At 44.2% G+C, this 71,625-nt stretch overlaps 3 protein-coding genes and 1 pseudogene across 3 annotated transcripts; all 4 read right to left on the bottom strand.

Annotated features, from left to right (window-relative positions):
- Positions 1 to 6,564: 6,564 nt before the first annotated feature.
- LOC133746948 (zinc finger protein 268-like) lies at positions 6,565 to 12,921 on the bottom strand. Its single transcript, XM_062175147.1, has 6 exons — positions 12,798 to 12,921; positions 12,462 to 12,554; positions 7,192 to 9,196; positions 7,073 to 7,129; positions 6,810 to 6,907; positions 6,565 to 6,653 (listed from the first exon to the last, which is right to left on the bottom strand). The coding sequence occupies exons 1-6, from the start codon at positions 12,919 to 12,921 to the stop codon at positions 6,565 to 6,567; spliced, it is 2,466 nt and encodes an 821-aa protein (XP_062031131.1).
- Positions 12,922 to 13,152: 231 nt separating this feature from the next.
- On the bottom strand, positions 13,153 to 31,331 carry LOC133746947 (aldehyde dehydrogenase family 3 member A2-like). The gene is made up of 7 exons (XM_062175146.1): positions 31,319 to 31,331; positions 31,035 to 31,196; positions 30,171 to 30,402; positions 29,192 to 29,277; positions 27,106 to 27,314; positions 25,891 to 26,008; positions 13,153 to 13,158 (listed from the first exon to the last, which is right to left on the bottom strand). The coding sequence occupies exons 2-7, from the start codon at positions 31,185 to 31,187 to the stop codon at positions 13,153 to 13,155; spliced, it is 804 nt and encodes a 267-aa protein (XP_062031130.1). The 5' UTR covers positions 31,188 to 31,196; positions 31,319 to 31,331.
- A 7,815-nt stretch (positions 31,332 to 39,146) lies between these two features.
- On the bottom strand, positions 39,147 to 48,230 carry LOC133746945 (leucine-rich repeat-containing protein 37A-like). Its single transcript, XM_062175145.1, is given in 7 exon segments — positions 39,147 to 39,240; positions 39,330 to 39,466; positions 42,502 to 42,632; positions 42,635 to 42,695; positions 43,011 to 43,310; positions 44,059 to 44,291; positions 48,113 to 48,230. Coding segments are annotated over 7 exon segments (1,074 nt in total).
- Positions 48,231 to 50,355: 2,125 nt separating this feature from the next.
- Positions 50,356 to 51,827, bottom strand: LOC133746944 (rap guanine nucleotide exchange factor 1-like; annotated as a pseudogene).
- Between the last annotated feature and the right edge of the window lie 19,798 nt (positions 51,828 to 71,625).

Here is a 71,625-nt window from a genome sequence, read left to right as displayed (position 1 = left end):
GACCAAATGAATCTAACTGAAATCTGCAAATTTTTCATTCCTTAGTTAAAGAATACTCATGCTTTTCATCAGTCTATGGGACTTTCTCTAGAATAGATCATATGCTAGGCAATAAAGCATATCTCAACAATACCATGCATTATCTCATACCACAAAGGAATGGAGTTGGAAATCAAGAACTCAAGAAACTCCAGAACATATGTGAATACATGGACAATGTGTAGTATGCTCATGAATGAATAGTAGGTAACAGAAGAAATTTTAAAAATCAAAAAAATCCAGTAACAAATGAAGATGATAATATATCAAAACTTATGAGATGTAACAAAAGCAGGGTTAAGAGAGAAATTTATAGCAATTGGTGCTTACATCAATGAATTGGAAACATACCAAATAAATAAGCTATCAATGCATCTCAAGGACCTAGTAAAGCAACAACAAAACAAACTCCACATCATTAGGAGGAAATAAATAATTAATATTAGGGAAAAATAAACATGATTGAAACCAAGAATACAAAAGATCAGTGAGATGAAATCAAAACAGCCTGGTATTGGTAAAAAAAAAAGGGAGATATATATATATATATATATATATATATATATATATAGAGAGAGAGAGAGAGAGAGAGAGATGTGTAGACCAATGGAAGGAGTAGAAACTTCAGAAATCATCCATGCATCTACAACTAACTGATCATTGACAAAGGAGCTAAAATAAATCCTTGAATCAAGAGCAGTCTCTTCAACAAATGATGCCGGGAAAACTGGATCTCCACATACAGAAGTATGAAACAAGACCCCTACTTTACACCTTACACAAAAATCCATCCAACATGGATCAAAGACCTAAATCTATGATATGACAAAATACTATCAAATTACTAGAGTATACATTGGAGGAACTCTGCAACACATTGGCAGAGGAAGAATCTTATTGAAAAAGATCCCAAAAGCACAAGCAATCAAAGCCAAAATTGACAAATGGGATTACACCAAGTGGAGAAGCTTCTGCCCTGCAAAGAAAAAACTCAGCCAAATGAAGAGGCAACTGACAGAATGGGAGAAAACATTTGCAAACTAGTAATCAGAATACACAAAATGTCAAGAAATATAACAAGAAGAAAACAAATAATCTGGTTAAAAAGGGGACTAAAGACTTGGACAGCCTTTGTTTCAAGAGAGGAAATTCAAATGGCAATAAACACATGAAAAAATGTTCAGGATCACCAGCCATTAGAGATGCAGATCAAACTACAATGATGTTTCACCTCACTGCAGTTACAATAGCTCCAATACAGAAATCAGAAACAACAAATTCTGGCCAGGATGAAGGAAAAAAAATCCTAATCTATCCGAATCCATTGTTGATGGGGATGTAAACTGGTGCAGTTACATTAAAACAAATCAGTATATGAAAAATTTATCTGTACCCCCATGTTCAATGCAACTCAATCCTCAAGAGCTAAGATAAGATATCTACCCAGATGTCCATCAATTGAAATCTAGATAAACAAAATGTGGTATATATACACCAAGGAATACTACACATTGTTAAAAAAGTGATATCTTGCTGTCTGAAAAAAAAAGGATGCAACTGGAAATCATTATACTTAGTGAAATAAGCCAGTCCCCAAAAGAAAAATATATATTATTTCCGATCTGTGGTAAGTAATAGAGTAACTAAAAAGTAATCTATAGGAATGAAGTTGACATTTTGAATTCAGTGATTTTTCTTCAAGAATTGTTTTATTTATATGAAAGACAGATTTAGAGAGATAGAGCCAGAGAGAGAGGTCTTCTATTCCACTGGTTCACTCTCAAAATGACCTCAATGGGCAGAGCTGAGCTGATCCAAAGTCAGGAGCCAGGAGCCTCTTCCAGTTCTCCCATGCAGGTACAGTGGTCCACGGACTTGGGCCATCTTCTACTGTTTTTCCAGGCCACCAGCAGAGGGCTGGATCAGAAGAGGAGCAGCTGGGACTCGAACTGGTGCCCATTCGCAATACTGGCACTGAAGTCTAGGGCTTTAACCCGCTGTGCCACAGTGCCAGTCCCTTGCAGTGATTTTTAAGTCTTTGTCTCTACTGTTCAGGTTCAGTGTTCTTTTGTGTTTTTTCTTCATACTATTTGTTGAACTCTTTACTTAGAGGATGGTTATTTTCATGAGTATAACAAATTGAAAATAGATGTTTGTAAAAAAAATAATGGGATGGGGGGAGGGAAAGGTTGGGCACATGTGCTTATGGAGAGCAGGGTGGAAAGTATCACTATGTTCCTGAATCTATATATATGAAGTACAGCAATTTGTATATTTTAAATAAAACATTTAAAGACTTCTATATGTGATCCTCATTTTTACTCTCATGATAAAATATTTTATGCACATAGAAACTTAGAGAACACGGTATAAGTCTATACTAGTATTCAAGCCCCTCAAATATCCCAAATGGATTAGTCCAAATCTGATGTGAAAATTTGATGGGTTAAATTGTTATATATCCTTTTGAAAATTCTGTATTTATCCAATATCTAGTCCCTGGATTTATGGCTGTACAATGCCATTCCTGAGAATCCATGGTTGACCCCTCCCAGAGAATCTTCTCTGTTGGGCCCTCAGAACTGCCCACCCGGGGCAGACACATAAGAAATCATGGACTGATATTTTATCTTAATGGGATAGGAATTAATAAACTTATGTAACCATCTGGTTTTTGTAAAATTTACTTATTCATTTGAAAGAGTTACAGAGAAGGACAAGGCAGAGAGACAGAGGGAGCTAGAGGTCTTCCATCTGCTGGCTCATACCCAAATGATTTCAATCGCTGGAACTGAACTGTTCTGAAACCAGGAGCCGGGAGCTTTCTTTGGAGTCTCCCACATGGATGCAGGGTCCAAGCACTTGGGCCATATTCTGCTGTTTTCCTAGGCATATTATAGAGGGCTAGATCAGAAGTGGAGCAGCTGGGACTAGATTCAGCACCACTTAAAGTCAGGAGGCTAGAACTCAATGTGGTCTTCCACAAGATCCAAATATTTAAACCATCACCTGGTACCTCCAAGTATATGCAGTATCAGGCAACTAGAATCAGAAGTGAAGCTGAATCTAGGTATTCAGACACCCCAAGTGCTTTATTAAACACTACACCAAAGATCTTTCTCCAAATCAACTAATTTTAAACTTGAATCCATAATATAATGTTTGTTCACAACATTTCATTCCTCCAGTCTTGTGGCTGTGTTTCTGTTAAGTGGCCCTGTATGACCTGTTCTTCATCACCAGGCACTTTTTGCTATAACAAACGCACAAAGTTTTCATTCATCTAGATTGACTATGCCAGGCTTTCTTAAAGCTCACTCAAGTTAACAGGGCTATAAAAAGTTCAAAGACAATATCCAGTATACATAATGGCCTCAGACTCCAAATCTTAGGACATCAGTTGATAGCAAATTCTTGGCTGGATACAGTTCAAAGTGATATGGAGACCAGCTGGCTCACCTTAGCTACCAATTCACCTGCATTTCTTCTGTAAACTTGCTTCCCCTTCTCACATTTTCTATGCCCTCACTCTTCATCTGGCATGAGGTTCCAAATAAGACCCTCATGTATACTCCTATCTCAGCCTTGTTTTGAAGGAAAACAAAACTAAGATGGAAAGAAATCTAAGGAGGTCAAAATATCTCCCACCCTGATCAAGTCATAGATAATGAAACAAAGCCCATAGGGAAGAAGACTCCTTAAGTATAGAGGAAAGCAAGACTCCAAGCCAGAAAATGTGCAATTAATTGACATAAGAAATTATTCCATCATCAGTCAGCAAACTAACCAGTGCCTCTGTCAATAGAACCTATAACACATGTAGGAAATGAACTCCAAAACAAAAATTCAAAGAAATTAGTGGATTTCTGACAATAAAAGTCCTCTCCCTGTCCCTGAGGATTATTTGTAAATAACATATATCTCAATGAACTTTAGAAGAGAGAAATTTATTGAGGCATCAGTGATTAGAAACATTGGAAAAGCAAAAATGACACAAAACAAATAAACCAAAAGAATCATATTCCATCCAGACTTAAGAAATGGCTTTCAGAGGCACACCACATTATTTATATTCCAACAACAATAATTATAAGGAAATAATTTTCATGTATTAATACTTAGATGTGGATCAGGGAGCTAATTGATCCATCTATTGCTGACCCTACTAGCAATTTTCTGTCAAGTTTCCCAGATATGATCAGTTTTTTGACTTCTACCACCAGATTGTTCTCACGTTTCATGAAATTTCAGTCACCTCCAGGTTGGTAGCAAGAGAATCTGGTTACCTATTGTTACTGTCAAAAATGATCACAAGCTTAATGACTTAAAAAAAGGAAAATGTATACTGTCACTATTTGAAGGATAAAAGTGAAATCACTCTCTCTGGCTCAAACTGAAATGCAGGGAGTAAGGTCTGTGCTCCAGCCGGTATCTACAGAATAATCTTTTTATTGCCAACTCCAGCTTCTGGTAGCCTCTGTCTTTATGACTACATCACTTTTATCTTTGCCTTCATGATGACATTAATTTTTTCTTTGAGTATCAACCTCCTTTTGCCTTTGGATTGTGAGCACACATGTGATTCTAGCCAGGACTACATGGAAAACCCCAGTAACACAATCCAAAGGTCTTTAATACAATCACATATATAAAGTATTTGGACATAATACTCCCACATTCCATGAGAAATGCACCAACTTAGTTGGGGGCCTGGAAAAAGTCCTCAGCCATACAATATTATGGAAAATTAGTTCTGAGTAAGATGGAAGCCATCCCAGACAAAATAGCAGCCCAGCAAATCACTTTCACTGAAACTGCCAACCATTCACTTTCTTTTAAATTTCTGATTATACTAAGATTTGATTTGATGAAGACTTGAAAGAAGCTGAAGTACTTGGACAGGGACAATGAGCTTTTTCCAATGTGCAGTAATGGAGGTGGAAGGATGATATACAGGATTGTCCTCCAGGTGGGAAATAAAAGGGACATTACAGTTAGATGATCATCATAGCATTTGTAGCCCATTTATCATGGAATGGTCATGCAACTTATGTAGACTGTCCATCCTAAGTATATCCTGAGGTCTGAACTGAATGTAAATCTGATTAAAATCCAGAAAGGACTGTGTAAATTGGGTAAAGATAAAGACACACATTCTCAATAAAACTGAGGGTCAATTTTAGCAGTAGGGAGTAATACAACCCAAATTCTTGTCTCTGGTCAAGAAATTAAAGGAAGAAAAGTATAAAATAGGGGATCATAAATGAAATATTTAAAATGGATTGCACACTCAGTAATACAGGAAAACTTAGGAGATAAAGCCTTGCAATTTATAGGATTTGAGATACTCCCATTATAGAGTGAGCGTGATGTGTGCAACAACTCCTACTTGAATATACAAACAGACGGCAGGTAGTATAGTATAATCCAGAAATGCACACAGATAACTTGGAAGTTCATATGAGTATACAGGTGACCACAGGCTCATTCCATATACTGGATGAAACACTCATCACCCAGGGCTGGAGTACGGAATTATGGCTGGAACATGTGTCAGTTCACATGCCTGTGGTCATATCACTTATTTGTACTACAATTCTACAATAATGTGGAGAAAGAATCCTAGGCAGGCAATAACACTGCTATACAACAATAACTTTGTAATTGGTGAAGATATTCCAAGTAACTGTTACAATAACTGCTGAATTAACTGTTGCAACTGTTTACACTTGGAAGCATGGTTAGCCCATCTCCATCACAATTCATGATGTGAATTGCCTAACATTTGATGAGGTGTGGTTGTATCTAAGAATTCTTCTAGACACATGACATTTTCAGAGAATTCTCCCTGTAATCTTGCTAAGTTTTGCAGAAGTTTGCCTTACAGTAAAGGTTTTTCCAATTGCATTACAGTCAAAGGATTTTCCCTTTGGTGAGTTCTCAGTCAACTACTGAGAGATGACTTATGGCAATCTCATTTCTGAGTCACTTCTTGAGAACTGAAGACTGATTTATAGGAGATGATGTTTTTAAGCATTCCTTACATTTTTTTCTTTATGGATTCTCTGATGTCTACTCATATATAATTTCTGGCTGAAGGTTTTCTCACATTTACTGCATTTGAAGGATCCTCTTTTTTGAGTTCTGTGTCAATGTAACCATGAATCCCAGGAAAATACTTTTTCTACATTCATTACACTTGTAAGAAACCCCCTGTGTGAATTCTTTGATTATAACAATTGATTTCTGATGAATGGCTTTTTTTTCACACTAATAACTTTCATTAGCTTTCTCCCTTACATGAGTCCCAATTGTATGGGGCATGGTTTCTAACAAAAGGCTTTGTCACAAAGATTACATTTATTTTGGGAAAAAGCTCTTCCACATTCAGTATATTCTTAAACTCTTTCCTTTATTTGAATTCCATGATGTGTTGTGAGGCATTACTTCTGACAAAAGGATCTCTTACATTTATTACATTCAAAAGTTTCTACCTTGTGAATTCTCTGATAAGGCGTGATTTTATCAAAGAGCTTTCCAACATTCATTACATTCATAAGGTTTTTCCCCATGTAATGTCTGATGTATTAAGAGGTATGACTTCCAGGTAAAGGCTTTTTCACATGCGCTATATTCAAAAGGGTTTTCCCCTATATGAATTTGTTGATGTGCAATTAGGGCTGAATTATAGTTAAAAAGTTTCTGAGTCATTACATTCATAAGGTTTCTCCCCCGTGTGAATTCCCTGGTGCATTGAATTCTCTTATTGCCAAAGTCTTTTCCACATTCTTTACATTCATTAGGCTTCTCCCCTGCATGAATTTTCTGGTGTTCAATGAGGTCTGATTTTTGGCCAAAAGCCTTTCCATCAGTCATTAGCTTAATGAGGTTTCTCACCTGTGTGAATGCTCTGGTGTGTAGGAGTTGTGCTTTTTTTATAAAAGGCTTTTCCAGTCATTACACTCATGACATTTCTCTCCTGTGCTAATTCTCTGACACACTGAGTTGTGACATATTTCTAAAGGCTATTCCTCAGTCATTACATTCATAAGGTTTCTCCCCTGTGTGAGTTTTATGATGTATTACTAGGCTTGCCTTTAGGAAAAAGTATTCTCCAGTCATTACATTAATAGGGTTAACCTCCTGTGTGACTTCTGATGTCTTCCAAGGTTCGGCTGATTGCCAAAGGCTTTTCCACAGTCACTACATTTATAGGGTTTTTCACCTGTGTGAGTTCTTTGATGTGTTATGAGGTTTGACTTCTGGCCAAAGGTTTTTCCACAGTCACTACATTCATAAGGTTTCTCACCTGTGTGAGTTCTCTGATGCATTCTGAGGCTTGACTTCTGGCCAAAGGCTTTGCCACAGTCATTACATTCATAAGGCTTCTCCCCTGTGTGAATTCTCTGATGCATTATTAGGCTTGTCTTCTGGCCAAAGGCTTTCCCACAGTTATTACATTCATAAGGCTTCTCCCCTGTGTGAATTCTCTGATGTCTAATGAGGTCTGGCTGATTTCCAAAGGCTTTTCCACAGTTATTACATTCATAAGGCTTCTCCCCTGTGTGAATTCTCTGGTGAATCATTAGGTTTGATTTGTGGTCAAAGGCTTTTCCACAGTCATTACATTCATAAGGTTTCTCTCCTGTGTGAATTCTCTGATGCATTATGAGACTTGATTTCTGGCCAAAAGCTTTTCTACAGACATTACATTCATAAGGTTTCTCTCCCGTGTGAATTCTCTGATGCATTATGAGACTTGATTTCTGGCCAAAAGCTTTTCTACAGTCATTACATTCATAAGGCTTCTCCCCTGTGTGAATTCTCTGATGCATTATTAGGCTTGTCTTCTGGCCAAAGGCTTTTCCACAGTTATTACATTCATAAGGCTTCTCCCCTGTGTGAATTCTCTGGTGAATCATTAGGTTTGATTTGTGGCCAAAGGCTTTTCCACAGTCATTACATTCATAAGGTTTCTCTCCTGTGTGAATTCTCTGATGCATTATGAGACTTGATTTCTGGCCAAAAGCTTTTCTACAGACATTACATTCATAAGGTTTCTCTCCCGTGTGAATTCTCTGATGCATTATGAGACTTGACTTCTGGCCAAAGACTTTTCCACAGTCATTACATCCATAAGGTTTCTCCCCTGTATGAATTCTCTGATGCATTATGAGGTTTGACTTCTGGCCAAAGGCTTTCCCACAGTTATTACATTCATAAGGCTTCTCCCCTGTGTGAATTCTCTGATGTCTAATGAGGTCTGGCTGATTTCCAAAGGCTTTTCCACAGTTATTACATTCATAAGGCTTCTCCCCTGTGTGAATTCTCTGGTGAATCATTAGGTTTGATTTGTGGTCAAAGGCTTTTCCACAGTCATTACATTCATAAGGTTTCTCTCCTGTGTGAATTCTCTGATGCATTATGAGACTTGATTTCTGGCCAAAAGCTTTTCTACAGACATTACATTCATAAGGTTTCTCTCCCGTGTGAATTCTCTGATGCATTATGAGACTTGATTTCTGGCCAAAAGCTTTTCTACAGTCATTACATTCATAAGGCTTCTCCCCTGTGTGAATTCTCTGATGCATTATTAGGCTTGTCTTCTGGCCAAAGGCTTTTCCACAGTTATTACATTCATAAGGCTTCTCCCCTGTGTGAATTCTCTGGTGAATCATTAGGTTTGATTTGTGGCCAAAGGCTTTTCCACAGTCATTACATTCATAAGGTTTCTCTCCTGTGTGAATTCTCTGATGCATTATGAGACTTGATTTCTGGCCAAAAGCTTTTCTACAGACATTACATTCATAAGGTTTCTCTCCCGTGTGAATTCTCTGATGCATTATGAGACTTGACTTCTGGCCAAAGACTTTTCCACAGTCATTACATCCATAAGGTTTCTCCCCTGTATGAATTCTCTGATGCATTGTGAGGTTTGACTTCTGACCAAAGGCTTTTCCACAGTCATTACATTCATAAAGTTTCTCCCCTGTGTGAATTCTCTGATGCATTGTGAGGTTTGACTTCTGACCAAAGGCTTTTCCATAGTCATTGCATTCATAAGGCTTCTGCCCTTTGTGAATTCTCTGCTGATTACTGAGGTCAGACTTGTTCAAAAAGTCTTTTCCATAGTTATTATATTCATGAGGTTTCTCCTCTGTGTGAATTCTCTGTTCTGTTATGAGGTATGGTTTTGGGAAAAAGGCTTTTCTACTATCAATACACTCATGAGGTTTCATCTGTATGTGAATTTTCTGTTGTTTAATGTAATCTGACTCCTGGTGAGTGGTCTCTCCACATTCAACACACATATTGGGGTTTCCCTGTGTGTGAGTACTGTGATGGATGCTATGGCAGGAATTACAACTGAATGATTTTTCACAGGGTTTACCTGCATAGGGTTTTTTCTCTAAATGTGGCCTCTGATTTATGGCAAGATGTGATTGGTAAATAACAGGCTCCATATACCTAACATATCCATAAAATTTCTCTCTTATGTAGGTTTGTTGACGTGCACTGAGGTTAGCGTTTTCATGGAAAGCATTTACTATTTGAGTTGCCTTTCCAACAGTGATAGTTGACTTATTACAGGTTTCTCCCTTACAAACCTTCTCAGATTTACAGAACTTCTTCCTTGTGAAGACTTCACTTTGCCCAATATGCTCAGATGTCTGGTTCACAGTCTGAATCTTGTGACATTGACTAAGAGGCTCATAGAACTGGAGAGAGTTCCCAAGTACCTTAGTGGCATCAAATTTCTCTTCAGCTTGTAGTTGATCAGACCCACTTTGGGGATACACATTGTGACATACATTGCATTCTTTGGGTTTCATTCTTGAATAATTTCTCTTTCTGATAATTAGTTTGGGAATATGGCTTGAACTTAAATTAAATGTTTTTATTAATTCAACTATCTTTGGAGTTGATGTCTTGTTATTTTTCTTAACATTAAGATTCAGACTTTTGTCCTGACATTCCTGGTTGGTCCTAACCAGGTCATCCCTTTTCACAGCAACTGAAATGAGAAAAAAACAAATAAGCACTTCACTGAATCACATATAACTTTCTCCTTGCTAACTTATGTAAATGGAATTAAGTTACTTGGTATTCAAATGACATAAGATATTAACAAAATTAATATGAGAATCTTAGTTATGGTCATTATATGGTTTTTCTCCTTAATATATTAATATATTAAATTGCATCAATAGGTCTCCAAAAGTTCAATCATGATCTTGTTCACTACCTGAATTCTATTCAGGTATGGCAGAATGGCTTTTGCAGTAAGATGTATTAACTCATTGCTTGGGATGCCTGCATCCCAAAGCAGTGCCAGTTTGAGACCTGACTCCTCTGCCTACAATACAGCTCTCTGCTTTGCATATAGCTCTCTGCTTCTGTAACCTGGGAGGCTTCAGATGATGGTTCATGTGCTTGGGACCCTGTGGTGCACCCCAGAAGACTAGATGGAATTCCAGGCTATTGGCTTAAGACAAGTCAGACCTAACTGTTGCAGTTATTTGCAGAGTGAGTTAAAAGATCTCTCTCCTCTCATTGTCATTCTGCTTTTCACACAGATGAACAACTACACAAGATTTCAATGAATGGACAAATATTTAGCAAAAATTTTCACCCATTGCCTAGCAACAATTTTTTTCCTTGTGCTTTTGCTCCAGTTTATATTTATAAAAATTGTGTATTTTGTGCTTCTCTAATATTTCAGGTAGAAATATGAGAAAGTTTTACTGGATCATTTACTTTAAGATGAAGAAGAATGAAATGTGTTTGTGTTCTAAAAAGGACCACATTTAAGGAGCAGTATTTGAATGTATGATTGCCTCATGTTCAGCCTTCCCTAGGAAATAGCATTTGTAGGATTTTTCAAATGAAAAACTCTTTTGTTTGCACTTTATGGCAGCTTCCCCATATTCCTAAGTAAATCTGACATCTTCAGCTTCTTATATTTGCAACTGGTAGAGAAAAGCCACAGTACACCATCTTGGGTATAAACTCCCTACCAGTTTAAGGAATATGTTTCTACAACAAAGGATGTGTTTACTTTCTTTGAAATGTCTTTTCTGACTCATTCTGAAAACACCAGCTGTGGTTATCTCCTCTCAATTCTTTCTTCTGTTTTTTTGACAGGCAGAGTGGATAGTGAGAGAGACAGACAGACAGAATGGTCTTCCTTTTTGCTGTTGGTTCACCCTCCAATGGATGCTGTGGCCAGCACATCGTGCTGATCCGAAGCCAGGAGCCAGGTGCTTGTCCTGGTCTCCAATGTGGATGCAGGGCCCAAGCACTTGGGCCATCCTCCACTGCCTTCCCGGGCCATATCAGAGAGCTGGCCTGGAAGAGGGGCAACTGGGATAGACTCTGGCGCTCCGACCGGGACTAGAACCCGGTGTGCCGGCGCCGCAAGGTGGAGGATTAGCCTGTTAAGCCACGGCGCCAGCCACCTCTCAATTCTTTCTATAAACATTCCTCTGTAATAATTTGAGTTTCTGGAGGATTTTGATTAGTTGTCTCCTATTTCCACAGAGAAATTCATTTCCTATGCTGTTTTGACAGTTTCTTACTTTTCAATGACAATGAAAAATAAGAATTCATAATTCAAACTCTTCTCCCAAACAAATCTGAGCCATTCAACATGAACCTATGAGGTTAGTTGACCTTGGGATTGAGAAACTCATGAATTTCTTGGTGAGTCTAGTATCACTTATTTTCATGTTCCTATACAAGTTCATGCTTAGCTTTATGATTTTTGATGTCACAGCACAGAGGCTTACTCCTGATCATCTTTTAGCATTTACTCATTTATTTACTTACTTCAAAGCCAAAGAGACAAAGATTGAGGCACAAAGAGAATAAAAGAGAGGGTTGCCAGCCACAGGCTCACTCCTCAAATGTTTCCAACAACCTATCATTTTCTTATTTATTTGAGAGGCCTAGGGAAAGAACAAAAGGAAAAAGAGGCAAAGAAAGAGAGCACATAATTATTGGTTCAGTTATAAGATGCTTAAAATAGCAAGGTCTGTGCCTGGCCAAAACCATGAGCACTGAGTAAGAACAAAATTTGTATAACTGTGCAATTAACAACCACTGAATGAATTAATAAATGCATGAAGGAAAAGGTATGAACGTGTGGAGAATGACAAGTTAGAATTTGTAGAATGAATCTAACCTGGAAAAAAGCCTTAGTAATATCAGAAAAGCATTGGAATTTTTTTTAATTCAAAGAACATCTTCACTAAGAAAAAAAGAGACAGGCATTGGTATCCCTAGATATTCTAGAATACCGGACATACAAATCCAGCTGTCATCAGGAGAAAGATTTGGGAAAAATTCATGGAAAGAGCATCAGTCAAAACCTGCTGCACTGCTCCTACTTTGGCCTCCCTGCCCATTATGTGAAGACTGACCTGGAAGACTCTGATGTAAGCATTCTTCCCCCATCCATGGCTCTGCTCCTTGCTCCAACTTCAAGATCAAGTCAGGTTTGGTCATACAATGCCCTATTAATGGAAACAATGTCAGATTTTGTGAACTCACAATCTTGGGTTATTTAAAAGGCTACAGCTTGGTCCAGGTGCTCTGCAACGAAGGTACCAATTTGAATACTTTCTTGATGCTAGAAATTCAGATTATTCATGTTCTCAAATTCTACACCTTCCAAATATGATACTTTATAAAGTGTTTACTTATTTGTCAAAGAGCAAAAAAATATTACCATTGGGAATGTGATGGGTGTCACTCACCCGAGGAGAACAGGATGCTGTAGGTCTCCAGCATCACATCCCTGTACAAGATTTTTTGAGCATTGTCCATGTTCTGCCATTCCTCCCAGGTGAAATACACAGCCAGGTCTTCAAATCTTATCATCACCTGCAATAGAACACCTCTGGTCAACATATATACTCTGTCACAAAACAAACACTGAAAGTTGTGTATCTTGTATACAGGTATGAAGGAAGAAGGAAGGATGCGGTTTCATTTTAGACTTGAACATTTGGACAACCACATTAGAAGCATTAAACAGCGAGTCAAACTATTGTCTGAAAATTGTGAAAAATGCCCAAGCTAGAGGGAAAGAAGAGTTTCAGATCAAAAGGGCTATATCTGTCAAGGGGATTACATAACAGGCTGAAAGGGAGATAATACTGACTTTTGAGTGAGCAATGTTAAAGTGAGGAATTTAGAAGTATGTTGGGAAAAAGACAAGGTCCTATCAGTGAAGCTTTAATGAGAATAAACACAGGAGAATTTCCAGGAAAACATCATCCACAGTCACTTCAAATATGGCAGAGGAGAAATATTTTAAAGAGAGGGCAGGTATTTAGTTTAGTGTTTATGACACCAGCTGAGAAACCCTACTTCTACTTCAGAGTGCCCAGGTTGGATTTCCAGTGCCCGTTCTAGTTTACAGCTCTCAGCTAATGAAGACCTGGGGAAGCAGTAGTGATGCCATCAATGAGGCAGGCCTAGACTCTATTCTAGCTCCTGATTTCCATCCTGCCCACCTCTGCTTGGTATGGTTATTTAGGGAGTGAATAAATGCATGGGAGCGCTCTCTCTCTCTCTCTCTCTCTCTCTCTCTCTCTCTTTCTGTAGGCAGCCCATAAACAAGTCATAGACAAGTCAAGGTCAGTCTTGGCTTGTGGAATTCCTGGGAGGAGAAAAAGTCACCTGTTCCCATGCTCCAGGAGAATGATCAAACAAGAACACTCCGCCAAAATTATCTATGTTATGACTGTGTTGCAGAAAGCCTGCTTGCTTTTGTTGTTCACTTCTGTGGCCTTGAGCTGCAGCTGGTTATGTATAAAATATTGCTGAGATGCTGGAATAAACAAGCCTTGATCAGACTTTTGTCTTGGCTCCATTCTCTGTGCCCTTGTTCCTCTTTTCATTCCCACTCCCTCCTTCAGGTTCCGTTTGACAGGTGCGGCAGGCCCACATCAAACTTCTTCCCCTATCAAGCTCATAAATATTTTTAAATAAGAGAGAACATTCATTTAAGACAGACAATGGAAAATAGCTTTTGGCTTTGTCTATGACTATTCTACTGATGAAAATGTGAAGAACTAAAATAACATTACATCAAATTAAAGGAAAACAATGGAATTATTTACCCAAAAACAGTACTTGGGGAAGTCTGTACTACAATCTGCATTTCTGACTAATTGAGAGAAATGCATAAAGATTTGTTTTAGAAACTGAAGTAGGCACCAGCAATGTGATGTAGCAGGTTAAGCCTCCATCTGCAATTCTGTCATCCCTTGTGAGCTTACAATTTGAGTCCTGCCTCTCCATTCCAACCCAGCTCCATTGCTGATATACCTGAAAGAGTACTGAAAGACAGCCTGAGTATTTGGGCCCCATCCCCTAATATGGGTGACCAAGATGGAGTCCCAGGCTCTTGGTTTAGCCTGACCCAGTCCCAGCCACTGTGGCCATTTGGGAAATGGAGCAGAAAGATGGAAGATATCTCTTTTTCTCTCCACCCAGTCTCTCCCAATCTCTGGAACTTTTCCTTTCAAATAAATAAATAAATAAATCTTAAAACTACAAAATAGAAAGAGGGAGCCAAGATGGCAGATAGTGAGGACATGTGCCGTAGTTTGGGAAAATAAAGTTTCATAAAAGTGGAATTACTGTAGCCTCAGGAAAAGACTCAAGAAAAAACTGCATAGGAAACGCTTCCAGATCTAGTGGATGGGACACAGAGGACCTATAGGGAGCCCACCGCGTGCAAACCCAACCGCAGGAGATGAGCCGCAGAATCTCGCCAACGCGGGAACGAACGGAAGGTAAGACAAAGACGTCAGAAACTGAGATATTGAGGGGGAAAAGCAGAGGCCTCTCACTTCACTCACCGAGCAAAACAAAGAGCAAGCACCATTTTACATATGTAAAACGCCACCAATGAGTCCACAAACTCAGTAACTTTGGAACTTTGGTGAAACTTGAGAACACATTGAGGGCTGCATAAACTCTTTGTGTGGTCCCAGGGGTAGATCAAACGAATACTGACAGAGGCCAGATTTCAACTACCCTCAATTCCACTCACCTGTGCCAAACTACTTCCCAACTGAATCAAAAAAAAAAAAGAGAGAGAGAGAGAGAGAGCTATCCAGCAAGGAGCAAGGGAGAGAACAATCTGGGTGAGTCGCTTTTTGCACAGCCTTAAACCTGAAGAATCAAGCGGAGCTCTCTGGCCACACCCATCACAGCCTCTAAGGATCCATCAAAGCAGACAGCCCACTTAGAGGAATAGTATAATGAGAAAAAAAACACCAGAGCAAAAAAAAAAAAACATAAATTATCTCCAACATGCCAAACAACAAACGTAGAAACTGAGGTAACAAGAGCAAGGAAGACACTATGATGCCCCCAAATGAACAAGACACCCCAATCCAAGATTATGAAGATGAAGAGATAGAGGAAATGCAAGAAGCGGATCTCAAAAAATTGAAAAGAACATTAAGAAGTTCTCAAAAACAAATTCTTGAACTACAGAAATCCTTAATGGACAAGATAGAAAATCTCTCTCATGAAAATGAAATATTAAGGAGGAATCAAAATGAAATGAAACAACTAGTAGAACATGAAACTGAGATAGTGACAAAAAACCACAATGAAATGAAGAACTCAATAGATCAAATGACAAACACATTAGAGAGCCTTAAAAACAGAATGGGTGAAGCAGAAGAGAGAATATCAGACTTAGAAGACAGAGAACAGGAAAGGAAACAGGCAAATCAAAGAAAAGAAGAAGAAATCCGAAATCTAAAAAATACTGTCAGGAATCTACAGGATACTATTAAAAAACCCAACATTCGGGTTCTAGGAGTACCTGAAGGCATGGACAGGGAGAAAGGATTAAAAGGCCTTTTTAGTGAGATACTAGCACAAAATTTCCCAGGTTTGGAGAAGGACAGAGACATCCTAGTACAGGAAGCTCATAGAACCCCTAATAAACATGACCAAAAGAGAGCCTCACAATGACACATTGAAATCAAACTCACCACAGTGAAACATAAAGAAAAGATCCTAAAATGTGCAAGAGAGAAACGTCAGATTACTCTCAGAGGAACTCCAATTAGACTCACAGCTGACTTCTCATCAGAAACCCTACAAGCTAGGAGAGAATGGCGAGATATACCCCAGAAAAACTGCCAGCCCAGAATATGATATCCTGCAAAGCTCTCATTTGTGAATGAAGGTGAAATAAAGACCTTTCACAGCAAACAGAAATTGAAAGAATTTGTCGCCACTCATCCAGCCCCGCAAAAGATGCTTAAATATGTGTTACATACAGAAACACAGAAACACGGTAACAAATATGAAAGAAGATAAAGGAAGGAAACCTCACAGCAAAAGATCACAGGAGTCTCAAACCAGATATTAGAAAAAAATCTTTGGCAAATGACAGGGTAAAGTTACTCCTTCTCAATAGTCACATTGAATGTTAATGGCCTGAACTGTCCAGTTAAAAGACACCAATTGGCTGATTGGGTTAAGGAACAAAACCCATCTTTTTGCTGCTTACAAGAAACTCATCTTTCCAACAATGATGCATACAGACTGAAAGTGAAAGGCTGGAAAAAGATATACCATGCCAACAGAAATGAAAAAAGAGCAGGCATAGCCATCTTAATAGCGGACAACATAAACTTTACCACAAAAACTGTTAGGAGAGACAAAGAGGGGCACTATTTAATGATTAAGGGATCCATTCAACAGGAAGATATAACGATTATCAATGTATATGCACCTAATTGCAGGGCACCAGCTTATTTAAAAGACTTGTTAAGGGACTTAAAGGGAGACTTAGACCCCAATACAATAGTACTGGGGGACTTCAATACTCTACTCTCAGAGATAGACAGATCAACAGGACAGAAAATCAACAAGGAGACAGTAGATTTAAATGACACTATAGCCCAAATGGATCTAACAGATATCTACAGAACATTTCATCCTACATCTAAAGACTTTACATTCTTCTCAGCAGTATATGGAACCTTCTCTAGGATTGACCACATACTAGGCCATAAATCAAGTCTCAGCAAATTCAAAAGAATGAGAATCATACCATGCAGCTTCTCAGACCACAAAGGAATGAAATTGGAAATTAGCAACTCGGGAATCCCTAGAGCACGTGCAAACACATGGAGATTGAACAACATGCTCCTGAATGAACAATGGGTCATTAAGAAATTAAAAGAGAAATCAGAAATTTTCTGGAAGTAAATGAGGATAAAAGCACAACATACCAAAACCTATGGGATACAACAAAAGCAGTGTTAAGAGGAAAGTTTATATCAATAGGTGCCTACATCAAGAAATTGGAAAGGCACCAAATAGATGAGCTTTCAAGTCATCTCAAGGATCTAGAAAATCTGCAGCAAACCAAACCCAAACCCAGTAGGAGAAGAGAAATAATTAAAATCAAAGAAGAAATCAACAGGATTGAATCCAAAAAAAACATTACAAAAAATCAGCCAAACGAGGAGCTGGTTTTTTGAAAAAATAAGCAAAATCGACACCCCATTGGCTCAACTAACTAAAAAAGGAAGAGGAAAGACCCAAATCAATAGGATCAGAGATGAAAAGGGAAACGTAACAACAGACACCACAGAAATAAAAAGAATCATCAGAAATTACTACAAGGACTTCTATGCCAGCAAACAGGGAAATCTATCAGAAATGGACAGATTCTTGGACACATACAACCTACCTAAATTGAGCCAGGAAGACATAGGAAACCTAAACAGACCCATAACTGACACAGAAATTGAAACAGTAATAAAGGCCCTCCCAACAAAGAAAAGCCCAGGACCAGATGGATTCACTGCTGAGTTCTATCAGACATTTAGTGAAGAACTAACTCCAATTCTTCTCAAACTATTCAAAACAATCGAAAAAGAGGGAATCCTCCCAAATTCTTTCTATGAAGCCAGCATCACCTTAATTCCTAAGCCAGAAAAAGATGCAGCATTGAAAGAGAATTACAGACCAATATCCCTGATGAACATAGATGCAAAATTACTCAATAAAATTCTGGCCAATAGAATGCAACAACACATCAGAAAGATCATCCACCCAGACCAAGTGGGATTTATCCCTGGTATGCAGGGATGGTTCAACATTCTGAAAACAATCAACGTAATACACTACATTAACAGACTGCAGAAGAAAAACCATATGATTCTCTCAATAGACGCAGAGAAAGCATTTGATAAAGTACAACACCCTTTCATGATGAAAACTCTAAGCAAACTGGGTATGGAAGGAACATTCCTCAATACAATCAAAGCAATATATGAAAAGCCCACGGCCAACATCCTATTGAATGGGGAAAAGTTGGAAGCATTTCCGCTGAGATCTGGTACCAGACAGGGATGCCCACTCTCACCACTGCTCTTCAATATAGTTCTGGAAGTTTTGGCCAGAGCTATTAGGCAAGACAAAGAAATTAAAGGGATACAAATTGGGAAGGAAGAACTCAAACTATCCCTCTTTGCAGATGATATGATTCTTTATTTAGGGGACCCAAAGAACTCTAAGAGACTACTGGAACTCATCGAGAGTTTGGCAAAGTAGCAGGATATAAAATCAATGCACAAAAATCAACAGCCTTTGTATACACAGGCAATGCCATGGCTGAGGAAGAACTTCTAAGATCAATCCCATTCACAATAGCTACAAGAAAAATCAAAAACCTTGGGATACACTTAACCAAAGACGTTAAAGATCTCTACGATGAAACTACAAAACCTTAAAGAAAGAAATAGAAGAGGATACCAAAAAATGGAGAAATCTTCCATGCTCATGGATTGGAAGAATCAATATCATCAAAATGTCTATTTTCCCAAAAGCAATTTATACATTCAATGCAATACCAATCAAGATTCTGAAGACCTTCTTCTCAGATCTGGAAAAAATGATGCTGAAATTCATATGGAGACACAGAAGACCTCGAATAGCTAAAGCAATCTTGTACAACAAAAACAAAGCCGGAGGCATCACAATACCAGATTTCAGGGCATACTACAGGGCAGTTGTTATCAATACAGCATGGTACTGGTACAGAAACAGATGGATAGACCAATGGAACAGAATAGAAACACCAGAAATCAATCCAAACATCTACAGCCAACTTATATTTGATCAAAGATCCAAAACTAATCCCTGGAATAAGGACAGCCTATTCAATAAATGGTGCTGGGAAAATTGGATTTCCATGTGCAGAAGCTTGAAGCAAGACCCATACCTTTCACCTTACACAAAAATTCACTCAACGTGGATTAAAGACTTAAATCTATGACCCGAAACCATCAAATTATTAGAGAGCATTGGAGAAACCCTGCAAGATATAGGTACTGGCAAAGACTTCTTGGAAAAGACCCCAGGAGCACAGGCAGTCAAAACCAAAATTAACATTTGGGATTGCATCAGATTGAGAAGTTTCTGTACTTCAAAAGAAACAGTCAGGAAAGTGAAGAGGCAACCGACAGAATGGGAAAAAATATTTGCAAACTATACTACAGATAAAGGGTTGATAACCAGAATCTACAAAGAAATCAAGAAACTCCACAACAACAGAACAAACAACCCACTGAAGAGATGGGCCAATGACCTCAATAGACATTTTTCGAAAGAGGAAATCCAAATGGCCAACAGACACATGAAAAAATGTTCAAGATCACTAGCAATCAGAGAAATGCAAATCAAAACCACAATGATGTTTCAACTCACCCCATTGAGAATGGCTCACATTCAGAAATCAACCAACAATAGATGTTGGAGAGGATGTGGGGAAAAACGGATACTAACACACTGTTGGTGGGAATGCAAACTGGTTAAGCCACTATGGAAGTCAGTCTGGAGATTCCTCAGAAACCTGAACATAACCCTACCATACAACCCAGCCATCCCACTCCTTGGAATTTACCCAAAGGAAATTAATTTGGCTAATAAAAAAGCCATCTGCACATTAATGTTTATTGCAGCTCAATTCACAATAGCTAAGACCTGGAACCAACCCAAATGCCCATCAACAGTAGACTGGATAAAGAAATTATGGGACATGTACTCCATAGAATACTATACAGCATTAAGAAACAATGAAACCCGGTCATTTGTAACAAGATGGAGGAATCTGGAAAGCATCATGCTGAGTGAATTAAGCCAGTCCCAAAGAGACAAATATCATTTGTTTTCCCTGATCGGCGACAAGTAACTGAGCACCAAAGGGGAAACCTGTTGAAGTGAAATGGACACTATAAGAAACAATGACCTGATCAGCTCTTGTCCTGACTCTAGATGTACAATGTAATACTTTATCCTTTTTAGTATTTGTTGTTGTTGTTGTTGTTCTAGTACTATTGGTTGAACTCAGTAATTAACACACAATTATTCTTAGGTGTTTAAATTTTAACTATAAAGTGATCCCTGTTAAATTTACGAGTGGAAAAAGAGAGGAAGGAGATGTACAATTTGGGACATGGTCAATCAGACTTGCTGCAAATGATGGAGTTAGAAATGTGCCAGGGGATTCCAATACAATCCCATCAAGGTGGCATGTACCAATGACACCTCACTAGTCCAAGTGATCAATTTCAGTTCACAATCGATGGCTCTGATAGGTCTAAGAATCACAGGGATCACACAAACAAGACAAGTGTCTGCTAATACTAACTGATAGAATCAAAAAGGGAGAGAAAGATCCAACATGGGAAGCGGGATACACAACAGACTCATAGAATGGCAGATGTCCTAAACAACACTCTGGCCTCAGAATCAGCCCTTAAGGCATTCGGATCTGGCGGAAGAGCCCATGAGAGTATTGTAGGCATGGAAAGCCAAGATACCATGGAAAAGAAAAAAAGAAGAAGACCTAAATGAAAGATCTCTGTTAGTGAGATCCCAGTGGAAAGAACGGGGCCATCAGAGAAGGAGGTACCCTTCTCCGAAGGATGGAGAGAACTTCCACTTTGACTATGACCCTATCGGAATAAGATCAAAGTCAGCGAACTCTAAAGGCTTCCGTAGCCCTGGCAACTCATGACTGGAGCCTAGGCAGATTACTGACGCCATGAACAGGAGTGTCAAATTGTTAAGTCAGCAACAGAAGTCACTGTGTACTTACATCCCAAGTGGGATATGTCCTTAATGTGTTGTCTAATGTGCAGTGATGCTATAACTAGTACTGAAACAGTAATTTTTACACTTTGTGTTTCTGTGTGGGTACAAACTGATGAGATCTTTACTAATTATATACTGAATCAATCTTCTTAATATAAAGATAATTGGAAATGAAAAAAAAATACCCTGGTGTTAAATTGGAAATGGCATAGAAAATTAATTAATTTTTTTAAAATATCATGTAGGATCTCTGTCTTTAATGTGCTGTACACTGTTATTTAATGCTATAACTAGTACTCCAACAATATTTTTTTTTCACTTTGTGTTGCTATATGGGGCAAACTGTTGAAATCTTTAACTAATATATACTAAACTGATCTTCTGTATATAAAGAGAATTGAAAATGAATCATGATGTGATTGGAAGGGGAGAGGGAGCGGGAAAGGGGAGGGTTGTGGGTGGGAGGGAAGTTTTGGGAGGGGGAAGCCATTGTAACCCATAAGATGTACTTTGGAAATTTATTTTCATTAAATAAAAGTTTAAAAAAAAAGAAAACTGAAAAGACTACAGAACTCTTAAAAAAAAAAACTACAAAATAACCTGCACTAGATTCCTTTTCCCACATTTTGGATCCTATATCTGAATCAAGTTCAGCTCTTCAAAACTATTAATGATTGCATTACTCTAAATATTCAGAAATGAACTTAACTGATTGGTGTTTTAATACCAGGCAATTTTTACCTTTGTAGAATGCTAAGCATTTATTTTCAGGGTAGCACTAAAACATTGACCACTACATCATGTATGTGACAATAATAACAGTTTTTGACATCATGATCCAAAAAATTTGGATATTTTGCATTGAGGTTTAACTCAAACATGTAATATACATTTTGCCATGGCAACAGAAAGAACAGAGACCAAATTGTCCTATCTTAGATGAATGCAATGTTTCATAATCATGCCACATTTGCCATTCATCTTATTTGTGGTTATTCTCTGAGAACAAAATTATGTTTATTTTCCTTTTTAATTAATAAATAATTATAGATGTCCTAAAATGAAAACTGACTAAAAGCTGAGGAATAATTAAGAAATCCACTTAGAGGTGATGTATTTTCTTTGCTCTTGGTAATATGTGAAGGTGCCCAGAGTCACACCTGGAAGAGAAAGCACTGTCTATAAATTTTGTAAAATTATGAGATAATAGTAAAAAAAATAAAACTATAAGGGTGATTATCCAAATAAAGGTGGTTATCAAAGAGATAAACATCATGTTTTATTTATTTGATGAATGCATTTTTACATAGATACAACTTTAAGAGTACAGAGGTTCTTTCCCTCATGTCCCCCACCCTGCTCCCTTCCCACCTCTCATTCCCTCTCCCATCACCTTCATTATGGATCATTTTTAGTATGACTTTATATATAGAGGACCATCTCTATGTTAATCATAAAGTTCAACAATTTGCCCCCATGCCCACACACAATATATAGAATACAGTTTGGGGAGAGTATCTGCAATTGATTCTCATATTGCAATTCATTAGGGACAGATGTCCTACCTGGGGAGCAAGTGCACATTGATTACTATTGTTCCTTCAACAATTAACACCCTTTTTTTATGACGTCCGTGATCACCCAAGGCTCCTGTTGTGCGCTGCCATGGATATGGAGGCCTTTTGTGACCATAGACCCTGACACATCCATAAGCAAAGAGGATGTTCCCCTCTCCTTTCAGAGAAGAGTGTCTCCTTTGATGACTCTTCCTTTCCTCTGAGGTCTTGCAGAGATCCTCCATGTAGTTTTTTTTTTTTTTTCTTTTTCTGCAGAGTCTTGTCTTTCTATGCCTGAGATGCTCTTGCAGGCCTTTCAGCCTTTCACTAAAGTTTACACTAAAGAAATTATTTTGAATTTACTCTTTTTCTATGATTTCAAAAGTACCATACAGGACTCCATATATGTGTGTACCTAGAAAACTTCTTGTATTTTTAGACCTGAAAGTCTATAGAAAGTATGTAACTTACATTTCATATTTTTGGCCAAAACTGCATTGGAACAACCATACATAATATATATTTAATGTAGTATACTTTTCCAGTAATGATTTCAAATAACATCATTCCCTGTATCCATCCCTTCACAAGACCTTGGATTTCACCATTTCACTTCCTTCACCTATGAGACATCAGAACATGTGAGAGAAACACACATTGTAAAGCATTTGCCTTCTCAGGTTTTCCTTATTTGACACAGTTATCTTCTGGAAAACCCTGGGGCCTGCTTGTGGAAGAGATAAGATCTAGCCAAGATTCACTACAAAGTACCATTTGAGTGACTGCTCCCCTCCTGATTCAATTCCGACTTCCTGCAAAATCACATACTGAAAAACACCTCCAAAGAAGCAATACCTCAAGTAGGTGAAGGCCTTTGAGCCATATCAGAAATTTGAAATGAGTTATTTTTTAAACAAAATTACTTATTTGAAACACACACACATACACACACACACACAGAGAGAGAGAGAGAGAGAGAGAGAGAGAGAGAGAGAGAGAGAGAGAGATCTTCCTTATCCCAAAAACTTCCAACCTAAATTCACCACAAATGTGGTCAGTTTCTGTAGACATGCTTACTGAGGACACTACATGTAGTGGAAGATGGGATCTACGTGTTTCCTTGACAAATACAGAGCCTCCATCATTCAGATAGGACAGGGCACTACCTCTCAGCCACATTCACTCAGAACATATTGTTGGCAACAGGTAACTGGAGTCAGAACAAATGAGCATGCCTTGCCCTTCAGTTGGTGGCAGAGAGGAGAGGGATCCTAATGTTTCCATTTCATTGTGTCACGACAGGGGATAAGAAAGCAGACCAGGTTTCAAACAGCACCAAGCCTCTTTGCTCTTACTTTCTGTGGTATTTCTTTACTTCCTGTATGACTTTGGGAGTTTACGAGAATAGATTCTTATTTAGATTTTAAGTAATCCTCATCAATACTAAAAAATGTGGTGCCACTGCTACACACTGTCATTTCCAAATTCTATGAATCACTCAATTTTAATGCTTATATGCTTAATTCTTAATTATATTTGTAATTGCCATATACTAATGACAAATTAGCTTAAAAGAATTGAACTCAATCAAATGTAAGTCTCATAATTAATCCCATTATATTATTTCTATATTTTGGAGGCTTTGCAGGTGTTGATTACATATGCCACTAAAATGCAATTTCATGTTCACTAAACTGGTAAAATGCAATGCATGTTTTGAAAAACACACATAGTGATAAATTTGGAAAAGCTGTAAAGTACTATAAGTGGTTGTCAAAGAGCTGAAAAATCCACAATGACTCACTATGTCATTAATTTAGCATCTAGTGCTGAGAAAATCAGAAATATTTGTCAAAATTTTGCTACAATGCATTACATTTATGATTTTCAGAATCTGTCTTTTCTATGTATAATATAGTCCCGTGCTAGCTTTCAGTAACCAAAATTTAAAACGTGAAGATTTTTAAATATTTTATAAAGATTTATTTTTTATTTGAGAAGCAGCTATGGACATAAAGAATGAGAGATGGAAAGAAGGGTCCTCTATCCACTGGTTCACTCCCCAAATGGCCACAATGGCTGGAGCTGGGATGATCCAAAGCCAGGAGATAGGAACATCCTCTAGGTCTGCCACATGGTTGCAGGGGCCCTAGAATTTGGGCCATCTTTCACAGCTTTCTTGGCCATTACCAGCAGCCGAACTGGAAGTGCAGCAGTTGGCACTTGAATTGGCACCCATATGGGATTCCAGTGCTGCAGTTGAAGACCTAACATACTATGCTACAGCATTAAACCAGTGAATGGTTTTGGGAAGACATTCTTCATGTAGCATAGTCTGTAATAATGAAAGGTAAGATTTAGGTTTTATTTTCCACACATTAGTATTTATCTTTTACCAATTATAAATATTGAATATCATATATATATACATATTTTTGTAGTTGCAGATTTTGTTGTCATTTTTTCCAATACTCTTTTTAATGGTTTCCTAATTTGTCACCTTATGGTTATTGTATTGATGTTACCTATAGGTAGCAACCATTAGGCATTTCCTCTGTAGTATGTATTTATATGTGCAAGTATCTTTATTTCTGTGTGTGTGCATGCATGCACAACTTTCAATGGAGTTAGTAATGAAAGTAATACTGTAAGAATCCTAACACTCATTTCAAAATCTCTATCCTTCCCAGAGATGGCTGGCTGTGAGTCAGATCATGTAGCCTCTTCAAGTGTTATGGACTGAAATGTGCCTCCCTAAAACTCATACCTTTAAGTGCTAACTGCCAATATGACTCAACCTGGAGAAATTGCTTTTGAGTGGATCGAATAATATCATATATGTGAGGTCCATTGGGAGAAAAGCCTCTAGAAAAAATCAAGCTTGTTATGACTTTGACCTCGTGTCTCCAATCTCCAGAACTCTGAGAAGTTAATTTCTCTGATTTAACACCAACTGAATCTTGCTTCCAGCAGACATCCTAGGGAGCTGCACAGAACATTTTCAATTAGCCAGTAAATTGATTCAGTCACAGATGCTACTGGAATTCTCCCAGGTGGAAGAGGGCACGGAGACGCTGCCTGCAAATCATTAAGTCGATTCCTTGTCTTGCTGAAATCAGTGGGCTCGGGTGTGTGGAGCACAAACCTGCACGGTTTCCTTGATCTTCTGCACAATCTGGTTCTGCAGGGATGCTTCACAGAGAACATAGTCGGGAGCAATGCAGGTCTGGCCACAATTCATGTACTTCCCCCAAGTTATGCGCCTGAGGGACAAAAACACAAAGCCGCCCGAATATTCATTTGTTAGGCACGTTTGTGGTGTTTAAATGGTGTGCAACTGAAATGCATTCCTGTTTTTACTCGATTCTCTTTATTAAAAAAAAAAAAACTAGTCTCGACATCAGTCAGTTGGAACTTAGGTTAATTTACATTTTCCGGCTGAGGTAGACGATTCTAAGGAGCAGGAAAGTTCTGAAGCCAGCTCAGGCGAAATGGTATGTGCAGTGATGCCTCTGCCAGCTATAGGCAAAGAGCAGACACAGCATTCCGACAGCCCCTTCCTTCTGCTCCCGCTCCAGCCAAGGGCGTCTACTGCGTCACAGGACCTAGCTGCACACTCTGCCTCTCCGGATTTTGGCAAGATGTTCAGGGCCAAAGCAGCATGAGCACCAGCCTCTCAGACCATTCCCCTCCAAGAGGATCCTTCTCCACTACGGCAAGCCCTCCCTACATAGGGAACGCAGCCCAGAATCTCAACATCCACTCACTCACTCAGCGTCTCTCGTGCGAGCCATTATACTTTACCTAAGACACCGTGACCTAACTCCCTCCCGCCTCCTTTGCTCCCTGTCCGTTACAGGGAGAGAAAACCCCACCATTCAGAGCACAGTGATAGGTCTACGTCCTGGTACCTCCTGAAGGCTGAACTTGACTTAGCAGAGGGAATCTGAAACCTTGTATGTCCTAGTTCTCAGGCGCAAGATGCTATTCACAGCTACCAAATCAGTAATACTGGTGTTTTTCAAGAGATCAACTTCCAGCTGCAAATTGAAAGATTGCCTTAGGCACACACAATCCTTGGATTATCTACTTCCTGGATCATCCACAGGAGAGCATTCAAGTTTCTTGCCAGACTTACCTGTAATCTGGAGAACAGAAATTCCTAAGGACAACCACGTGATGCCAGCACCTACGGTTCCTGACTTCTCCCAATGGCACCAAGAGACAGTCTGTGAGAGCCCTAGCTGTCTTGACAACCCCTTCATGATGTTGTCTTTGTGCCATCAGGCACAGGGTTCAAGCACAGAGGATGAGGCGGCACTACTGCTAGGAGCTGGGAGAAGCGGAGAGGCAGCCTCACCTGCAGACCGTGTCCAGGTCACAGTCTGTATCGATGTAACACGGACTTTTCCCGCCCAGTTCAAGAGTCACCGGGGTCAGATGCTTGGCAGCGGCTTCCATGACAATCTTTCCGACGGCAGCGTTTCCCGTATACAGGATGTGGTCAAAGCGCTCCTTCAGGAGCTCCGTGGTTTCCTTCACGCCACCGTTCACGACAGCATACAGGTCCTGGAAGAAAGAGAAACGGAAACTCCTGCATTGCCAAGGTCACTGTAACGCCAACACCAGCGGTTCCTTCAACGTAAACGTCCAACATTCAGGAAAACCCGGAGAGCGTCAAGAACAGTGAGGGAGGGGACGGATGACGTAAGAGAGGGCTGACCAAGGACAAGTGCAGGATGGAGCCGTGGGCATGCGGGAACCGACAGCCTCGTTGGGATGGCCCCAGAGAGACCCTAGTTTCCTACCTGAGTTAGGCAATCGAGACACGGGTGAGGGCAGATGGTTGGACTTAAGCAGGGAAATGCAGGAGACGTGTGTGTATGTGTGTGTATGTGTGTGTATGTGTATGTATGTGTGTATGTGTAAGCCGAGGATTTTGGTGAGAAAGTGGCTGCTGCCAATGGCCACACGACAGGTGTGTGTCTTACACTGAATGTTTAAACGGAATGTTCTCTTCTCTGCACACCCAGCAGGGCTCAGCCCCCGACACGATGCTGAACGAGTGGTACACAGCACGGCTGGGAGCGCTTGCTTTCAAAGTCCATCTGGGCTGAAGCTGGGCTCTGCCACTTGCTGATTTATGTGACATCAGGCAAGCTAGGGGACTCCTCTGGCCTCAGTTTCCTCCTCTGCTCCTGGAAGAATCCGCCCGGCCCCTGGGAACTGAGCCCCTGTGAGCACTGGGCTTTGCTTAGCAGCTGTTCTGTGAGAGAACACCTGGACAGGGCAGAGAACAGAGGACAAGGAAGGGAGACCAGGGAGATGTCCAGAGGATTCTGAGGGGAGCATGAAGTAAGGCTGGCTTGTGGGCCACACGGTGCCATGAGGTCTGCTCTTTGAAAGACTAATTAGTTCTCACTACGCTGTTTAACAACCCAACCCATGTTTCTGGTTTTAACTTTTCTAAGGCTTTGTCTACAGAGCAGGTGTGAGTGACGCCTCCTTCCCAGTAAGCTAACAGCAACAGGTACTGTCCTACCCCCAACTGGACTGCTGAAACATGTACACCTGCTTAAGGGCAGAGCAGGCCCCTACTCCTCCAGCTTCAGATTCCAAGTTCCTACACAATCCCTGACCTCTCCCTTGCTTTCAAGTCACCCTTCCTGGGGGAGGGGAGGGGATAGCCACACCTATTGGAACACAACTGCTCTCAGGGCTGCCCTAACACTGATAAGAGCCAGCCTTGGCCTGAGGCCATTGCAAATTAACTGGTGAGATACCGGTAGGAATTTTAAAGTTGTCTTTTGATGAAAACAAAGCGAGACTTCTCCCTGCGGCCAGTGCACATGGAGCCGCAGCTCCCAACCCCAATTTCATGGTGGTGTCACAGATTTCCTCCCTACCAGGGAGCTTTCAATCCTCTCAAATGCCAACACCTGAACCCCAGGGGCGGGGCTACACCCTCTCGCTCTCCAAGGCCACTTTTCTTTCTGGCTCTTCCTGCCACATACATCCTATTTTTTTTTTTTAAAGCAGAAGTACTCTTTCGTAATCACACAGATTGCCAAGTTGTTAGGATAAAAGAGATGGTCAGAGACAAGGGGCACCTAGCACAGTACCAGTCTCTCATGAATTAACTCACTAAATGAATACATCTACAGCAATGTGGTAGTGCAAACAAGGATTAATCCAACACGTCGCACGGTGGAAGATCTGTAAATAACAAGCGTGCCCGTGAAGCCAGGGGCCTAAACACATGCAGCCGTCCGAGCTGGGCCATTCCACAGTGTATTTGGGAACTTAATTTCTTATAGGAAGCCAACTGTTGGGCACTCGGGGAAACTGCAGATGCCTGGCCAGCAACAACATGGATCAGCCAGAGGATCTAATGTGCGTCTTCCACGATGAACCGCTGTGTTCAAGATGGGGCAAGATATTCTTACCTGGCCTAGATACTGAGGGAGCAGCTTGGCCAAGATCTTAGCCGTGTGTTCACTTAGTTCAGAAGGCTTGAGGATCACGGCGTTCCCTAGACAAAGCACAAAGCAGAAGAGACTGGTAGTTGGGTCACTTTAATAACAGCTGTCAGAATGGTGATTGCGTAGGGAACCCAATTACTTCCGCCTTCCTCACAGTGAGCATCATCTTTCTCTTCCGTGTCACCCCTCCTCACACGTGCACATCTCACTGGCAACAGGCTCCAGATTTCTATCACTTCTCTCCCTCAGCCCTCGGGTTTTCCTCTCTACCCTGGAATCACTGGGCAAATAGGTTATGCTAACATGAGCTGTTGATCTGGATCCTGCGAAGTGAGACATTCTCTTGGCATTGGCTCTACACCCAAGCCAGTGTTACTCACAGAGCCTTTATCTGAATGCAGAAACTGGTCGGGCAGAATCAGGTGTTTGTCCAAGACCAGAGTCAGCAGCTGGAACCACAGCAGAACACAGATCCTGACTCCAACCCCTTACAGGTACATCCCCCAGGCACTTGGAAACTTAGTTATGCGGAGGTGGGCGCTGTGTTGTAACAGGGTAAGCCAGTGCTTGGGATGCCTACAGCCCATTTCAGAGTGCTGGTTCTAGCCCTAGCACCTCTGCTTCTGAGCCAGGTTCCTGCTAATGCATCCTGGGAGGCAACAGTGTTGGCTCAAGGGCCAGGCCCCTGCCACCCACACGGGAGTCCTGCAAGGAGCTCCAGGCTCCTGGCTTCAACCTGGCCCAGCCCTGGCTGTGGTGGGCATTTGGGGAGGGAACCAGCAGATGGGAGATTCTCTCTCTCTCCCCTGCTCTGCCTTTCAAGTAGATGAAAATAAATGAACATTAAAAAGTAATCACACATATCCCAGCAGCCCACTTAAACATATAATGAGAGAGAATAAACCCTTCTAAAGAGGCGTTCGGACACAAAGTGGCACCAGACCTGCAGCGATGGCTCCAATCAGCGGCTGAACGGTGAGAACGAACGGGTAGTTCCAAGCTCCGATGATCAGGACGACTCCCAGAGGCTCCGCCTGAATGTAGGCCTCGTCCATCATGGTGAACAGGTTCTTCTTCACCGGCTTAGCGCTGACCCACTCGGGAAGATTACTCAGCATAAAGTCAGTTTCCCCAAGGACGGTAATGACTTCCTGACTGTATGCATTCAATTCACTCTGTTGTCAAGGAATCACAGTTAACCCTTCGCAGTGATACGCTTGGCCCAGAATGTCAAAAACCCCAGGTGGCGATGGCTGGTTTGCAGTCCAGACTCCTTCAAACCTTCGTAAGCACCTGCTAATCCCTTCCTGCTACAGTCAATGCCTCTAAACCCTTCTCCAGCCTTCTCAAACTCCAACTGAAACACTGCCTCTTTCAGGAAGACCTCCCTGATTAAGGGTGGCCTGCCTCGATCACACTTCTAATACCTTAGCAAATAGGCTTGTGATCTGTATCTTAATATTCTACCCTCAGCAAGCTGATGTTTAACTCTGTTTACATTTTACCTGTGCATGTTCTGATTCTTAAGTTTAAAACCCTCAGGGGCAGGACACTGATGTCTCCTGTAATCCTGCATAACACATGCTCACACACTGGATGCTTGCAAACAAATGGTTCCACGGGAGAGGAGCTACACGCACGGCCCCAGAGCGCCCGCAAACGCACGCCAGGGGCTCCTGCTTTATTGACATCGCTGGCGACGTCACTCCCACGGGGACCGCGTAACCCCAAAGCAAAGCAAACAGAATAAAGCCCCGAGCTGCGGCAGAGCGAAGCCCCCGAGCGGCGCCCCGCGACCCCCGCCCACCTTGCACAGGTCGGCGGCGATGGCCGCCAGGATGTCCGCCTCGCGCTCCTGCACCATCCTCCGCAGGGCCTGGAGCTGCTGCAGCCGGAACCGCAGGGGCCGCGAACGGCCGGATCGGAACGCCCGGCGAAGCCGCTGCACCTCACGCTCCATGGCTTCGACCTGAGGAGAAAGACGAGAAGTCGGCGGCAGCCGCGGCGAGGGGGCGTGGCGGGCCCCGCCCCGCTCCTCCTCCGCTTCTTCCCTCGCGGGGCGCCCACCGCGGACCCCGCGCCGCCACTCACTGCCCCGTCAGTCCCCGCGTCCGGACCGGACTTCAGCCAAGGCCAAGTGCAACTGGCCGACCGCGGCGCGGCAGGGCTGGGCTTGACCCCGAGGCGCGCGCCCATTGGCCCGGGCGGCCCACGTGACCGCCGGATCGGGCCGCGGCCACGCCCCCTCCCCGGGGCGCGGCCCTCTGCGGAGCGCGCAGTCCCGCGCTTACTTGCCCGGCTGCTGGGGGGCGCTGTCCCGGCGCTCGAGGCTGCGCGTGGCTTGTGGGGGGGATGTCGGGGTGTGCGCGGCTGGAGCGCCGAGGTGGCGGGGTGCGGAGCGGGGCCGCTGGGAAGCGAAGCCTCCGGGTGGCTCCAGGAAGCGGGGAGAGGCGTCTTGGAGCAGCGGCGGGGCCGAGGCGCGGCGGTGGGCAGCTGGCTGAGAAGCTGGAGTCAGGCAGGAAGCGCCCAGACCCCGACGGGTCGCGGCCCGCGCCCCCCGAAGCGCTCTGTGGAGGCGTGCTCCCCTTCCTCTTCCATGTTGTGGCTCTTCAGATGTGGCCGGATGCGCGGCGGGCAGCGCTGGGCGTCGGGGTCCCGGCACCCACCTCCCCACCCTCGCCCTGTCCCCCGGGCTCCGGCTCCTCCCTCCGCGGATCGGCCGCCCCCACCCAGGCAGCGCCTCAGTTCCTGCGAGGTGGCTCCCCTACCCCCTCTCCCCCGGGGCAGGGGGCCGAGACAGCGGTATGAGTGGGGTCAGAGCTCGTGGAAAACTGTGCACGGGTCGCAAGAATTCTTTGCATGAAAACAAGCTTATCTCTCTATCCCATTTCTCAGGAGCTTGTTGAAGTATCCTAATGCATGCATTATCCTCTTCCATCCTTGCATGAAAGAATTCTTTCGGCCGCAGGTCACCTGCGAGCCCCCACTCCCCGTGTTATAGCAGAACCCCCAAGAAGGAAACCCACCCGCTTCCTCGTTGCTAACCCAGTGGGGGAGTTCCCGGTTCTTTCTCCTCTGCACTCAGCGGCTGACCCTGACCCATGCCACCTTCTCCCCGCACCCTTGTGGTCTTTTAGCTCAGCAAGTCCTCTGGGTATTCCTTTGCTAGCTCTTTCGCGGTCGCTCAGTGTCGGAGAGGGCTCTAATCCCAGTCTTTCAACTCCCGAGGTACAATCAGCTGTGTCCTCTTCGTGTCCCTTTGAATGTTTGTAGAAAGGCTCAGTTACCCTCCTTCGTAAGCAAACAACACACGATGCGCCCTATCTTGAGAAGCGGCACTGTCCTTTGTCTGTTGTACTCCGGCGGGGGTCCTTGGACTCACCCTTGAGTCTTTGGCCCTGATCTCCAAAACAGGCCTCCGTTGAACCCAACCGCTCTTATTTCAAGTCACAGCCATTTCCTCCTGAACTGTCCACACCAGTGGTATCTGAGTGACCTCCTTTCTTGCGCTCCTGGCTTTGTGAAGGTGATTTATCTGGAAACCTCATCAGCGGGATTCCCATAAAGTTCAGCTGGCAAGGGGCACCCCCAGGAAATCAGCAGGCGGTTTCTGGCTCTTTCTATAGAGGAAGAGGAGGCAGGATTATGTCTTCCCAGGTCAAGGCAAAGGGCATAGGTGCTCGTCCGGCCTCTTGGTGTCCAGCCGAGGGTGTTGTAGCCGCTTCTGAACTCTCATACCGCCCCTTCTTCCTTTGACGTTTGATAATCTTAAGAGTCGTACGGCAAGGAATAACTGAGAGCGGTTTCTCTTTGATGACTGGACTCTCATGCACTTTGTGGAAGCCTGTTCTCCACCTGGCTGACAAGCCATCTCTTAAAACATACCCTGACCGTCGTTGCCCCCTGCTCAAAACTCGCCAGTGTCCTGCTAGCACATCTAGGATAAAACCCAAACCCCACGCTGAGTTCCCCAAATCCTACGACCAGGGCTGGGCCAGGTCAAAGCCAGGAGCCCACATGGATAGCAGGGGCCCAAACACTTGGGCCATCTTCTTCTGCTTTTCCCAGGCCATTAGCCGGGAGCTGGGTTGGAAGTGAAGCAGCAGGGACATGAACCTGTGCCCGTATGGGATGACGGTGTAGCAGGCTGATTTACTCGTTATGCCCACAATGCCCACCCCACCCCACCCTCCCTGCAGTGGTTTTTGGGCATTTGATGAGTGAACCAGTAGTTGGGAACTCTCTCTTTTCTCTCCCGCTCTCAAATTAATAAAAAATTAATTAAAATATCAGTCTCTACTACTCTGTCCCTTACCCTGTTGTACTTTTCCTAATAGTATAAATGGAGTATGAATTTGCTTATTTGTCTTAGATGTTCACTGTACTGTTAGAACCCCTAGTGGGCACTCGGTCTTTATTGAATGAATGGTACACTTCTACCTACTCTTGCCTGGTCTTGGCCCTGCCAACTTTGTGGCCCTTTCCAATAGCCTGTGTTTGGAGGTTTCTTTAAGGAGGTTCTTGGTGAAGTAAGGACATTGGCAAGGCTTCAGACTCTTCTTCACTCCTCGTTTTTGCTTGCCTGCTAGAACTAAGCCAAATCCAAACATCAGTCCATGTGGAGCATGTGGGGTTAAAGTAGAGAGGTGAGCGGGCTTTCTACATTTCAGGAAAAAGCAATAGCTTCCAACACATAGCAAGTCGGTAGAGAACTGAGGTTGGCTTGGGCATAGCAAGCCAGCCATCCAATGTCAATGTCTAGAACTGTCAAGATTTAAATTAGCTCGAAACTCATCACAGAGTGTTCTCAGTTATCTTCTTGATTTGACCCATCAGAGTCTCCAGCTAGAAACTCCGGGTTGAATAAGCCTTAAGCAAGAGCAACTTATCTAAGATAAATTGAGACAGGACTCATGCTACCAATCTTTTGGAAATATAAATAATGGGGACATGCATTTGGCCTAGAGGTTAAGATATCCACATGCCACATGGGAGTACCTGAGTTCAGTTCCCAACTCCCTCCTGGTCCTGATTCCAGCTTCTTGCTGAAACAGACCCTGGCAGGTAGCAGGGATGGTCCAATGGGGAGACCTGGATTGAGTTCCTGGCTCCTGGCTTTCCAGTTCAAGGTTGCTAGCTATTGTGGGGCTTTGGAGAGTGAACCAGCAAATGGAAGAACTTGTGATCTCTCTCTCTCTCTCTCTCTCTCTCTCTCTCTCTCTCTCTCTCCTTCTCTCGCTCCCTGCCTCTCAGATAATAAATATTTTTAATGAAAATCAGAGAATAGGAATCAGTATCACCTAAGATGAGGTCATCTTCCAGTAACAAAGAGCTGCTTCTCCTTCTGAGAATAAGATGTAAGGATTTCTAGAAAGAGTACCTAGGGTTCTGATGTCACAATCACCCAGAGTTTGACTCTTTACCAACACTTGGACATTATTTGTTGGAGAAATTAATGGATAGTGTTTTGTTTGGCATACAGGTATTAAAAAAAAACACATCCAGGGGCCAGTGCTGTAGCACAGTGGGTTAACATTCTGGCCTGAAGTGCCGGCAACCCATATGGACACGGGTTCTAGTCCCGGCTGCTCCTCTTCTGATCTGGCTCCCTGCTATGGCCTGGGAAAGCAGTAGAAGATGGCCCAAGTCCTTGGGCCTCTGCACCCGCATGGGAGACCCAGAGGAAGCTCCTGGCTTCGAATCGGCACAGTTCCGGCCATTGCGGCCATCTGGGGAGTGAACCAGCAGATGGAAGACCTCTCTCTCTGTCTCTACCTCTCTCTGTGTAACTCTGCAAATAAATAAATCTTGAAACACACACACACACATCCAAACACTTTAATAGAATAAGGTGATATATTTGGGAATTCTTTTTTTTTTCTCCTTCAAGATTTACTTGTCCTAAAGACAGAGTGACACAGTGAGAAACAGAAACAGAACAAGAGAGATCTTCCATCTTCTGGTGCACTCCCCAAATGGCTTCAACCACTAGGGCTAAGCCAAGCAGAAGCCAGGAGCCAAGAACTCCATCCAGGTCTCCCACATGGGTAGCAGGGGAAAGTCCTTGGGCCATCATCTAACGCTTTCCCTGGTAGAGCAGCAGGAAGCGGGCTGGGAATCAGAGCAGCAGGACTAGAATTGGCACTGTGATATGGGATGCTGGCCTCGCAGGTGGCAGGGGGCAGAGATGGTGCTTGACCCACTGCGCCACAACACCACCCCCTTGAATATTACTTCTCTCAGAAATGTGGTAGATTATGGTCATTTTAGTATGCCTGCCCGTGTTTCTTTCCAACCCCCCTTTTCATTTCAAAAGGGCACAGTGGGTTAAGCTGCCACCTTCAATGCCCACGTCCCGTGTGAGCACCAGTTGGAGTAGCAGTTGCTCTGCTTTGGATCCAGCTTCCTGTTAACCTAGGAAGGCAGCAGATTATGCCATCCACTGGTTTACTCCCCAAGTGGCCAGAATAACTGGAGCTGAGCTAGCTGATCCAAAGCCAGGAGCCAGGAGCTTATTCCAGGTCTCCCACATGGGTGCAGGGGTCCAAGGACTTGGGCTATCTTCCACTGATTTTCCAGGCCATAGCAGAGAGCTGGATCAGAAGTGGAGGAATGGGGACTCAAACCAACATCCCATATGGGATGCTGGCACTGCAGGCAGTACCTTTACCCGCTACACCACAGCGCTGGCCCCCACCATATACATCTTTAAATCCTCCTTTTGTTAGGTTATTACATTTTAGGCACTATACTAAGTACTTACACAAGTGAGATAACATGAAGACTGCACAACAGTGCTTGGAAAATGGTACATGATTATACAGGTGCTTCCATCTTCCCAACAACTCTTGCCATTTAGAAATGATGACCCCTATTGTGTGGATGAGGGAGATTAAACTGAGTAACTTAGTTACTTAGTTCATGCTGTTAATAAGTGATACAACTACTTAGGAACTTTGTGAGAAATTGTCTGTGCAGCTCTTTGTTCCCTGGTGAACAAGAGCTGAAGGAGGGCAACTTGGCCTTTTTGTGCATTCTATCTTTTTTTTAAAGATTTATTTATTTATTAGAAAGTCAGAGTTACAAAAAGAGCAAAGGAAAGGCAGAGAGAGAGAGAGAGAGAGAGAGAGAGAGAGAGAGAGAGACCTTCCATCGATGGTTCACTCCCAAACTGGCCACAATGGTGGGAGCTGTGCTGACCTGAAGCCAGGAGCCAGGAGATACTTCCAGATCTCCCACGCAGATGCAGGGGCCCAAGGACTTGGGCCACCTTCTACTGCTTTCCCAGGACATAGTAGAGAGCTGGATCAGAAGTAGAGCAGGGGGGCAGAGCCAAGATGGCGGATAGTGAGGACGTGCGCCTTAGTTTGGGAAAATAAAGTTTCATAAAAGTGGAATTACTGTAGCCTCAGGAAAAGACTCAAGAAAAAAACTGCAGAGGAAACGCTTACGGATCTAGTGGATGTGACACAGAGGACCTACAGGGAGCCCACCGTGTGGAAAACCAACCGCGGGAGATGAGCCGAGCCGCGGGAGACGAGCCACAGAATCTCGCCAGCGTGGGAACCAACGGAGGGTAAGACAAAGACCTCAGAAACCCGAGACATTGGGGGGGGGGAACAGAGGCCTCTCCCTACACTCACCAAGCAAAACAAAGAGCACCGCCATTTTACATATGTAAAGCACAGCCAAACTCAGTAACTTTAGCAAAACAGAACACATTGAGGGCTGCATAAACTCTTTGTGTGGTCCCAGGGGTAGATCAAACGAATACTGACAGAGGCCAGATTTCAACTACCCTCAATTCCACTCCCAACTGAGTCAAAAAAAGAGAGAGAGAGAGAGTGATCCAGCAAGGAGCAAGGGAGTGAACAATCTGGGAGAGTTGGTCTTTGCAAGGCTTAAACCTGAAGAATCAAGCATAGCTCTCTTTCCACACCCATCACAGCCTCTAAGGATCCAACAAAGCAGACAGCTCACTTAGAGGCATAGTATAACGAGAAAAAAAAAAAAAAAAACACCAGAGCAAAAAAAAAAAAAAAAACCATAAATTATCTCCAACATGCCAAATAACAAACATAGAAGCCGAGGTAATAAGAGCAAGGAAGACACTATGACGCCCCCAAATGAACAAGACACGCCAATGCAAGATTATGAAGATGAAGAGATAGAGGAAATGCAAGAAGCGGATCTCAAAAAATTGATAAGAACATTGAGAAGTTCTCAAAAACAAATTCTTGAACTACAGAAATCCTTAATGGACAAGATAGAAAATCTCTCTCGTGAAAATGAAATATTAAGGAGGAATCAAAATGAAATGAAACAACTAGTAGAACATGAAACAGTGATAGTGACAAAAAACCACAATGAAATGAAGAACTCAATAGATCAAATGGCAAACACATTAGAGAGCCTTAAAAACAGAATGGGTGAAGCAGAAGAGAGAATTTCGGAATTAGAAGACAGAGAACAGGAAAGGAAACAGTCAAATCAAAGAAAAGAAGAAGAAATCAGAAATCTAAAAAATACTGTCAGGAATCTACAGGATACTATTTAAAAACCCAACATTCGGGTTCTAGGAGTTCCTGAAGGCATGGACAGGGAGAAAGGATTAGAAGGCCTTTTTAGTGAGATACTAGCAGAAAATTTCCCAGGTTTGGAGAAGGACAGAGACATCCTAGTACAGGAAGCTCGTAACTCTAAACTTTCAAATAAATAAATCTTTAAAAAAATACTAGCAGTTTTGGATGTGTGACTTTGGGCAGGTCACTGCCATGCCTTGAGCCCTATTTCTTTATCTGTCAAATAATGTTAAAGGCATTTGCTCCCATGGATTGCTGGGATACGTGATACAAAAATTTAAAATGCTTGACATAGAGCCTGGCAAAAAGTAGGAAAATCCTGAATGGCAGTGGCTGCTGCCACTGCCCATTGGTTTTTGTTTTAAAAAGATTTATTTATTTATTTATTTTAAAGGCAGAGAGAGAGAGAGAGAGAGAGAGAGAGAGAGAGAGAGAGATAGAGAGGGAGGGAGGGAGGGAGAGAGAGAGAGAGAGGTTTTCCATCCACTGGTTCACTCCCCAGTTGGCTGCAATGGCCCGAGCTGAGCCAATCCAAAGCCAGGAGCCAGGAGCTTCTTCTGGGTCTCCCACATGGGAGCAGGGGCCCAAGGACTTGGGCCATGTTGCACTGCTTTCCCAGGCCATAGCAGAGAGCTCGATCAGAAGTGGAGCAGCTGGGCCTTGACCAGCTCCCATATGGGAGGCCAGCACTGCAGGTGGCAGCTTTACCCGCTATGCCACAGCGCCAGCCTCTGCACATTGTTATTAGTACCATTTTGTCTCAGGAATATTGGTTACTTGCTGAAGTGTTTCTCAATCCCAGTGACGAACTTTGGACAGTGACTTGGGAGGTATTATGATCCAAATATTCTGACCACCCCAAGACCCTCCGAGACCGACCAGAGGAAGTGGGTCCTCTGTGAGCCGGAGGTCTAGTCCCCCTCTGTTGACTGGTTCTCAGTGATCCAGGGGAGAGAAAGCACCAGAACACCTGGTATTTGATTTAAAAGTCTGTGCCTTGAGGATGTGTTTTCGGGTTCTTGGAGACTGACAGGTTTAAATAGATGAGTTCTCAATACTCCTCTACTTCATGGAGGAAGAGAGGTGAGAGTTCTTGCTGGTGTTGTGCCCCTGTGGAGGGCTTGACTCCCTCCAAGGCTTCTAGAAGTGGTCCTGCTTTTCTTGCCTGTGGCCTCTGTTACTGCATATAGTAAATATTTGACAACATTTTAATTTCTCGCCACCTGGCTCGAATTGCTTATGAATACAACACCCATGAATGTAAGAAAATAAGTATTTTATAAGCACCACTGAGGTGCCAATATCAGAAAATAGGACTTGCAGGTGACAGAGGCGGGTCACTCCATGTTTTCCTCGGGGGCTTCGCTCTCTTCACCTTCTGCCAAGGACTCTGGAGGTGGCGTCTTCTCAGCAGGGCCCTCGCTGAGCTCCCTGTGAGAAGAGAGCAGAGCAAGGCTTCCCCTCCTGCCGCTCTCCCCGCCTCCCCAAGCTCGGTACGGTGAAGTGGCCCTGTCACGTACCCTGCGTCCTTGTCGAAAAGCTCTTCCTTTATGGAAGGCTCCTTGTACAGGGGCAAGTCCTCGGCTTTCTTGCATGTGCCACCGAAAGGACTGAGCAGACGCCTCAGCCAGAGTGGCCACCTCAGCCGGAAAAAGCCCTAGGAAAGAGAAAAAGACATGTGAATTGTGCATTTTCCCTGCTGTCTCTGGCCACAGACTGCAGCCTCCTCCCATTTACCTGAGTCTCATCTTCCAAACACTTTTTAGGCTCTTGTTCGTAAAAGCTCCTTGGGGAAAAACACACACAAGACCATTAGAGACTAGTGGCATTGTTCACTTCTCACAGTGTGCATCTCCGGTCTTCCTGGGACGACACATGCACCTCAGCCATCACTGCAGTGAGCAGTCACTACAAGCCGGGGTCTCAGACACAATTCCCAGGGCGCTGGGCCAGATGCCCACCAGCAGCAGGAACAGCACAGCCAAAGCCCCTCCCTAGCTGCTGTGTCTCAGAAGGACCCCTGACAGCACATGTCTCCATGCTGGCCCTGTCTCCCCAGCCGTGCCTGAGGACCAGTTTTGCTGGAATCAGGCAAAACATTCGGATGGGTAGTCTTCTGCCTCTGGCAATGTCCTCATTCTAAAGTGAGCAGGTTTAAATAGAGGAGTTCTAAGTACTCCTCTACTTCTAAAATTCTAATGTAACAATAGTCAGACTGATACTTACGTTGAAGCTTTTTCTATGTCTTCTCTTCATCTTCCTCTATGAGAGTAAATCTGTTTTGTAAGGAGAAGTAATCATTATTCACCATAATGATACTATCTCCAAATTGTTTACCTTCCCTTTCTTTCTCTAAAAGTCTTCCCTGCCCAATAAGATAACTTTTTTTGAGGACAGGAATTCTGTCTTGTTAATAGTTCTCACTCTTCCACAGTCCTTGGTCTTGAATGCCTCTGGGTCATAATACATTCTATTGAGAGCCATTCATCAATGAGTCCTCTTAAAAGTGGAATGGGAGTGCAACGTCATGCATTTAATATATACAAATTTGGGAACATGGAAGTTGTAGTCCTTAAACAAAATAAAAAAAATCTGGAAGAAAACAAAGTGGAGAAGAAGGAAACACCCTTAACCTGCTGAAAGTATGGACCAGAAACCTAAACAATGGTGTTTTAAAGGCAAAAACAGGAGTAGGATACTTATTAGACTGCTACTAGTCATCATTGTTGAAAAGGCTGAAATCAATGCAATAAGAAAAATAAATGGGGTATAATTACTACAAAGGAAGAGACAAAACTGTCAACATTTGCATAGGAGATGGTGGACAACCTAACAAAAAGCCCAAGATAATCAGCTGGCATTTTGTTGGACAAAACGTGTGGGTCTGGGGAGGTGACTAGGTGCTGAGTCAGGAGAGCAGTACAGTGGATCTCCTGTTTGTTTCGACCCACCAGTGACTAGAGGGAAAATGGAGTACAGAGCCCTTCTGTAATAGCAATAGAAAGTAATAAACTGTCTTGGAATAAACTCAACGAAAGTTCTATAAGATTTATATGATGAGGATGCTCTTCTGAAGCCCATAAAATGTCATGTTTCTAGGGTAGCATAAAGAAGCCAGTTCTCAAATTAATCTACAAATTCAATGCAACTTAACTCAAACCCCAAGAAAACTTTTTACAAAAACCAAGAAGCTGCCATCCTTTAGGGAAAAATATATGAGAAAAACTACTAAATTTATGAAAAAGATTAGAGAGCAGGAGCTTGCCCTGCACTGAAACTGTGTAGTGTTAGGGTGGGCACTGCCCGTGCTGGTCTCTTTCTCATCTCCTCTGTGCTGTTATCACTTACTTCTTGAGCCTAGACATGTCTTTTAAAAAACTTTCATTGAAGATATACAGATTTCATGGATACAGATTCAGGAACATAGTGGTGCTTTCCACCTTACCCTCCCTCCCACCCACACTCCCATCCCTTATTCTTCCCCCTATTTCCATTCTTATTTTTTATGAAGATCTATTTTCAGTTAACATTATACTCCTAAGATTAACCCTACACTAAGTAAAATGTTCAACAAATAATATGAAGAAAAAAATTCACTGTTCTTCAACAGTCCAGACAAGGGCTATTTAAAATCATACATCTCAGGGATTTTTCAGTATGGTGGCATAGGGAGGCAGCTTGCTTCTCTAGTCTAGGGGTGGATAGTTTAAAAAAAGTGGAAGGAGGGCAATCTCAGGGAAGGTTTAGGGGGAAAATGGTAGAGGAAACTCCATGCAAATTGGATGGACACTGTGGACCTATGTGGAGGGTGTGGACTTGCACAGTTTGAGATCCCAGCAGCTGAGAGCCTCAGCACCAGCTTTGGAATGAGGTGAGACCATACTGCAGCAGCTCAAGCCACTGGCAATAAAGCTGTGCGAAAAGCCTGGCATGGGTCTGGCTTGGAGCCCTGTGGAGGTGGTGCACCTGCCAACCTAGAGCAAAAAAAAAGAGGGGGGTTTCACGTTTCTCTCTCCCTGACCACAGGCACTGGCATGCTGTAACTAGCCAAGAGAGGCACCATTTTGGAGATACGTAACAACTGCTCGAGCTACTGACCACGAACCCAGCAACCAACCTAGAGGAGATGCCGGACTCTGGGAGAATTGACAGGGGGCTGGGTGCTTGTGACTGTGGGAGCCTTGTGTGGTGGGACTGTGAAAACACTGGGCTGTGTGGGAGGGTGCAGGCAACCTCCACGGAGGGAACATATTTAGAGTAGCTTGATGCAGGAATCAGCTGCAGTGCATCAGCTGAACTTATTTAGACAAAGTCTTAGACATTGGAGCAGTAGGATGCTACGTAGATCTAATGTTTCTGTAAGATAATACTTTTGTCTTTTGGCTGCGTCCATTCTCCCAAGGGCAGTGACAGTTCCTAATCTCATCATTTCAGCAATGAGGAAAGAGTTCAGTGGTAGAAGAGAGTACATCAAATCCCTGACATAATTTTGGAGAACTTCTACCACTTTACTCTGGCTTTCTTACACTTAACCTCTCCAAATGTCCAGTCCCTTGTTATCTTGGTTCCAGTTGCACAGAGATTTCCTGAGAGTGCGGTTCCTTTAAAAAATCTGTGGAATGTGCTTTTCAAGGAAAAGAATAAAGCGCATCTCAGTCTTGGTGACTAAAGAGGAAGGTCAGCTCGTGGTACGTGGAAAGTGGCTTTGATGTTCGGTCTGTGGATTCCGAATCTATTACAAAGGAAGGATGCACTCTGGAAATCTGAACGAGTCGTCCTTACCTCAATGAGACAGAAGATGATAACCAGCATCATGACCACTCCGTCACAGATATTGCCACGATGAGCTTGTTGTGATAGCCATGATCTTGAGCTCCTTTTGCGAGCTAAGAAAGAGCACAGTTTAAAAAGACAGAATAAAGCGCTAGAAAATATGAATGCTAAATATTCAGATCCCCATTCTTCCAGGTGAGTGGCTTAAAAGATCTTAAAAGACCATACAAAATCTACTGTAATATTATAATCTTGGTATTACTCATTTTCTTCTACAGTGTGTTAGGTCTGCCTCCTTCCCTAAAGGAACAAAGTGTCACCGTCTTGGCTAAACTTACATTACTGAGACAAGATCTGGACTGGGAGCCCCTGGTCTTCCCGTGTGGGGTCTCCTAAGTGATGGAAAGGTGCAGGTCTCCTGTCCTCACCTTACTCGACTCCTGCTCTTTCTTTCCACTCGGGGCTTCTGTACTCTCATTGATATAGGTCTCAGTCCTCCACTGCTCTGTATCCCATTCTTCCTTGGCTATCTTTTCTTCCTGCTGCTCACTGAGGAGCTTCATCAGGATGCCTGTTTTGGAGATGAGCTTGGCACAGGGCAGTTGCACCTGGGCCTCAGAGCAGTCCATTTTCAGAGTGCGGATGACGTGAGAAATGAGCCTTCTCACGTCAGTGTTGGGGATGAGGGGCTGTAGCTGCTGATTCAGCTGAATTTCCAACTGTTCCCCCTGGGACAGCATCACGGGGTAGGTGAAGCCTGCAGGTGTGGTGGGGGCTTCAGTGCCCTCACTGGGGTATTCCCACTGTGTTTCCTTGGTTTGGTCCACAGTCGGCATTAGGTTGAACTCGGTCCCAGCAGAATCTGTAAAAGACCTGCCCAGGATGTGTTTCTTCAGGAAAGAGGAGGCTGCAGCCTCATGTTCCTTTCTGAGCAAGCGCTCCATGTGCAAGGAGTTTCTGAGTAACTCCCTGGGCCTCTGAGCCACTTGAAGCTCCTTCAGCTCCCTGGAGCCTGCTCTCCCAAGCCTTCTTCCCCCCATGCTCTCCGCAAAGGGCCAGGTGCCCTGTCTCCTCCCGAGTCTCTTCCTCGTCTCCTGGAGGTGCCTTTTCCATAAGCCCTTTGGCCCCTTGATGACTTAGTTCACTCTCTGCAGCCTGTACCCCACACTGGGCATGGTTGCCAGGCTGTTCTGCTGTGACGGCGCAGTTTCTGATTTCTTTAGGAGGATTTGAGGGTTAAATTGAGGACCTAACAGGATAGGCTGCATAAGCATGGCTTTTTTCCTTCTTAACCTCACCAATTTTTCCTTGAATTTCTTCATCCAACAAATTCTCTAGGAAATAGAGCTTTCTCAACTTTTTTCTGTAAGGACGAGAGGGCCTTCTTATGTGGGTTTTCACGTAGCTCAGGGACTTATCTCTCTCTTGCACATTTGAAGAAAGCAGTTTAATGTATGGTAATAATGTTGATTCTACATTTTGTAGATTTTCCTCTGAGAAATAAGGCAATAGATAAATCAGTGCACTAATAACGTCACTTCCATCGTTGAAGTCCGGCTGTTCACTCATGTGGCTTGGGAAGTCCACGCTGTTTCTCTCTGATACTGGGTTCTCTGGCTCAATAGTCAGCTCCTTGCTGGTGTCGTTCTTCTGGGCTTGCAATATCTTCGTGAATGCCCCCTTTGGGGTCCCTATGGATGCTTCTTCAACTGTCAAAAAAAGAAGAGGCTGCTTTTTGGTACAGAAGACTGATGGGACAGCTTTATGTCAGTCCACAGCCCTACACTCTGATCAATTAAATTAGGAGTCAAATCCAATATTTGGGGTACCACTGAGACTTTAGAGAGAAAAGTAAAGCCAAACTCAAACCTACGAAATGGCAACAAAAAAGGAGAAAAGGATATTTTTGAGAGTGGCATTCAGAAGAGTTCGCAGTGTTAAAAAGCAGTAACTATGATCAGTATTATTTCATTGGTTTCCAGTGACCAACCACTCCAGGCTTAAAATAAGGCTGGAAGACAAATTTCCCCACCCAGCTGCCCCTTGTGTGGCTCTGCCCCTGCTTCTCAGCCACATCATTCCACAGTCCTGCCTCATGCTGAGGGAGCACAAGGCTTCCTGCCTGTTTCCCTCCCACTCTCCCTCCCTCCCTGTGGCACTGTGTTCTTGCTGCCATCACAGGTGTCCATGGCCAAAGATAGGCATGTAAGGGGAGTGAGGGCAGAGATGGTCAAGCCAAGGGGCCTTGCTCCTCACCTCAATGTGTTCTTGCCCACCTATGTAAAGGGAGATTAACTAAACTAATCAGATCAGGTAATGTAGGGTGCAATCCCTCATGGAACTGTTAAGAGGACATATCCCCCTTTAAAGAACGTGTTACTGAATTAAATTAATAGAAAACATGATCAGAACCCATAGGTGTGTGTTTTCCATAGCAACAAGCAGAAGAAGAGTAACCTTAGGCCTTAATCCTTGTGAATTTGTGTTTATCATAGGGACTATCTTGTTCATTCTGCCTTTTGACTAGCTCCTCAAAATTACGAACTCAAACTGTGGTGACCAGGATGCAGGGACGTGAAGTCACTTGCTTTATGTCAGCCATCTGCAAGTGGGCATGGTCCTCCCACTGTCCCCCTTCTGGGGGGGTTCCCATGGAATCCACCTGTGCAGTCCCAGTATAAGCAGCTGCTGCTGGCACAGGTGGATGGTTACCAGCATCCCATATGGGCACCAGTTCTAGTCCCAGCTGCTCCACTTCTGACCCAGCTCTCTGTTATGGCCTGGGAAAGCAGTAGAAGATGGCCCAAATCCTTGGGCTCCTCAGGGAGACCTGAAAGAAGCTCCTGGCTCCTGGCTTCGGATGGGCACAGCTCTGGTCATTGCAACCATCTGGGGAGTGAACTAGCGGATGGTAGACCCTCCCCCGCCTCTCCTTCTCTCTCTGTGTAACTCTGACTTTTTTTTTAAATATTTATTTATTTATTTATTTATTTTTAAACTTTTATTTAATGAATATAAATTTCCAGTGTACAGCTTATGGATTACAATGGCTTCCCCCCCCCATAACTTCCCTCCCACCCGCAACCCTCCCCTCTCCCGCTCCCTCTCCCCTTCCATTTGCATCAAGATTCATTTTCAATTCTCTTTATATACAGAAGATCAATTTAGTATAAAGATTTCAACAGTTTGCACCCACATAGAAACACAAAGTGAAACATACTGTTTGAGTACTAGTTATAGCATTAAATCAAAATGGACAGCACATTAAGGACAGAGATCCCACATGAGGAGCAAGTGCACAGTGGCTCCTGTTGTTGACCCAACAAATTGACACTCTAGTATATGGCGCCAGTAACCATCCTAGGCTGTCGTCATGAGTTGCCAAGGCTATGGAAGCCTTCCAAGTTTGCCGACTCTGATCATATTTAGACAAGGTCATAAAAGACAGAGTGAGGATAGTAACCAATGATCCTAAGAGTGGCATTTACCAGGTTTGAACAATTATACAGCATTAAGTGGGGAAGAGGACCATCAGTACACACAGGTTGGGAGTAGAGCCATTGGTGGTAGAGTAGAGGTTATGATTACAAAGGAATGAGGCCCAAGTGCACTAGACAGGGCCTAGAACAAAGGACAGAGTCATTATTAGAGGAGCTAAGAAAGGTGCTGTCTAAGCTACAATGAAGTTTTCTGATTGAGAGGCAAATAGAACCTGATAGAAGGGGCTTGATAATAATCTGGTGGGCTTCAGGCCTTGTAAATTCAGAGGCCCAGACCTATCTATCTCTTCACATGGGGTATATCCTAAGGGAGGTGTGAACCTCCTAGGGGAAGGCACTCTATTGACTTTCATTACTTGGCTGGCCTGGGAGGAGAGCTGGCCAGGTAAAGGCAGGGGGCATCTCTAACAAGAAATTTACAGTTCTGCCTGCAATGTTGCTGACCCTACTTGACCATCCCCTCAGCTGCAGTGGTCACTTTGGAAGTTGGGCTGAGTGAAGGGCTTTTCAGCTTGGAGCCAATAAGATCTGTCGCTCTGACCTGGGCATCCTTCGACTCCAGGGCAGGTCCATTTCCAGTGATCCAACTCTTGGCAGAGCTGCCAGGGCTCTTCACAAGCTGACTTCTGCTGAAGCCCAGGCTTACCACATTGAAAGCCACTGCAGTGGACTGGCCTGTTGGGTCTCCTTGAGGGCAGATCACTGTACAGATCAGCCATTAATAGGCCTGCCACCCATTGCTTCTGATGCCGAGCTTTCTTTTCCTCCTGGTTTGTGTTAAAGCAGACCAGAGGATGCAAGTCAAGGGAGTGCCCGTTTCCCATCTCTAATCTTCGGTGGCCTGAACTACAAGTCTATAGTCACAGGCATGTTCTGTAGTAGTTTTTCTAAGGTAGACAATGCCCATGAGGAAAATTATATTCTCACTTTAAAACTTTCTTTCCCTTTGGTCTGAAAGGGAGGTTTTTTCTACTTACTGTATACTTCGCTGATGGCGAAGTGAATCTAGCTATGAGATTATTATTTGAGTTCTTATTTTGGCTATGCTATTGCAGAAAAATGTTAGCCATCTCTTTTATAAGGTCTAAAGATTAAATTGTGCATCCTACAGATTCCTTCATAATAGAGTTAGTTTCCTACCTTGAAGAGAATAGAGAAATGAAAGAACAAGTTGGGCTTAGAATAGAGAAATGAGGGAGCAAGTCCTAGATCGCTTGCTGACAATTTAAAATTATAAACTCATCAACCAACAAGAGGTACTTGCTTACTTCACAGTATTTTTGAAAGCACCTGTAGGATTTTACAAGTAACTCTGACTTTTAAGTAAATAAATGAAATCTTTTTTAAAAAAATATATGACTTTTATAGATTTGTGTTCTTTGCCAGCTGGAATTGCATGTGGCTTTTAAATTATGAAGTCTTATGAATTTAACTTACTTTCTGTACTTTGGTGAGATTTTACCTTTTAAAAATATAGGCAATGTGAACTAATCCAAAATGAGTTAGTCATTTTTAATGTCTGTAGACATTATAGTATATTTAAAATATTTTAGATCTGTTTACAATTATAACAGAAGATGTTTTCTCAAAACTTATGTTGAATTTTAGCAGATGAATGTGGAGAATATCTTATTTTGATACAGTAATTGTTAACAGAGGTTTTTTTTTTTCTGAATAACATAAAACTACTCAGAAATAGCACATTCTGCAATTTATCTGATATTTATAGGGTTAATGAGTGCCTCATATAAAGGGGACTGATATGAAGCCTGTGTGGAATCCTTTCAAAAACTCACAGAAATTAGAATTAAAAGGTATGTTTATTTCAGCCCCTCAAATTTCTAAGTCTGTGCATGTTTTTCATAATGCAATTTCAGAGATTCCTAGGTGGCGGGTTAGGGAATGACATACCGCACTAGACTAGGGAGAAACATTGAAAAAAAAGTGTAGGAAGTGCACTCTCATGGGGAGGGGGAGAATTGGAGAGAAAACCACACCCAAAATCCTTCAAGAAGAGGAACGCCATGGACCTGTGTGGGGGGTGCAGATGCGCAGCATGAACACGGTCACTACAAACGACTGCCACAGCCTGGAGCCCGAGCAGGTGGCAGCTTGGAGATGGAATGAGACTTGACTGCAGCAACCCATGGTCGTACAGCCAGAGGGAGAGCGTTGCTTGAGTCCAGACAGGAGCCCTGGTGGCTGGCGGTTGCTAGTGGTCGCCCGAGGACCCAGCAGAAGTAGAGGGGGCACATTGATCTGGCGCCAACTTTCCCACAACAGTGCCTGCTGCCCAGCTGAGAAAGGGCGGGTGCCATTTTGGGTTTGAGTGGGATCTGCAACACACTTTGTGTGCGCATACAGCAAGTGGCTGAGATGGGATGCCATCTTCTCGGCAGTACTGGTGGCAGAGCCAGAGAGAGAGAGCAACATTCAGCCAGTGGCTCTTGTATATGTGTGTGATCCAGGGATTCTGCTGCAGGGAACAGTCTACAGTCCCCACTGACTTTGAGCCTAGCTGGGAGGTGGCTGGGCAACTACATAGGATGCAGCCTCCCAAAATCAAGACGCCAAGGCAGAGCTGTCTTGGGGAACATCTGCCTCTCTGTTGTCTGGGCAGGCTGGCAGGGCAGAGAAACCTCTGTACCCAGCAACTGTGAGAGCCTTGTGCGCTGAGAACATGGGGACTCAGTGCAGGGTGCAGCTGGGTCTCTGGGCAATTACTGGGTGCGGCTCCACATGCTCAGAGCTCCTTGGTTGCCTAGAGCCGGTCATTCCAATGGGAACTGTGCTCACAGTGGGGACTGTGCAGATCATTTGTGTGGTTCATATGGTGGCATGGAACACACTGGGGACTAACACCTGGGCACTGAGATCTACCACACCCAACTTGGGTGTTACCCTGGCTACTCACCCTACCCTGGAGCACTGACCAGAGCTCCCTGGCCACACCCACCACACACCTCTTGGTGTGCACTGAAAGTGCAGATATTCCACTAAGCCACAGAGGCACAGCTGAAAGATGAAAGCCAGCAGAGGAAAAAAAAAACCCCAAAAACCCCAAATCCACAAATGCCTAAAAACAAATGCAGAAATTCAAGAAACAAAAATAAGGAAGACAGGGGCCAATGTTGTGGTGCTGTGGACTAAGCCTCTGCCTGTGGTACTGGCACTCCATACGGGCACTGGTTCAAGTCTCAGCTGCTCCACTTCCCATCCAGCTCTCTGCTATGGCCTGGGAAAGCAGTAGAAGACGGCCCAAGTCCTTGGGCCCCTGAACCCATGTGGGAGACCTGAAAGAAGCTCCTGGCTCCTGGCTTTGGATTCTCCCACCTCTGTCCATTGCAGCCATTTGGGGAGTGAACTGGTGGATGGAAGACCCCCCAACTCTGCTTGCCTTTACCTGTGGCTTCCCAAGCCTGGAGGGGGGTGGCATCCACAGGTAGCCCAGGAAACACCTGCAAACACTGAGGTTGGGGACACTTTCTTATGTCCCACTTGCCTGATGCTTGGGTCCAGGATCACTGCCAAGTTCTCCCCAGGCCACATGACCTCAGATCTTCTGTGTGCAAGGGGCAGGATTCTGGGCCCCTGGGTGGCAGAGCGCCCCCCATAGGACACTCAATGAGAGGGTTCCACTCCAGACACTGGTGGCCACCGGCAGGGGCTCAGTGGTTTCTTTCTTCCTTCCTTCTTTCCTTTCCTTTTATTTCTTTCTTTTACATGGCAAACTTATAGTTGGAAAATAATTAAATCACAAATATTCAGAGTTTCAGCTCTACCTCAGGCCCTAATATTAAGGTGTCTGGTCCAAGAGGCATCCTCAGTACTCCTGCCGGGCATCCTCCAGCCCTTAGTCACCCTGCAAGAACTCTGTGCGCAGGGTCCACACACACACACACGGGATGGGGGACAGCCAGAGAGCCTGGGGAAGCTGTTCTGAGGGGCTCAGATGTCCATCTGACTTCCCGCAGGGGTCACTGCACTGCTGGCCTGCACACCACAGTGCTCATCCCTGGGCCATGTGTGTGCAGGCCAAAAGGTTAGCTGACTGCCCCCTAAAGGGAGAGGCACTCGGGCTCTGTGGAGACTGGATGTTTCACAGAGGCTGCACAGCGAGGCCGGCTCTCACTGAGCTTTGACAACATTCACCGGCCACAGCCCATGGCAGAACTAGGCTCCCCCAAGTGGCCATGAATCTGTGGTCCTGTCTGTTCTGAAACAGTGAGGCCACCGATTTGGCTCTGGGCTGAGGCTTACTGAAAACGTGCCACTACTTTAGGTTACAAACGCATTTGCTGACATCAGCTCTGTAAACGCTTACTGTGTTTTTCTTCTCTGGCTTGGGAAGTGGTTTTTCTGGGTCACCCGCGGATTCAGGAGCAGCAAAATCACCCACAAATTCCTCAGGGGCTAAGGACGCTACTTGCTGAAAGGGGAGGATCGCAGCGAAGGGCGTGCAGAGGGCAGGCTGGCCCCCAGGGGTACTGCTAGGAGTGCGGGTCATAGGACACCCTGCAGCCGGAGCTGACCATGGTCTGGGAGGCCGTGCTCCAGCACTTCTTCTCTGGCAGGGCGGGTGGCGTGTTGGTCTGCTGCCTCTCCATCTGGGGACAGCTGCCAAGAGGCAGCTGGAAAGGACGGCCAAGAAACGGAGACCCAGACTCCCCCAAGGACTCCGGCAATGGGCTAAGGTTACAGGCCACTTGCTGAGGTATCTGGTCTGCATTAGAGAGGTCTTGCTGGAGGAAATCATAGTCGGGATCGTAATGATCTAGTGTTTCACAGCTTGTGTTCCAGGAGCACTGCCCACTGTCCTCGCTCAGCTGCTCATCCGACTTGTTGAGCTTGCCGATGCTGCTGCAGGGGGCGGAGAGGTGGGCGACTCCCCCACCATAGGAGTGGCTGCCTCCTGAAAGTCGCCTCTGTGCATGACAGTCAACATCAAAATCCTGCCTATTAATTCCAACAGGCAAACTGGAGCCGCTGGTGGCTCGGCTCATGGGGGCGACCACAGCCATGTGGGTGGGGGATGGAGCCAACTGTCTTGGGTAGCAATGCCGTGGACTATCAACCAGCTGAACGCCAGGTAAAGGGGACTTGGGGGCATGACCTCTTTGTGGATCCAGGAGCAGCTCAGCTGACGGCAGCACTCCACTTGTCTTGCTCAGAATCTCCATCTCTCGGTCTGTCAGGGGCAGCTCAGACTGGCCATCAGGTTTGGCAGCTGGGGAACTGGGCTTCACTGGGCTTGTTGGAGATGGCCACTCCTGTCCCTCGATGGTCAGTGTGACCAGCTCCTTCACTCCGTCCAACACAGCCTTGATGACCCCCCTTCACAGTCGTCACCGTCTCTTTATCTTCTGAGTTCATACCTTCCAGTATCATTTCGTCAGACCAGTGAATGAGGTTGGTGAGCCTTTGTTACCCTTGGCCATAGCAGGGGGAGAGGGCTGAGCTGTGCTGACCGCAAAGGTCGCTCTGCACCAGGGGTAAGATGGCCCCCAGCTCCTTGCTGGCTGACCCCGGAAGGATCTCCAGGATCTTCTTGTCAATGGCCATTTTGTCCACAATGGTCTGAAAGCAGTGCAAGGCATTGACAACCTCCTGCTCCTTCTGTTCCAGCCAGCTCAGATCCTTGTTCCCAGGCTTCTCCGTGGTCTTTGCAGACACCTCAGCCGGCTCCCCCTTCTTTGATGGCGATCTCTTGATTTCGGGCGAGTAGAATTCATCCATCAGCTTCATGGTGATTTCTTGTGTGCTGGACACTGCCCTGTCTGTCCCTGCAGTCTCCTGGGCCCCAGGGTAAGCTCGCAAAGCCAGGTGGGAGGTCCCTGGTGGCTGCCTCTCGGGATGATGGGTCTACGTCGAGGATCTGACGATCTCTGACTGCCACACTGGCAGATTTTCTCTCCAACACAGAGGCCCAAGTCCTCCTGTTGTCCAAGCGGGAGCCACCTTGTTTTAGGGGGCTACTCTCATGCAGCGCCACCTTCTTCATTCCAGCCCTCTGCTCTCGCTCTCACCCTCTTGTGAACACCACCAGGTCAAAACAGGTTCTTTTATTTATTTATTTATTTATTTGACTTGCAGAGTGGACAGTGAGAGAGACAGAGAGAAAGGTCTTCCTTTTCCATTGGTTCACCCCTCAATGGCCGCTGCGGCTGGCACACCACGCTGATCCGAAGCCAGGAGCCAAGTGCTTCTCCTGGTCTCCTATGCGGGTGCAGGGCCCAAACACTTGGGTCATCTTCCACTGCATTCAGAGAGCTGGCCTGGAAGAGGGGCAACCGGGACAGAATCCGGCACCCCGACCGGGATAGAATCCAGGGTGCCGGCGTCGCAGGTGGAGGATTAGCCTTGTGAGCCATGGCGCCAGCCCAAAACACTGTTCTGTACCTGGTGTCCGCCAGCCTCTGGCTCAGTTGGGAACTGTGTCTTTTTTTTTTAAAGATTTATTTAAAAGAGTTGCAGAGACAGAAAGGGGGGAGGGAGGGAGAGAGGGAGGAAGGAAGAGCGAGAGAGAGAGAGAGAGAGAGAGAGAGAGAGAGAAGGAGGGAGAGATAGCTTCCATCCTCTGCTTCACTCCCAAAATGGCTGCAATGGCCCTGGTCTGGGCCAGACAGAAGCCAGGAGCTTCTGGGTCTCCCACGTGGGTGGCAGGGGCCCCAATATTTGGGATCTCTTCCTCTGTTTTTCTCGGGCCATTAGCAGCGAGCTGGATGGGAAGTGGAGCAGTCGGGACTCGAACCTGCCACGTCACAGTGCTGGACGGAAAACTGGCTCTTAAAACAAGATCTGGGTGACGCCACTGCCTAGGGCCCCGTGTCCTTGGGCTTTGAAAGGCAGCACATCCTCAGTGATGCTGACAGCAAGATTCTGCACAGCACTCTACTGGAAGGGCCAGCACCTGCGAGCAGGACTCTGGTGGCCACAAGGCGCAGGAGCAAGGGGCTCAGCGCTGCATTTCTGCACTTGGCCACAAGGGGCAGCAGAGCAGACCAGCGATGGTCCATATTTGCATAGGCGCGATCTTTGCTTTCTGATTGGTTGGTACTGTTTCGTTCATCCAATCCGACTCCCTCTCTGAGCCGTCATTTGAATAGTGAGTCTATAAATAGGCTACTTAGCGTTGCAACGGCCGTTTTGTCTACTCGGTGCTGTTTTCAGTTACAGCCCGAGGGCCGTCCGGATCCCCAGCCCCGACCCCGGACAGGGCGGCGAGCGAGCGGCAGCGGGTGTGGCCGGCAGGAAGGGCGGCCCGCGGTCGTGCGCCAGGTGAGGGCGCAGGTGCGGCCCAGGGCCCCAGAGCTTTCCCGCGTCCGCGCGGCGCCGTCCTCCCGGCTCCTCAGGCCTGGCGAGTCCCGGTGTCCGCGGCCGGAGCGGCGCCGTCGGCCCTGACGCCGTCCGGAGCGGGAGCCGGGAAGGGAGAGCGAGGGCCCCGGGCGTGCGTGCGTCGTGCCGGCGTCCGCGTGGCTCCTCTCGGCGCAGCCCCGGCCGGGCAGGGCGCCTGTGGAGACGGCGCCGGGCGGCCTCGGCCTCTGAGGAGGGAGCGGGGCGGCCGCCCCGGGGTCCGGGCGGTGCCCGCGGGGCGTGCACACTGAGGGGTCAGGAGGATCCGGGAGGAGGCGCCCCCGGGGCGGATGGTGGGGGACCCCGCTGGGCCTCGTTCTTCCGTGGAGCGGGGTGGGGTGGGGGTCACGATGCCCGCCCCGTGCTGAGAATCCTCGCCTTCGGGTGTGTCTGGTGTTGTGTCCGGGGTTCACGGCTCTACTTCGGACTCGTTTTCACTTCAGGGTAACAAATCCCAGCCGCCCTCCCCTCTCTGCGGAGGGCACATTCCAGGACCCCCAGGCGACCCCTGAGGACGCAGATCAGATTGTATGGAACCCTATGTATACCCTGAGTTTTAAATATACATCACGCAAGGTGCATTCGTCAGTTACCCGCAGTGCAGGTCAGGTGTTTAGACGAGAGGTTCCGATGCTGGTTCTGAGGTCCATGTCTCATATTGGAGTACCCGAGTTTGAGACCCGGCTCTGGCTTCCGGCTCTGCCCACTAATGCATAGCTTGGCAAACAGCAGTGACGGATGGATCGTGTCATTGAGCGGCTGCTGCCCACGTGGTAGACCCTGATGGAATTTTCGGCTCCACACACGTGGGTTGTGAGCCAGCAGATGTGAAGTGTGGCTCTGTTTCTCAAGTAAAATTAAATAAATAAATAAGGTACATTAGAGGTTTAAAGCACCAATCTCCTTATAAATATGGGACAGTTGTTATAATTGGTGAAGTGAAAGTAGTGACAGTGTTATAGAGGGCGAAAATAATTATTTTATTTGGAGCTACAATAATTTCTTGGTTCCTAAAACCAATGGGTTATTTCTACCCTTTATAGCTTAAGAAAGGCATATTATTATGTTTCTGAGCATGTTAGCCGTTTTTGCATACTTCCTCAGTGAATAAGGAGACTTAAGGTTCTGTTTTTACCTTCATAAGCTAATATTGTCTTTTTTGAAATTTGTTTTTATTTATTTATTTATTTATTTATTTATTTTTGACAGAGTGGATAGTGAGAGAGAGAGAGACAGAGAAAAAGGTCTTCCTTTTGCCGTTGGTTCACCCTCCAATGGCCGCTGCGGCTGGCGCGCTGCTGCTGGCGCACCTCGCTGATCCGATGGCAGGAGCCAGGTGCTTCTCCTGGTCTCCCATGGGGTGCAGGGCCCAAGCACTTGGGCCATCCTCCACTGCACTCCCTGGCCACAGCAGAGAACTGGCCTGGAAGAGAGGCAACCAGGACAGAATCCGGCGCCCCAACCGGGACTAGAACCCGGTGTGCCGGCGCCACTAGGCAGAGGATTAGCCTGTTGAGCCACGGCGCTGGCCCTAATGTTGTCTTTAAACTCTGTTACAGTGCATGTTTCATGAAATGATTTTAGAACTGAGTGATAGGAAAGAAGGTGATGGATATGAGTGATTTCCTTGTGTGAATGAAAGAGGGATATTATTGATATAATATGGAAGTTTTCCTTGTGTTGTGATTAGTAAGCAGATCCAATGTATAGTGTTAATTCACAGGTTAGACTCTGTTAGGATGGTAGTAGGTTTGGACTATGAGAATGATGCCATTATTGTGAACAGCCACCTGATTAAATTCATGATTGGCGCTGAGGCCGAGTTAGTTAGGTTTGCCAGGGTTCATCATGCTGCTGCTAGAGGTGAAACTGTTTTGTAGTCCTTGGGAAAATAGTGAAGTTTGCCTGTGAATAGAGTTTGCAAGACAAAATAATATTGCTGATATTAGGCCATGGGCCAGTGTTAGAGCTGTAGCTCCTGTAAATCTTCATGATGTTTGAATAAAAACTCTCACAATCACCAGTGTTAATGTGGCTCACTAATGAACAAGTGGTTAGTGATTCTAGATGTGTTTGACAGAGCGAGATGGCGCTTGTTATGAATTTCCTCATAGGGATCCTCTAGGAAGTGAAAAGGCTCTCTGCTCTGTTTAAGGGATTTAAGATTGTAGTGACTCATGTTACGCCGTAGCCTCCTAGGTTTTTTTTTTTTTTTTTGACAGGCAGAGTGGATAGTGAGAGAGAGAGACAGAGAGAAAGGGGTATTCCTTTTTACCGTTGGTTCACCCTCCAATGGCCGCTGCGGCTGGTGCATTGCGCTGATCCGAAGCCAGGAGCCAGGTGCTTCTCCTGGTCTCCCATGCAGGTGCAGGGCCCAAGGACTTGGGCCATCCTCCACTGCCTTCCCGGGCCATAGCAGAGAGCTGGCCTGGAAGAGGGGCAACCGGGATAGAATCCGGCGCCCCAACTGGGACTAGAACCTGGTGTGCCAGTGCCGCAAGGTGGAGGATTAGCCTGTTGAGCCACGGCGCCGGCGCCTCCTAGTTTTAACAGTATGACTGCAAGGCATATTGATCTGGCAATAGTGGCCTCTACATGGGCTTCTGGTAATCATAGGTGAAGACCATAAAGGGACATTTTTGCTTTTTACTATCAAAGTTATTATGCATAGGTTTCCATTTAAATGCTATTTAGTTTCCTCAGTGGGTAATAGTTACTTGGGTTGAAATTACTGTTGATGAAAAGTATTTAGAACAAAATTACTTCTGTGCCTGTGAATGTCATAATTAAGAATAACTATAGATTAATATTTAAATATAGCTTTCATTCATGGAAGTGGTCCTTTAGAAAGGGGATACTCACTAGGATTATTAAGGGAAGCTGTGAGGTGGTATCAGCAGGAGGGTCAGAGAAGAAGCTGGTGAGAGACTGCTTATTTTACAATAGGTTTATTTATAATAAATAGGATTATGAGGTAGTGTATAAGCTCCGTGTTTTTGTTGATTCAGAGTATGATGTTTTTGAGTACATTGTTATGGGAATAAGTGTAATTGTAAGTTACATAATTCGTAGGAGAGGGGTTAAGTTTGTACATTATCTGACCATAAGTGTTGGATGCTATTAACTGTGTTTGGCCCACAGTGGCTTCATAGGCTACAAATACTAGGAGGCAATGAATATACATGATATGATAAAATGAGCATTCAGGATTTCAAGGATTCCTAAATTGAATGGATATAATATTGTGCCTTATAAAACAGAGAAGTGACCATATATCAGTATACTGATAGTATTCCTAGTAAGTATGCAATATATGCTAAAATATTTATACAGATTTGAAGGCATATTGATGATAATAGAATACCTTAACCTAATGGATTGAAAAATTTATTTTAATGATTATACTCATTCTAGTCCTTTTTGAATTCATTAATAGGCTATACCTAGGGCTAAAATGGAAATTATAATTAGTGCTATGGTAAGTGTAAGTGTTGGGTTTTTTATTTGGATACTCATGACAGGAGAAGATGGTAATATCCAAGCTGAATACAAAGGCTGTAATGGCTAAAAGAGAATTTATGGAGAGTAGTAGCTGGGCCGATGCTATAGGATCAAATCTATATGTTGTATGGACTTTATTTTTCTATGTAGATATTTAATTACAGCAACCAGATTATGGTGGTTCCAAGAAATAGCACTAAAGATATATTGATTGTCAGGGAGAGAGTAAGGTTGATTATTCTTTTTCAGGTTAAAACTGAAGATAGGCCGGTGCCACGGCTCAATAGGCTAATCCTCCGCCTTGTGGCGCTGGCACACCAGGTTCTAGTCCTGGTCTGGGTGCTGGATTCTGTCGCTGTTGCCCCTCTTCCAGGCCAGCTCTCTGCTGTGGCCCGGGAGTGCAGTGGAGGATGGCCCAAGTGCTTGGGCCCTGCACCCCATGGGAGACCAGGAGAAGCACCTGGCTCCTGCCTTCAGATCAGCACAGTGTGCCAGCCGCAGCACACCAGCCTCAGCGGCCATTGGAGGGTGAACCAATGGCAAAAGGAAGACCTTTTTCTCTGTCTCTCTCTCTCACTGTCCACTCTGCCTGTCAAAAAAAAAAAAACACAAAAACAAAAACCAAAAACCAAAAACCAAAAAACTGAAGATAATATATTGGAAGCCAGTAGCAGTAGTTAACATTAAAAGAATATGATCCTCATAAGTGAAGGGAGATGTGTCAGGGCCGGTGCTGTGACATAGCAGGTAAAGCCGCCGCCTGCAGTGCCAGATTCCCATATGGGCGCTGGTTCAAGTTCTGGCTACTCCACTTCTGTTGCAGCCTCTCTGCAGTGGCCTGGGAAGGCAGTGGAAGACAGCACAAGTTGTTGGGCCCATGCACCCACATGGGAGACCTGGAAGAAGGTTCTGGCTCCTGGCTTTGGATTGGTGCAGCTCTAGCCATTGTGGCCAATTGGGGAGTGAACCAGTGGATGGAACACCTCTCTCTCTCTCTCTCTCTCTCTCTCTCTCTCTCTGTAACTCTGACTTTCAAATAAATACATAAATCTTTTTCTTTTAAAGAGATGTGTAAGAATAATCAGACTATGTCCACAAATTATGTCAGGCATCAGTTTCAATGCCAAAATGATGGTTTGATATCAAGTGAAATTTTAATTGTTATAAGGTGAGAGAGTAAGATTTATGATTACAAATAGGCTGTGCAATCCTGTGGCTGTAAAGAGTGTTGAACCATCCACAGCCTCAGAGATGGTAAAGGATATGTTGAAATATTCTGAAGTTTGTAGACTTGTAAAATCAGCTCCAAGTTTGATTGATTAGTGGAATTTGTATGGTATTTTTGGTTTCTTCTATGAAACTATGGTGAGCTTGGATAATTTATACTCCTGAGGCTAATAATTCTGATTGTTAGACACAATTCTAGTAGCTTTAGGGCACAGATGCCTGTTGGTAGGTAGCAGCCCCTTTGCTTTAGGACTAGCCAAGAGGGAGAGAATGGATAGAAGAATCCAGCAGAGGAAAAAAACTCCTGATAGAATGAAAAAGATAATTTCATATCATAATCCTGGCCCCTAGTTGTATGCTCTCAGACAAATATCATCATCCTTGGTATATTGTTAGTGTATTAGTTCCTAGGCCAGGAATGATAGAGTAAAAGAATTAAAATGGAAACCTATCACTAGCTGTATGTTAGAAACAGAGCTGACAAGGGGTTTTGTGGTGTAGCAGGCTAAGCCTCCACCTGCAATGCTGGCATCACATATGGGTGCCAGTTCATGTCCTGGCTGCTCCACTTCCAATCCAGCTCTTTGATTCTGGCCTGGGAAAACAGTGGAAGATGGTCTAAGGAACCCTGACTGGGTTAAGGAACAAAACCCATCTTTTTGCTGCTTACAAGAAACTCATCTTTCCAACAATGATGCATACAGACTGAAAGTGAAAGGCTGGAAAAAGATATACCATGCCAACAGAAATGAAAAAAGAGCGGGCGTAGCCATCTTAATATCGGACAACATAAACTTTACCACAAAAACTGTCAGGAGAGACAAAGAGGGACACTATTTAATGATTAAGGGATCCATTCAACAGGAAGATATAATGATTATCAATGTATATGCACCGAATCACAGGGCACCAGCTTATTTAAAAGACTTGTTAAGGGACTTAAAGGGAGACTTAGACCCCAATACAATAGTACTGGGGGACTTCAATACTCCACTCTCAGAGATAGACAGATCAACAGGACAGAAGATCAACAAGGAGACAGCAGATTTAAATGACACTATAGCCCAAATGGATCTAACAGATATCTACAGAATATTTCATCCTACATCTAAGGACTTTACATTCTTCTCAGCAGTATATGGAACCTTCTCTAGGACTGACCACATACTAGGCCATAAATCAAGTCTCAGCAAATTCAAAAGAATGAGAATCATACCATGCAGCTTCTCAGACCACAAAGGAATGAAATTGGACATTAGCAACTCGGGAATCCCCAGAGCACGTGCAAACACATGGAGATTGAACAACATGCTCCTGAATGAACAATGGGTCATAGAAGAAATTAAAAGAGAAATCAAAAATTTTCTGGAAGTAAATGAGAATAACAGCACAACATACCAAAACCTATGGGATACAACAAAAGCAGTGTTAAGAGGAAAATTTATATCAATAGCTGCCTACATCAAGAAATTGGAGAGGCACCAAATAGATGAGCTTTCAAGTCATCTCAAGGATCTAGAAAATCTGCAGCAAACCAAACCCAAACCCAATAGAAGAAGGGAAATAATTAAAATCAAAGAAGAAATCAACAGGATTGAATCCAAAAAAACATTACAAAAAATCAGCCAAACGAGGAGCTGGTTTTTTGAAAAAATAAACAAAATTGACACCCCATTGGCCCAACTCACTAAAAAAAGAAGAGAAAAGACCCAAATCAATAGGATCAGAGATGAAAAAGGAAACATAACAACAGACACCACAGAAATAAAAAGAATCATCAGAAATCACTACAAAGACCTGTATGCCAGCAAACAGGGAAATCTATCAGAAATGGACAGATTCTTGGACACATACAACCTACCTAAATTGAGCCAGGAAGACATAGGAAACCTAAACAGACCCATAACTGACACAGAAATTGAAACAGTAATAAAGGCCCTCCCAACAAAGAAAAGCCCAGGACCAGATAGATTCACTGCTGAGTTCTACCAGACATTTAGAGAAGAACTAACTCCAATTCTTCTCAAACTATTCAGAGCAATCGAAAAAGAGGGAATCCTCCCAAATTCTTTCTATGAAGCCAGCATCACCTTAATTCCTAAGCCGGAAAAAGATGCAGCATTGAAAGAGAATTACAGACCAATATCCCTGATGAACATAGATGCAAAAATACTCAATAAAATTCTGGCCAATAGAATGCAACAACACATCAGAAAGATCATCCACCCAGACCAAGTGGGATTTATCCCTGGTATGCAAGGATGGTTCAACGTCCGCAAAACAATCAACGTAATACACTGCATTAACAGGCTGCAGAAGAAAAACCATATGATTCTCTCAATAGACGCAGAGAAAGCATTTGATAAAATACAACACCCTTTCATGATGAAAATTCTAAGCAAACTGGGTATGGAAGGAACATTCCTCAATACAATCAAAGCAATATATGAAAAACCCACGGCCAACATCCTATTGAATGGGGAAAAGTTGGAAGCATTTCCGCTGAGATCTGGTACCAGACAAGGATGCCCACTCTCACCACTGCTATTCAATATAGTTCTGGAAGTTTTAGCCAGAGGTATTAGGCAAGAAAAAGAAATTAAAGGGATACAAATCGGGAAGGAAGAACTCAAATTATCCCTCTTTGCAGATGATATGATTCTTTATTTAGGGGACCCAAAGAACTCTACTAAGAGACTATTGGAACTCATCGAAGAGTTTGGCAAAGTAGCAGGATATAAAATCAATCCACAAAAATCAACAGCCTTTGTATACACAGGCAATGCCACGGCTGAGGAAGAACTTATAAAATCAATCCCATTCACAATAGCTACAAAAACAATCAAATACCTTGGAATAAACTTAACCAAGGACGTTAAAGATCTCTACAATGAAAATTACAAAACCTTAAAGAAAGAAATAGAAGAGGATACCAAAAAATGGAGAAATCTTCCATGCTCATGGATAGGAAGAATCAATATCATCAAAATGTCTATTCTCCCAAAAGCAATTTATACATTCAATGCAATACCAATCAAGATACCGAAGACATTCTTCTCAGATCTGGAAAAAATGATGCTGAAATTCATATGGAGACACAGAAGACCTCGAATAGCCAAAGCTATCTTGTACAACAAAAACAAAGCCGGAGGCATCACAGTACCAGATTTCAGGGCATACTACAGGGCAGTTGTTATCAAAACAGCATGGTACTGGTACAGAAACAGATGGATAGACCAATGGAACAGAATAGAAACACCAGAAATCAATCCAAACATCTACAGCCAACTTATATTTGATCAAAGATCCAAAACTAATCCCTGGAATAAGGACAGTCTATTCAATAAATGGTGCTGGGAAAATTGGATTTCCATGTGCAGAAGCTTGAAGCAAGACCCATACCTTTCACCTTACACAAAAATTCACTCAACGTGGATTAAAGACTTAAATCTACGGCCCGAAACCATCAAATTATTAGAGAGCATTGGAGAAACCCTGCAAGATATAGGTACAGGCAAAGACTTCTTGGAAAAGACCCCAGGAGCACAGGCAGTCAAAACCAAAATTAACATTTGGGATTGCATCAGATTGAGAAGTTTCTGTACTTCGAAAGAAACAGGAAAGTGAAGAGGCAACGGACAGAATGGGAGAAAATATTTGCAAACTATACTACAGATAAAGGGTTGATAACCAGAATCTACAAAGAAATCAAGAAACTCCACAACAACAGAACAAACAACCCACTTAAGAGATGGGCCAATGACCTCAATAGACATTTTTCAAAAGAGGAAATCCAAATGGCCAACAGACACATGAAAAAATGTTCAAGATCACTAGCAATCAGAGAAATGCAAATCAAAACCACAATGAGGTTTCACCTCACCCCGGTGAGAATGGCTCACATCCAGAAATCTACCAACAACAGATGCTGGAGAGGATGTGGGGAAAAAGGGACACTAACCCACTGTTGGTGGGAATGTAAACTGGTTAAGCCACTATGGAAGTCAGTCTGGAGATTCCTCAGAAACTTGAACATAACCCTACCATACAACCCAGCCATCCCACTCCTTGGAATTTACCCAAAGGAAATTAATTTGGCTAATAAAAAAGCCATCTGCACATTAATGTTTATTGCAGCTCAATTCACAATAGCTAAGACCTGGAAACAACCCAAATGCCCATCAACAGTAGACTGGATAAAGAAATTATGGGACATGTACTCCATAGAATACTATACAGCAGTAAGGAACAATGAAACCCAGTCATTTGCAACAAGATGGAGGGATCTGGAAAACATCATGCTGAGTGAATTAAGCCAGTCCCAAAGAGACAAATATCATTTGTTTTCCCTGATCGGTGACAACTAACTGAGCACCAAAGGGGAAACCTGCTGAAGTGAAATGGACACTATAAGAAACAATGACCTGATCAGCTTTTGTCCTGACTCTAGATGTACAATGTAATACTTTATCCTTTTTAGTATTTGTTGTTGTTGTAGTTGTTCTAGTACTAGTGGTTAAACTCTGTAAATAACACACAATTATTCTTAGGTGTTTAAATTTTGACTGAAAAGTGATCCCTGTTAAATTTAAGAGTGGAAAAAGAGAGGGAGGAGATGCACAGTTTGGGACATGCACAATCAGTCTTGTCCCAAATGAAGGAGTTAGAAATGTGCCAGGGGATTCCAATACAATCCCATCAAGGTGGCATGTACCAATGCCACCTCGCTAGTCCAAGTGATCAATTTCAGTTCACATTCGATGGCTTAGACAGGTCTAAAAATCAAAGGGATCACACAAACAAGACAAGTGTCTGCTAATACTAACTGATAGAATCAAAAAAGGAGAGAAAGATCCAACATGGGAAGTGGGATACACAGCAGACTCATAGAACGGCAGATGTCCTAAACAACACTCCGGCCTCAGAATCAGCCCTTAAGGCATTCGGATCTGGCTGAAGAGCCCATGAGAGTATTGTAGGCATGGAAAGCCAAGATACCATGGAAAAGAAAAAAAGAAGAAGACCTAAATGAAAGATCTCTGTGAGTGAGATCCCAGTGGAAAGAATGGGGCCATCAAAGAAGGAGGTACCTTTCTCTGAAGGGAGGAGAGAACTTCCACTTTGACTGTGACCCTATCGGAACAAGATCAAAGTCAGCGAACTCTAAAGGCTTCCATAGCCCTGGCAACTCATGACTAGAGCCTAGGGAGATTACTGACGCCATGAACAGGAGTGTCAAATTGTTAAGTCAGCAACAGGAGTCACTGTGTACTTACATCCCATGTGGGATCTGTCCTTAATGTGTTGTCTAATGTGCAGTGATGCTATAACTAGTACTGAAACAGTATTTTTACACTTTGTGTTTCTGCATGGGTACAAACTGATGAGATCTTTACTAATTACATACTGAATCAATCTTCTGTATATAAAGATAATTGGAAATGAAAAAAAAATACCCTGGTGTTAAATTGGAAATGGCATAGAAAATTAATTAATTTAAAAAATATATTATGTAGGATCTCTGTCTTTAATGTGCTGTACACCCTTATTTAATGCTATAATTAGTACTCCAATAGTATTTTTTTTACTTTTCTTTTCACTTTGTGTTGCTATATGGGGGCAAACTGTTGAAATCGTTACCTAATATATACTAAACTGATCTTTTGTATACAAAGAGAATTGAAAATGAATCATGATGTGATAGGAAGGGGAGAGGGAGTGGGAGGGGGGAGGGTTGTGGGTGGGAGGAAAGTTTTGGGAGGGGGAAGCCATTGTAACCCATAAGCTGTACTTTGGAAATTTATATTCATTAAATAAAAGTTTAATAAAAAAAAAAGAAAGAAACTAATGGTCATCTTGCTGAGATCCCATCTTGCTTAGTTCACTCTGCCCATTTGGCTAGAATCTGCCCAGGTGTTCTCTCTCCCCAAAATTCCTTTGGGTTAGTACTTTATGATTTTTGGGCCCATCTTGAACACTGTCCCTGTTATTTAGAGCCTTGGACTTATTAGGTTGGGATCCCTGGCTTTACCGCTTAGCTCTGCTCATTTACAATCCCAGGTGTCTTTGTTTTGTTCATTTAGAGTCTCGAAACTCTTATCTCCTTAATATTTTTTAGGTTCCAGGCTTTTTTGATTCTCAATTGCATGTCTCTTAAATGCAACCCTTTGCTTGTATAAGGCTTGCTCTCTGCACTTAATTTCAGTCGGCCTTTATGCAAAGTCTGCTTTAACAGCATGCAGGCTCAATGTTCATTAGAAACCCTTCTCCCCATCTTGTAGCCGCCTGCCTTCACTTTCCATCCAAGTTCAACCTAACCTAGCTGGCTTTTACTACCTGTATCACCACGACCTACAGAGCTGAAAGAATGGTGATTGTAACCCACTCTGTGTTTTTGGATGGTGTATGACATAGCGTTATTGTGACCATAGCTAACATTGATGAGGTTATAGGTTCAGGTGCTACAACAGAGACCCACACAAGGGTAGGTTAAAATAAAAGAGCAATTTTTGGCTCATGTGTCAGGGACCCAGGTACCTTTTATTGCTCTTCCTTCCTTGGGGGGGTGGCTCTCATCCACATGCAGATTTCGTACCCTTCATTTCCTTCCACACTGCAAGCCCAGACACCTACAGCGTGGGACAAACCCTCTTTCCAGCAGTACCCGCCAACACTTAAAGCTTCAGCTTGAAGCCCTGTTTCCGCTTCTGTTCCATCTTTGGGCGTCTTCCTCTTCTTGAATGGGGGTGCTGCTCTCTCCTGCATTCTCCAAGTCTCTGCAGCATCCCAATCCCACCAGGATGTCGGGAGCCACAGCCAGTGGAGCCTGTTGCCCTGGAGGTGGGAGGCCCTGGCTTTCAGGGTGGGAAGCTGTAAAGCAATGTTAACATTTTGCCTTCCAGACTTTGCGAGACACCAGTCCTCCTCACCCTGCTCTGTCTTTCCCACCCTCATCTCCCTGCTGACCTCTAGCCTTGAAGTAGCCAGAGGGCCTCTGCTTTTTCTCCCGGCCTTCCCTATAACACCTCAGGAGTGTAGAGAGCACACAGAGCCTTGTTAAAGTAGGTGCCTGTGTCTTGGAGATTGACTCAGGACAGCTGGCATAGGGGATCCTCCAGGTGGAGGCATACGTCCATGTGTTGGGAGGGTGGATCACCCTGACTCCATGGGAGCCTTCCAGACCATGTGGATGTGTGTCTCCATCTGGCTGCTCATTTGCATCCTTTACATCATTCTTTCTGATCAGTTGGCAAGACTAAGTGATTATTTTTCTGGATTCCAGCAAGTGATTGTACCCAAAGAGGGATGTCACAGGAATCCAGATTTACAGCTACCCATTCAGAAGCACAGGTGGCAGACTGGATTTTTGATTGGCACCTGAAGTAAGGTCAGCCTGTGCTTGTGTGAGCTGACACTAGCTGTGTCATAATTGAATTGAATTATAGAATGCCTACTTGGCATTCACAGAGAATTGCAGAACTGCTTAGTGTGGGAACTGCCCCCCGCCCAGCAGGGGTCTGAAGTGAAGTACTGAAGAGTGTGAGTAATAGTGGGGAAAATTGTTTTTACCCTATGTGCAAGAGGTTTTACTATATATTTACAAATTCTTTAACCCGTCTCTCTTCAAGAGATCGAATCATTGACTTCTTGACCATACTATTGGCAGAGATAATGCCCTGTACTTCTGAGGCTAGTTTATAAAAAGTATCATCCGTCTCTTTGTCCTCAGAACACTCCCTCCAAAAGGAGCCAGTCATCATGGTGTGAGGACACGTCACCAAATAGCATGTGGACAGGCCCCCTAATGGGAGACACTGAGGCATCCCTCCTTGGCCGGCACCAACTTCCCCTAATGATGAGTGGGTGAGCCACTAGGGAGGTAGATCCGCCAGCCTCAGTTAAGCTCTCTGATGCCTGCAGCTCTGGCTAATAGCTTGAGAAACTTTTGAGTGACCCAGAGCCAGAGCTGCCAAAGCTACCCCTGAATTCTTGACTTGGAGAAAATCTGAGTGGTAAATTTATATTGTTCTTACAGAGCATCAACCATAACTGTCTGACACAGGGTTAAGGCAGACAGACTTGAGACAAGCCTCTGAGATGGTGTATTAATTAATGATGTCTAGATCATGGTTGGGGACTTTGGCCATGGGCTCTAGGTCTCCTCACTACCATAATACTTGCTGTGCCTCCAAACTCATAGCTTTTCCTAGGTATAAAATTCCTTGACTCCTTGTCCCATAAAGGGGATGCTAGCATCACATTGAGCAGGGAGGAATTAGAGTTTTGGGGGAAGATGTACAAGCAGAGCGATACAAGAGCAGACTCAGTCTCCCTGGTTTTCAGACAAAGGTGTGTTAGGCTGGACTTAGCTTGCCTGTGTCTGCCATGGATAGAGTTCTATAGAGGAGACCTGCCCTGGAATGTACTACATGTTTAAAGAGGTGGCGAGGCAGAGGGCACATAGGCCATCATCAATGGAAACTGTCTGATGGTAGAAACTGTCTCACTAGAAAGGGGGAGCCTGTTTTCCCATTGTGCTCATGTGTCTTGAGCTATTTGTCTGCCAACAAGCTGAAAGGGGAATCCAAGCCCTGCTGCATTGCCCAACCTGTTAGATACCCAATCCCCAAGGTTGCTGCTGAGACTGGACCTCCCAGTTGATCTCTTGCTCTCTCCATTTCTAGGCTATCAGCACTTTTGTAAGACTGAAGCTTGGTCACGTCTTCTCTCTGCTTAAACTGTCAGTAGTTCATCTTGTTGGCCAAGTTCATGACCAGGTATGGTTCTCCGTCACATGTACAGCTTCATGAACTGTCTTCTACTCCTTGCACTCCATGTTCTAGAAGACTCACACAGTTTGATGCTTCTCTGCCCATGTGCCGTCCTCTGTTTAGAGTGCTTTTGATTCCTCCTGGCAGCTAAAACAACGCCTTTCTTTCCCAGCTACTTTACTCCTTCCACACCTGCATCCCTTTCCACTCAACCAGGAGCCTGACTACTTGTTGGTACTGAGCTACTGTCATGTGCCACACAACATGGATTCAGATGGTTGTCTTTCTTCTCAGTTTAGGAGCCCCATGAGTAAAGGGACTCTGCCCCAGTCAGCTCCCTCCCCAGCACAAGTTCCTCTTTCTCACACTGCCCTGGCCACCTATCTCCTCCTCTGAACCACTGCATTTCTTTTCTGTATCCCTTTTCCCTAGTCATCTGCTGCTGCTTTTCACCGTCTTTTTAAATGTGCTTCATTTCTGTCTTGCAGGTTTCATAGGAATCTGTGAGAACTTCATTGATGTAGTGGCATTGGTCTTCTGAGCTGGTTTGCCTGTCAGTAAGGTGGAGGTAGAAGCAGGTTTTGTGCCCCCTGGCCGTGGGTTCCCATTTTCCCTTCCCGGTTACAGCCAGCGGTGTGCACCTGACCCTAGGGGTGACAGGTCATCAACAGCTGGCCAGGCTCTAGGGTAGGATACAAACTGAGCAATCCAGGACAAGCTGGGCAAAGCAGACTCTCACTCTTGGGAGTTTTTGTTTAGGAATAACAATAGCCAAATTGAAGGCCAGAGCTGCGCCTCAGTATGCTAATCATCCACCTGCGGTGCCAGCACACCGGATTCTGTCCCGGTTGTTCCTCTTCCAGTCCAGCTCTCTGCTGTGGCCCGGGAATGCAGTGGAGGATGGCCCAAGTGCTTGGGACCTGCACCCGCATGGGAGACCAGGAGAAGCACCTGGCTCCTGGCTTCGGATCAGCACAGTGCGCTGGCTGCAGTGGCCATTGGAGAGTGAACCAATGGTAAAGGAAGACCTTTCTCTCTGTCTCTCTCTCTCACTGTCCACTCTGCTGGTTAAAATAAATAGCCAAATCGAGGAGAGAGTGCTTAGAAGAAACCAAATGCTACCAGCATCTTGATCTCAGACTTCTGGCCTCCAGATCTGTGAGAAAAGCAATGTCTGCTTTCAGTTACTTTATTATGGGAACTTTAGCAAAAATAATACAGGTAGTATACCCTCATATGTGTTCTTCCAATTATCTTCAAGTGTGTTCTTCAGATTATCAAGTAATATGTAAATAAAAAGTAATGTTGATGACATTGAAAAAGCTATTATATTAAAAATATGGTGGGCTTATTTTTTATTATTGAGACTAATAAGAATTACTCAATTTGAGACTGTATTACATAAAAACATTATCTAAGCCTCACATTGTGTACCATGTTGTAAATGCTGTAAGTAAGCCAAAATAGGAACCTGCAGCTGTCTGGAATCCCCATCCAGACTCCGGGAAGCCCAAAAGTCTCTATTGTGATTTCTCCCTGTTTATATCCAACACTCGCATTCATATCAACATCCCCCTCCCCCAGTTATAAAATGTGACCAGTGTGGGGGCATTTCTGTGACCCTACTGCCTAGTACTGTACCTGTGCCTAGCTGGTGCTCAGTGAACAGTAGCAGCCACCGTCTTTTCCCATCAGTGTGATCATCGCTGCTGTCGCCACTTTGGTGGCAACCCTGGTTGTTCCTTTCCTCCTCCTCCTCCTCCTCCTCCTCCTCCTCCTCCTCCTCCTCCTCCTCCTCCTCCTTCTTTCTTCTTCTTTCTTCTTCTTTCTTCTTCTTTCTTCTTCTTTCTTCTTCTTTCTTCTTCTTCTTCTTCTTCTTCTTCTTCTTCTTCTTCTTCTTCTTATTTATTTGACAAAGTCACAGACAGAGCGAGGGAGAGAATGAGAGAGAGAGCTCTTCCATCCTCTGGCTTACTCCCCAAATGGCTGCAAAGGTTGGAGCTGGACCAGTCCAAAGCCAGGAGTGAGCAGTCAGGAGCTTTTTCCGGGTCTCTCACATGGGTGCAGAGACATCTTGGACCATCTTCTACTGCTTTCCCAGGCCATAGCAGAGAGCTGGATTGGAAGAGGAGCAGCTGGGACTAGAACCAGCACCCATATGGGATGCCAGCACCGCAGATGGAGGCTTAGCCTACTATGCCACAGCACTGGCCCTGGTTGTTCTTTTTCTATATCTAGTGCCCTACAGCAGGTCCCAGAGGCTTTGGAGTCTAACACCCCTGGGTTAGAATCCTAACTTTTCTCCTGGCTCCTGGCTTCAGACTGGCACAGCTCCAGGCATTGAGGCCAATTGGGGAGTGATGAAAGACTTCTCTCTCTCTCTCTGCCTCTCCTTTTTCTGTGTAACTCTTGACTTTCAAATAAATAAATCTTTAAAAAAATCCTAGCACTTTTGGATATGTGACTTTGGGCAGGTCACTGCCATGCCTTGAGCCCTGTTTCTTTATCTGTCAAATAATGATAAAGGCATTTGCTCCCATGGATTGCTGGGATACGTGATACAAGAATTTAAAATGCCTGACATAGAGCCTGGCAAAAAGTAGGAAAATCCTGAATGGCAGTGGCTGCTGCCACTGCCCATTGGTTTTTGTATTAAAAAGATTTATTTCTTTATTTATTTTAAAGACAGAGTTAGAGAGAGAGAGAGAGAGAGAGAGAGAGAGAGAGAGAGAGAGAGAGGTTTTCCATCCACTGGTTCACTCCCCAGTTGGCTGCAATCCAAAAGCCAGGAGCCAGGAGCTTCTTCTGGGTCTCCCACATGGGAGCAGGGGCCCGAGGACTTGGGCCATGTTGCACTGCTTTCCCAGGCCACAGCAGAGAGCTCGATCAGAAGTGGAGCAGCTGGGCCTTGAACCAGCTCCCATATGGGAGGCCAGCACTGCAGGTGGCAGCTTTACCCGCTATGCCACAGCGCCAGCCTCTGCACATTGTTATTAGTACCATTTTGTCTCAGGAATATTGGTTGCTTGCTGAAGTGTTTCTCACTCCCAGTGACGAACTTTGGACAGTGACTTGGGAGGTATTATGATCCAAATATTCTGACCACCCCCAAGACCCTCCAAGACCGACTGGAGGAAGCGGGTCTTCTGTGAGCCGGAGGTCTAGTCCCCCTCTGCTGACTGGTTCTCAGTGATCCAGGGGAGAGAAAGCACCAGAACACCTGGTATTTGATTTAAAAGTCTGTGCCTTGTGGATGCGTTTTCGGGTTCTTGGAGACTGACAGGTTTAAATAGATGAGCTCACAATACTCCTCTACTTCATGGAGGAAGAGAGGTGAGAGTTCTTGCTGGTGTTGTGCCCCTGTGGAGGGCTTGATTCCCTCCAAGGCTTCTAGAAGCAGTCCTGCTTTTCTTGCCTGTGGTCCCTGTTACTGCATATAATAAATATTTGACAACATTTTAATTTCTCGCCACCTGGCTCAAATTGCTTATGAATATCACACCCATGAATGTAAGCAATTAAGTATTTTATAAGCACCACTGAGGTGCCAATATCAGAAAATAGGACTTGCAGGTGACAGGCGGGATGGTCAGTCCGTGTTTTCCTCGGGAGCTTCGCTCTCTTCACCTTCTGCAGAGGACTCTGGAGGGGGTGTCTTCTCAGCGGGGCCCTCGCTGAGCTCCCTGTGAGAAGAGAGCAGAGCAAGGCTTCCTCTCCTGCCGCTCTCCCCGCCTCCCCAAGCTCGGTACGGTGAAGTGGCCCTGTCACGTACCTTGTCGAAAAGCTCTTCCTTTACGGAAGTCTCCTTGTACAGGGGCAAGACCTCGGCTTTCTTGCGTGTGCCACTGAAAGGACTGAGCAGACGCCTCAGCCAGAGTGGCCACCTCAGCCGGAAAAAGCCCTAGGAAAGAGAAAAAGACATGTGAATTGTGCATTTTCCCTGCTGTCTCTGGCCACAGACTGCAGCCTCCTCCCATTTACCTGAGTCTCATCTTCCAAACACTTTTTAGGCTCTCGTTCGTAAAAGCTCCTTGGGGAAAAACACACACAAGACCATTAGAGACTAGTGCCATTGTTCACTTCTCACAGTGTGCATCTCCGGTCTTCCTGGGATGACACATGCACCTCAGCCATCACTGCAGTGAGCAGTCACTACAAGCCGGGGTCTCAGACACAATTCCCAGGGCGCTGGGCTTCCAGGAGCCCTCTGTCTGCACAGACCTGCAGTGTCTCTGGGAAGACTTTGTCTGTCGTCAGTCCCAGTGCCTTTCTTAGCCAAGTATGCTTGTGCAGTGGACACACTGCACCACCACTCCGGGCAGAAGTATTTTCTCTCCCCAGAGGCATTTGACACCTGCCCCTTTAGGATTGAGCCTCACAAGCATCATTCACTGGGGTGTAGGGAGAACATTCTTGTGTTTCCATAGCTGCTCTAGTCGCCTATAAATTGAATCCTATGAAGCAATGCCCGAGTCCAATAGCAACGTTACCCAGCTCATAGATTTTTCTCACTGCAGGGTGTCTGTCACTGATGGAAGATGGAGTTGTGAAACCACTTCAAAGGACAAAACCAGCGTGGAAATACAAGGTGCCCTTTTTGAATATGATTAAAACAGAAAAACAGTGCATTGTTTTAGCAACTGCTTGTGTCTACAGAGTGTGTGGGTATGGATTTGCAATAGAAATTGTAG

The sequence above is a fragment of the Lepus europaeus genome, chromosome 18 (genome assembly GCF_033115175.1).
Source record: "Lepus europaeus isolate LE1 chromosome 18, mLepTim1.pri, whole genome shotgun sequence".
Lineage (NCBI taxonomy): Eukaryota > Metazoa > Chordata > Mammalia > Lagomorpha > Leporidae > Lepus > Lepus europaeus.
The sequence above is the reverse complement of the archived record's forward strand: the minus strand, read 5'-3'. Positions and strand labels throughout refer to the sequence as shown.

Bases quoted from the DNA above. Each gene is read 5' to 3' on its own strand.
- LOC133746948 (XM_062175147.1), bottom strand. From the start codon at position 12,921: ATGATAAGATTTGAAGACCTGGCTGTGTATTTCACCTGGGAGGAATGG. The intron at 12,555-12,797 runs GTGAGTGACACC...TTCCATTAATAG, and splicing joins CAGCATCCTGTTCTCCTCGG to GGCATTGTATGACCAAACCT. The intron at 7,130-7,191 runs GTCACACAGGAG...CCTAAAGGCAAG, and splicing joins AACCTTGGAAGACATCAGAA to CCTAGTAATACATCATAAAA.
- LOC133746947 (XM_062175146.1), bottom strand. From the start codon at position 31,187: ATGGAGCGTGAGGTGCAGCGGCTTCGCCGGGCGTTCCGATCCGGCCGT. The intron at 29,278-30,170 runs GTCTGGTGCCAC...TGCTTTGTCTAG, and splicing joins GATTGGAGCCATCGCTGCAG to GGAACGCCGTGATCCTCAAG. The intron at 27,315-29,191 runs GTAAGAATATCT...TCTTTCTTCCAG, and splicing joins TCCCTCAGTATCTAGGCCAG to GACCTGTATGCTGTCGTGAA.